The following is a 72,089-nucleotide window of genomic DNA, read 5'->3' as shown; positions in this document are numbered from 1 at the left end:
GAAGGCTCAAGATCTGATAGGAATTTCTCCCAAAGTAGCATTGCATCGACTAAACGTTGACAAAAGATTGAAACCAGTCAAGCAACGTAAACGGACTTTTGGTCTTGAGCGCAACAAACATATCAAAGAGGAAGTTGCAAAACTCTTAGATGCAGGCCACATTAGATCGGTTCAATATCCCGAGTGCTTATCCAATGTGGTATTAGTACCTAAACCCGGAGGCAAGTGGAGGCTATGTGTAGACTTCACCGTCCTCAACAAGGCATGCCCCAAGGATCATTTTCCTTTACCAAGGATCGACCAGCTCATAGACTCAGCTTCCTTGATGCATATCAAGGATACAACCAAATATTGCTCACCCCAGAAGACCAAGAGAGAGCTAGCTTCATTACAGACCAAGGCATCTACTGCTATCAAGTCATGCCGTTCGGTCTCAAGAATGCAGGAGCTACTTACCAACGCCTGGTGAACATGATGTTCGCAGACTTGATTGGTAAGAACATGGAAGTATACATGACATGCTCGTCAAGAGTATTAAAGTCGCGGATCACCTAACCGATTTAAGTCAATGCTTACCCATCTTACGTAAATACAAGATGGAGCTCAATCCCCTAAAATGTTCTTTCGGAGTTCGAGGCGCAAAATTCTTAGGGTACATGATATCACAACGAGGAATTGAAGCGAACCCGGCAAAGATTGAAGCTATCACCTCCATGGCCCCTCCCACATCGATCAAGAAGGTCCAACAACTTAACGGTTGTTTGGCAGCCCTGAACCGATTTATATCCCGATCAGCTGATAAAGACCTTCCTTTCTTCAAGGTATTAAGAGGTGGGAAAAAGTTTGAATGGAATGAGGATTGCCAAAGAGCTTTTTCAGAATTGAAAGCATATCTTACTTCCCCACCTCTACTACCGAAGCCCCAGCCAGGAGATACCCTGTTCCTATTTTTGGCTATTTCTGCTGATGCCATTAGCGCAGTGCTCATTCAAGACAGTGAAAAAGGTCACCAACCGATATATTACATAAGCCGAGCTCTTCAAGGCTCAGAGCACCGCTATACTAACATTGAGAAACTTTCTCTCGCCCTCATCAATGCAGCCAGAAAGTTATGGTCGTACTTCCAATCGCATCAGGTGATAGTTCTCACCAACTATCCCCTTAAACAAATATTGAGAAGTCCCGAGACTTCCGGACGATTAACTAAATGGGCTATAGAGCTAAGCGAATATGGGGTCGAATTCAAACCACGCCCATCCATCAAAGCTCAAATTCTGGCAGACTTTGTAGTAGAGATGACTACATTGGAGGAGAGCACCTCCACACCCACTTGGACCGTCAATGTCGATGGATCCTCTACCGCTACAGGAGGAGGCACGGGTATTGTATTAACAAGCCCTGATGGTGATGAGTTCGAGTATGCTCAACGATTTGATTTCAAAGCCTCTAATAACGAAGCCGAATATGAAGCTTTGATGGCTGGTATCCCGCCTTGCTTTAGCAGCTGGAGCTCGCAAACTCATAGTACATAGCGACTCCCAGTTAGTGGTCAACCAAGTCCTTGGGACCTATGAGGCAAAAGAAGAATCCATGGCAAAGTATCTTGCTCTTGCACTTACCCTCCTCTCAAAATTGGATACTTATGAGATAAAACAAGTACCACGAGCCAATAATATTGATGCAGACAAGTTGGCTAGACTTGGTAGTTCCATGGCAAGCATTGGAAGCCGGAAAATCACCCTTCTCACGGCTTCCCAACCAGAAATAGTCTCCACCGACGGAGTGAATTGCGCGGAAGAGAACGAACCCTGTTGGATCACCCCCATTACAAACTATCTCAAAAGCGGGGAACTTCCGACTGACATCGTCCAAGCGAAAAAAATAAAGATCGTCCAAGCGAAGAAAATAAAGATAAGAGCGGCTCGTTTCCTAATGGTATGTGAAGATCTCTACAAGCGAGGGTTCTCCTTCCCCTATCTTAAATGCCTTAACCCATCAGCAGCAAACTATGTGCTACGGGAAGTACATGAAGGCATCTGTGGTAATCATTTAAGTGGAAGAAACTTAGCTCTCAAAATATTGAGACAAGGTTACTATTGGCCCACCATGCAAAGATGCGAAGAGACTAGTGCAGAGATGCAAGCCTTGCCAAGAACACGCCAACATCCTTCATCTTCCAGCATCACTGATGCAACCGATTGACAGTCCCATACCTTTCGCTCAATGGGGAGTTGACTTGGCCTGTCCTTTTCCACCAGCAATAGGAGGACGCAAATTCCTCATTGTAGCTGTAGATTACTTCACCAAGTGGGTGGAAGCAGAACCTTTAGCTCGGATTCTAGAGGAAGACATCATCCAATTCCTCTGGAAGAACATTGTGTGCCGCTTCGGGATCCCCCGTTCCATTATTTCAGACAATGGAACCCAATTCTGTGGAGATAAAGTAAAGAATTGGTGCATTGGCTTATCTATTAAGCAATTCTTTACTTCGGTTGCTAACCCCCAATCAAATGGTCAAACTGAAGTAACTAATCGCACGATACTTCAACATCTCAAGACAAGGCTTGGAAGTGCCAAGGGAAAATGGGTTGAAGAATTACCCAATGCTCTGTGGGCATATCGAACAACCCCACGAACAACAACAGGGTAATCTCCATTTAACCTAGCTTTCGGAACAGAGGCTGTGACACCCGTCGAGATTGGCGAACCCTCTTGGAGAGTCATCAACTATTCTCCAGAGGCAAATGAAGAAGCAATGAGAGCTAACCTCGATCTCGTCGACGAACTAAGAGAGACCGCCTCTATCCGACATCAAATGTACAAGAGTCGCATGGCGAAAGCTTATAATTCCAAAGTTCGCCTTCGCTCTTTCCAAATAGGAGATTTAGTTCTTCGCAAAGCCGAAGTCTCACGCCCAATCGGTAAACTCGACCCGAAATGGGAAGGACCATATAAAATCACACAAGTGGTCAACAGTGGAGCATATCGTCTCGAGAACCTTGACGGACACCCTATACCCAGAACCTGGAATATAGGGGATCTCAAAAGGTTCTACGCTTGAGGTATACATCCACCTTACTTCAAATTTGTTTAAGTTTGAATCTACATCTTCCTCATACAAAAGTCGCTTAAAAACAACTACCATTGCAGGCTTCGCAACCTTCCACATCCCTCGTCTTGCAAAAATGTCTCTAAACACTTGAGAAGTTCCCGCTCCGTAACGAGATGCGTAAACATCCCACCCAAATTGGGGGGCTATTAATATTACCTACATCAGCATTCCAGAGAACCAATTACGAGAGGATACCTACCGCCCATCACCTGCCCAGAAAGAGAGAAGATACTCCGCACTATTTCACAAAGGGTAACACCACTTCTACTAAGTCATATCACACGCACATTCTTGGATATCTATACTAACATAGTAACGCCATCTCCTTTGACAGGCATGATCACGCAGCAAATCACCGCAACTCACGAGTTGATCTCATATCTCGGAATGCGATAAAGAGAAACAGTCCCCATATTGGGTACGTGACCCCATAATACGCATCACCCCAACTTATGATACTATTAAGTCTTCAATACAAGTACTTGAAATTTTTTCTACTATACTTTTCAGGCATAGAGACACCAAAGACAGTAGACATACCACCCATACTCCAAGCACGGACGAGTACAAGGAAGACGTGGAAGAAGAATAAAGTCTTATAGTCACATAGACTAGTTTTCAATATTTCGACTTATTTGTTTTTTACAAGTTATTTCCCTTCGCCTCACGGAGGCTTATGACAATTCACATTTTCCATTAATGATTAAATCAAGTTTTTGCTTTACTCTCAATGTTATTATTCATATACTACTTAACCGTTACGACGGGTTCATATGACTACAACCCTACAAACACTTAGAGAAATTAAGATAATCTTTATAGCCTGGCCAACTGGATTATCTGAGTCTCTCTATGTTGATTTACGGGGTCTTCCTGTTTAAAACGTGGCCATGGTCCAAACAATATATACGACCCGCGAGGTCCAAAATAAAGGGCATGATCCCTAATAAAAAAAAATCTTGAGAGACTAATCCCCTCATCAAGTACATCACGCACAATGTTAAATGTAAAACATTAGTGCAAAATCAATAAATAAGAAGGGAAAATAACCTTGATAGTAAAATCAACGTATCAATGTACAAATGAATATAAAGTCATGAAACATGCGAAAGTACTAATGGACATACCCACTTAATAAATAAATAAAAACTAAGTCCTCTCCTAAAGAAAGTAAGAACAACATCACACCCAACTACACTTTACGAGACGAAGTAGCTTCGGTAGTTCGGTCATCCGCCTCCGCATCCGAGGCTATCTCAGTACACTCGACATCGATATCCTCTCCCTTATCGGGAATGTCCTCCTCCATACCTCGAATAATTTTCTCGTCAATCCCACCAACCTTGCGTAAGTACTGACTGTTAAGATAGTAGACTAAAAGTCTCGCTTTTAGCTACATAATTTTATTATTGAATTAATAAAATAATTTATTATCGTTTTATGAGAATCTGCACTAGGGTATTCAATGCATGTAATTGATTGTTTGTCAATTAATTAAAAGCATAAGTCTAATATTCTAATAGTATTCGAAATGGTGTGCTACGGCGCACATAAAGATCATTTTGAAAGTTCTTTTAGAATATAAAGATAAATGTTCCATTGGTAAAAGATTGTAGCACAATATTTAAGTGATTGGTCTTGATCACAGTAAACAGAGAATAAGTTTTGTAGTTATTGTTTTGACTTATTGTGCTAGCACACCCGACATGTGTTGCATCGGACAAAGTGAAATAATTGTTTTATCACTGTTCAAAATGAAACTGTATTATTTCTAGTTGACAGTAAATTACTTACTCTCTTAATACCTAGATAATTAACGTACATATTTAATTGATGATCTCTACTCTGATGTCACAATGGGAGAGATTCCTATATTGAGTCACACGGCCCCCGGTGCGTTGGATAGAGACATTAAGAATTAATAGGTGGAAATTAATAATCGAAAGGAACCCACATCTCTGAAATATGGGATTGACAATAACCCTTGAGTAGCTTATAAGATTTGTTTATGCCAAGTCCTAACCAGGTGGATTTCGTATCCGGCATACTCAAATAAGTTAAGCGGGTAATCCTCATGAAAAGAAACCATTTAATTTATTTAGCAGTGAATAAATTATTTGGTGGTTATAAGATATATAATGTGTGGAGAATCTAAGTAATGATCGACCGGAGCTCGAATGTAATATTTGAGAATATAAACGGGAGTTCAATAATTATTTGGTAGTGAAAAATAAATAATTATTTAATGATTAATTAAATAATTTTTTTTAAAAGTTTGGATTTAATTAATTATTAGTTGCCCGATTTTTATTTTTTCCTTTAGTCCCTATTGTAGCCCAATGGATTTCCCCCCTCTCTCTTCCTTCCCCACGTGGGCAACTCTCTCTCTCTCTTCTTTTCTCTCACCAACCCCCCCACGTGCCCCGCCCCACCTACCCCCTTTCTCTCTCTCTCTCTCTCTCTCATGCCCCACACCCCCACTCCGGGCTCCGTGAACGGCTCTACCCTCACACACCGAAGGCGCGGCTCCACGTCGCGCGGAGCCAAGTCGCGCGGCTCCTCTCTCATCCTCGAGTCGCGCGGCTTGGTCTACTGACTCCGCCACCATATCTCCTGATAACCCTAATCGCATGCTATCGGAACGCGGGATTTCTTTCTCCGGTGCAATTTTTTTACCGGAACTCGATCCAATCACCTTCCCTACGGTTCCAAAAGTCATCTCGCTCTCTCCAATCAACTTTGGCAGGATAATTTTCAATTGTTTCGCCTTCCCCGCTTCGATCATATAAATTATTTTATCTGATGGTCTTCTCAGCCAAAGAATATATTCTTTTCTACAACGGAGTATATAGAGAAAAATAAATAAATTACGGGGATTCAAAAAACAAACGTGATTACTCACCCATCTTTATTCGACGTGAATCTAGAAACTCATCCCTACTGCTTTCACAAGGATTAATTTACCTCAAGGCAAAAATTTATATTTAAGCACCTTAAATATAAATCCGCTCACCAATCCAGACTGCAAAATAATAATAAAATTTTATTATTATCCCTACGTCCACGACACAAACAAGAAGATCGAAATACAAGTCTACTATCGACACGATCCGGTACCTCTCTCCAATTCGCTCCCACATCAATTCGAGAGTCGGGGGCTTAATGATATGCCTATTGGCCCAGCCCAATAGACCCATATTTACTGGGCCACACCCCAGTTTAATAGTTATTTCTACGGAGGCCCAATCACATCCAAATAAGGTTGGGCCCGATAAATTGATCTCGGCCCAATCAATAAAGTATAAATATAACTAAGTTCATTTAATTAAGGTATGATTTTATTATTCAATCATTTCTTCTACTCAAATTCTCTCGGCTATTATCGATTATCCGCACGTCTGACTTGAGCGTCGGAGGGGTTTCCGCCGGATCAACCCCCGGCTTAGATTACGTGTTTTCTGTTCGCAAGATTATTGAGTTAATTAAAGTGTTTCAGGACCATCTAGCTCGTGAGCACGTGACCTATTTTTAACATCGTCAGTCTTATATGTAGAGTCCATAAGTAGGACATACGGGAACAACTTCAGCATATCGCAAATTCGATGATCAACATGCACAATGTTTATAACCTACTTCAGCATATCGCAAATCCGATGATCAAGAGGCACAATGTTTCCAAACCAATCACAAGTGACTTATACTCTATCACAAAAAGTATCACCTATACTTAGTTTAATACCATGGCTTCTAGTTGTGACTCTTGCCCAATGTATTAAATCCGCTCAACAATTAAGTAATTGTACTGCTAAAAAATATTCAAAATAATCAATTTCCCCATCATCCTAAGAAAGAAAAAAGAAGGACCGCGTCTAAAGTAGGAGCGGACGCACCAAAGTCAACGCTCACATTAGACGCGAATATTGTGTAACGCGTACCCAATGTGTATGCATTATTTGTTGCATTCGCTTCCAGAATGTCCGTCCTCTGTACCGATTCCACTCCCACTATGGTTGCCGTAAAGTTGACGAATTTTCAACAAAAAAAAAAAAATTTCACCTTCGATTGAAGTGGATCGTCGTTACAAGGTATTAAACTCATTAGCTTATGATTATTACGTAGCAAAAATGACTTTTGATATTTTTGAGTATTTTGAAAATCCTATGTTGGAATACGGGCCCAAAATGATATTTGTGATTGGGCCCAACTCCAATTATTCCAGGTAGCCCACATAGGAAGTTGGACCAAGTCTTAGAAACCCATTCCTAGTCTATAGTCTTTGACTAATCTTGAACCTTGATTTTCTTGGTGAAATCCTGTCCACCCATCCATTCAGACATCTCAATCCCTCAACCCTAATTTCATTTTAGGGTTTACGTCTCTCTCTCTCTCTCTCTCTCTCTCTCTCTCTCTCTCTCTCTCTCTCTCTCTCTCTCTCTCTCTCTCTCTCTCTCTCTCTGTTGTACCTCCGTTCAACCTTGTCTTTTCCATTAGCCTCTTAGAGGAGTCTTTACCGTACTCGGGTGACCTTGACTCTGGAGCGTATTCCGAGGTTCATACCATTGTTTTCTATGCTATAAATACAGTACCTAGAGAGAGAGAGAGAGAGAGAGAGAGAGAGAGAGAGAGAGAGAGAGAGAGAAGGTAACATTGTTTCTGATGCACTCTTCATTATCTATTGACTTAGTCTCATTTTGTGAGTGATTAATCTAATGTGAGAGTAATATAGGATTGAGCTGAGTGATTGAGTGTTATTCTTCCCAAATTTAACTATGCATGTGTTGGTAAGTCAAATCTTTTGGTGAGCCAAGGGGTAGAATTAGGGTTTGGATTTGAGTGATTCAATACTAAGTTTGTTCCTATATGTGGGTGGATTTGCTCCCATCTTAAATTTCTGGACAAAGGGGATTGAACTAAACTTTTGGAAAAACAACTCCATGTGTTGGAGTTATACTAGTTATTTATTTCTTAGATCTATTTTTATCAGTATGTTACCTTATGTTATATGCATGTATATTTCATACAAGTACCCAACAGTAGTATCAGAGCGCTATTGTTGAAAACATGTGTGTATATTTGTATGCTCAGGTTTGTTTCTTTCCCTATCTTTTAATTTTCTTGTAAAATCTTGGTAACTGTGGTGTGTGGTCTTATTAGACCCATCATTCAACTGCCAAGGGGTTGTTGTTGATTTTATACACACCCCCTCCTCTAAACATATGTTTAGTTACATACTGTCCTCTGAACATATGTTTTACATACTGAAATTAGTTAGAACTAGTCTTCCTATCTAACTCACCTTGTCCAGCACAAAAAAGCCCCGGAATATGGGTTGAGGGGTTGACTGGGTCTACTAACTTTCACCATTTTCCTTTATTGTTGCTCAAATTCGCTGTGTTTTCTTTGTGATATTTATTTATTGCAATATTCTCTTGTTGTTGTTGTTCATCTTTGAGTATTCTGTTGTGATTCTGTATGATATGAATTCTTATCACGTGGCCTCTTTTGATGGCAAGGCAGACTTCTATATGGCAACAGAAGAAGAAAGGTGTATTTGTACAATAAAAAGTGTTTTAAGACTATAACTTTGTCCTATAATAATAAAACTTGTAAAGAACCTAAAGATGAACTTACCAACTCTCTTATCATCCTAAATTTGTTTGATTACGTGTTTAGGAAATTAGGGAAGTTACATTCTGCTAATTAAGGAATAATAAAAAAAGTTAGAAGATACTCATATTGAAACTTTTTGAGATTCAAACTGGATTTGCAAAAAGATATTGATGAGAATCTTGATACTTTTATAAAACTTGTTCAAGATATTAAATTAACTGGGGACAAAAATATTGATGAATATGAGAGTGATGTAAAATTTGCTATTAAGTATAGCAGAGATAAGGTGACTCTTGAAACTGTTATAAATGTTTGAAAAGTAAAAAAAATATTTGAAAACCACCAAGGGAAACAAATCATTTGGTGAGGTTCATTTTGTAAGAGGAATAATGGAAACAAGGGATTTTGAAAACCCTTCTTCTAGCAATTCAAACCAAAATCAGAATCAAAGTTTTCAAAACAAGAAAAAGGGCAGAGGTAGGAGTAGGTCAAAATCTAGGCCTAAAAACAGAAAATGTTACAACTTTCAGGAACCAAGTCATTGTGCTAATGAATGTCCAAAGCATAAAAAGGATAATAAATCTAATGATCACGTTAATTAGGTTGTTGTTAATATGGGGGATGTGTTTATGATTGATGATGTGGATATTTCTTGTATGGATTATGTGTTTGCATCTCTATCTAATAACGAATGGTTATTAGATTATGCATGATCATATCATATGACACCCCATAAATGCATGTTTTCTTCGTATGTTGAATTAGAACAAGGTTGTGTGACACTTGCTGATAATAATAATAGGCATATTTTAGGAATAGGAATTATCAGCCTTACTTTTGAAACTGGTTATTTGTTAACTTTAAAGAACGTGAGACATGTCCCTACTTTGAGTAATAATTTAATGTCTTGTGCTATTCTTGAAGACATACATTGGGTATAAGGGTGAATTGGGTAACGGTGTTATGAAAATTAAAAAGGATGCGTACATGCTTTTAATGTTGTTAGACTTCAAATCATGAATGTTGCATCTGCTGAATCTATTTACTATGTCAATTATGTGCAACATGAATTAACTAAATTATGGCATAAAAAGGTAGGTCGTATTAGTAAAAAAAAAAAAAAAGGCTTGAATTTAGCATAAAAACAATTATCTATGCAAAGAAATTGTTACTGAGATGCCTATATGTGATTCATGCATTTTAGGAAAGCAAATCAAAGTCAAATTCCCTATTTCATCATACTCAAATTCATCTAAATACATGGACATTCTAGAGTATGTACATTCAGAGTGATTAATCTATTGTGAAAGTAATATAGGGTTGAGCTGAGTGATTGAGTGTTATTCTTCTCAAAATTTAACTATGCATGTGTTGGTAAGTCAAATATTCTGATAAGCCAAGGGGTAGGGTTTGGGTGTGAGTGATTCAAGACTGAGTTTGTTCATGTGTGTGGAGTTGCTCCCACCTTGAATTTATGGACAAAGGAGATTGAACCAAGCTTATGGAAAAATAACACCATGTTTTGGAGTTATACTAGTTATTTCTTTCTTAAATCTATTTTTATTAGCATGTTTCCTTCCTTTTTTCCTTCGATTATATGCATACATGTACCCAACACCCTAGAGAGAAATCGAAAAAAATAGAGCAAAGAGAGAATATGTTTTTTTTTTATTAATATACGGGATCTAGTAACTTATAATGTTTTTTTGATAAATCTAAGTAGTTTTTAGTGTAAAATTTAGCAACCCTCCAAAATAAATTAAGGGGTTTTTACAAATAAGCCCATCAATTGGTACTTATTCATAGAGAGATTCAGACAAAAAACTCATTTACCAATAAGTCCACATATGGTCCAGATTTTTGTAAAGGACTAAAATAACCCCTCATACTTTAATATGCTCCAATTTCATCCTTAACATAATTTAACTTCAATTTGACCCCAAATTTCACAAATTATCAATTTTGACCCAAAACAATTTTTTTTTCAAAAAAAAAAAATTCCAAATTTTTTTTTTCTCGCCGGATTCCGGCGTTGATTTTTCAAATTTTTTTTTTTCTTCCGGATTCCGACGTTGACTTTTTTGAATTTTTTTTTCTTCTTTTCTTTCTTTCTGTAACTTTTTTTTTCCGTTTAAACAGCAATATTGTTGTGATTGACAGTAATATTAACCATATTACTGTTAAACACAGTAAAATTAACTAAACTATAGTTTAACACAGTAATATTGCTATATTAATCTCTTGCACAATAATATTAACACAACAAAACTCATTATTATTGTGTAATAGAGTAATATTATTATGTTGACCGTTCAACAAATGTAAACATAATAAAAGGCCAAAATAATTAATATTACTGTGAGTGACAATAATATTACTGTAACAACAGTAATATTACCGTCAACCACAGTAATATTATAATAATAAACAGTAATATTATTACGTTACTCCGTGAATAACTCAAACAAACAAAAAATTCCAAACAAAATAATAATATTGATGTGGTTGACAACAATATTACAATAACAACAGTAATATTATCGTCAACTACAGTAATATTACAATAATAGACAGTAATATTATTACGTTACTCCTGAATAACTCAAACAAAACAAAAAAACCCAAAAAAATAATAATATTGATGTTGTTGACAGTAATATTATTGTGTTTACAGTTATTTTACTGTCAACGACAGTAATATAATTACGTTGACTTGTCAACAAATCAAACAAAAAAAAAAATAAAAAAAAAAAATAATAATATTACATTAATTTACTGTCAACGGCAGAACAATTACATAAATGTATTGTCAACGGCAGTACAATTGCGTTAATTAACTGTCCTTGACAGTATAATTACCTTAATTTACTGTCAGTGGCAGCACAATTACGGTCAACGTTTAGCGGCGGACGTAAAGAAAAAAAAAAACAAACAAAAAAAAAAAAAAAAAACTTAAAAAAACACTAAAAAAAGTCAACGCCTGAAACCGGCGAAAAAATCCGGAAGAAAAGAAAAGAAAAAAAAAAAAGAAAAAAAAAAAGTCAATGCCGGAGACCGGCGTTGACCACCGCGCCGGTCAACGCCGGAAACCGGCGAAAAAGTCCGGAAGAAAAGAAAAGAAAAGAAAAAAAAAAAAAGTCAATGCCGGAGACCGGCGTTGACCGCCGCGCCGGTCAACGCCGGAAACCGGCGAAAAAATCTGAAAGAAAGAAAAAAAAGAAAAAAAAAAAAACCCCATAAGTTAAGGCTTAATCCCACTTTGCACCCTTGAAATATACCATTTTAGCACTTTGCACCCTCGAAAAAAATTAATAGCACTTTGCACCCTCGAAACATAATAAATCATGCATAATGCACCCCAAATGAATTTTTAAAGCTAAAAAATGTAATTTAATATTTTTAGTGATATTTTTTTACGATGCCAAATGTCAAATAACATTTTTATTCATCAATCATCTTGAACCTATAAAGTGCAAAAATAAAACTACATTTCCTCAACATATTTAAAATTTATATTTTTTTTTTCAAAATAATACGAAAAAATATCATTCAGCTATTCCGTTATCAAGTTATCTGAAAATCATGTTTTCTTCCAAATATTTTTACCTAATATTTTTAAACAGTTACAATAAAAGATCCATTAATCGAATAATTTAGTTATAAAATCTCTTTTTTGTAAGAAAATATAGTTTTCTAAATAATCCGTTGTAATTTTTTCGCACTTTGTCCGCTCGAAATTAGGTTGGAGAAGAAAATAAAAATTTATTTTTTTATTTTGCACCCCGAAAAAAAAAACACCAATGAAAAATGAAATTGCCTTAATTATTCAACTCAGGGTGCATTGTGAATGATTCATTGTGTTTTGAGGGTGCAAAGTGCCAAAATGGTATATTTCAAGGGTGCAAAGTGGGATTAAGCCATAAGTTAATGACCGACTTTCAAGCAAAAATCGCAATAAACCTTATAGCGGCATCAGAAACACAACCCATGCACCCGCGCACTCGGAAGGAAATAATCTCTGATTCTTCTTCTTCACAGTTTTTTAGTGCTCTGGGTTGACCTTTTCACGAATTTTCCGGAATCCAAGCAAGTAATTTCTTTCTAATTTGATGTTCTTCTTCTTCTTCTTCGTATTTTTTCTAATTTTACCGTGTCTATTGAAACCGCGAAGGTAATTGCTTAATTTTGTGAATAGATACTCGGAATTGAAATAACTGTTGCGAAATTTTGTTTTTTTTGCATGATTTTTTGTTTGCTGTTCTACATGAATTGGAGGTTTCAGCTGTAGCTTGCTTAGTTCAGTTGTGCAGCAACTACTTTTGTGTGAGCGTATGTTTATACTGTGTTATTTTTTTAGCAGAAAGGAAAACTAGTCTATAAATCGGATTAAGCAGGATACAAAACTTGTTTGAAATCAAAACTGATAACAAACGGTTTCGATGAGAAATGAAATTAGTATTCAGGTGGCTGAATGTTGAATTATGATGCTGACTGAATGTTATCATTTCAGTCCAGATTCGATTCATAAATGTATGCGAAAGATGTATTCCGTTTCTCGCCTTTATAACTAGCATATATTTGACGACGTTATTTATGAATCTGCTCTGTGTACATCTATTTTCCGGTTTCATTTAACCCGTGTCTATCTTTATGTTTCATCCTTTCCTGCTTCTAGTTCTCATTTGGGGATGAATCGATTGCTGTGTTGTTTTGTTTCTTTTTTTCTTAGAATTAATTCATCGTTATATAAGAGCAAATTAGTATATTCCATGTTTAATTACCCAATATTTGGATTATGTTGTTATATCCAATGTTTCCTATTTTTGTGGATCACTTTCTTTACAGTGTCGGCTTGTGCAAACACTCGGTCATTTTCCAGCCCTGGATTTCTTGTTTCATTTAACCCGTGTCTATCTATATGTTTCTTGATTTCCCACTTGTACTTCTCCTCGTCACAAAAAAATTGGGGCTGCATTGATTGCTGTGTGCTTTTTGTTTCTTTTTCAGAATGATTTCATCCTTATACGAGAGAAAATTAGTATATTGTTTTCTTTTTGTTTTTATGATCCTAGTTGGCTTTTTAACGTGAATCTGCTTGCTTAGTTACCGAATGTTCGGATTATGCTGTTTTATCCAATATTTCCTATTTTTGTGGCTTGCCTGTGCCTGTGGGCACGTATTCATGTCTAGGAAAGTTGCCTTTATTCCGGCATATTATCGATAAAGAATCTGATTTGTGTTTTTATATGTTAGTATTTGGATCCGCTTGAGGATGACATTGATATTGGTTTCTACGTTTTGAAACTTTCAGGAAACTGAAGCTGCCTAAGCTTTTGATTGAATCTTCTCCACCGAAATGGATAACTATGGAGGTTCTGAGCTACAAATTGCATCGAAACCTTCAAGGAAAAGGAGGAGTAATTTGAATCGTCGTCCTCCATATGAATCAGATTCTCCCCAACAAGAGAATCGTGATTCTATTTCTCTGTCATCAACACCATCGGACCATGTCAGTGATGCACCAACTGAAGGAAACATTGTTCGAGAAGCTACAATATGGAGCAAGGGACTAAATTCCAATCAATGCATTTCCACGGCGTCATACACTAACCTTTCCGAGGCTGAAACAATGCACGAGAGTAACGACGATAACGATTCTTCTCAAGTTCATGCTGCAGGAACAAGCAGGAAGAGTTTGCAAATGGACGGAAATAAAACGAGCGAAATAGTAATTGGCAGTCACCATTCTGGGAGACCAGGATCGGCATCTGATCGACCTGGAACGAAGTTGAATAAGCTCAAACTCAAGGTTGGAGGTGTGACGCATACAATTCACAGAAGATCCAGTTCCGATGGTTTTTCAATAGCTGCCCCGGATACCGCTTGTCCTCCTCATATGCTGAGTTTTCAGGTATCTATTTCCGCTCGATTGATTATTCAAGTGATTATTGGCTTTCAAAGCTAGTCGTTTAGGCTTTTTTTCTTTATTATAACTTTTTTTCTAAATCGGAAAATGTAATCCCATGGCGACTCATTCCAAACACCAGACAATTGGACTACTAGTTGCCAAGTGAGAGTTAGTTGACAGGTTTTGTATTATGGTTAAACAAGTTGTAGTTCTTACCCTCTTTTTGTCGTCTATAGCATTGGACTTCATTTTTTAAGACAAATTTGCAGCTCTTCTGTCGTATTGTATATCCTATCTGCTTTAGAAACGCCTCTTATAATTGACCGATTATTCAAGCAGTTCTATTATCTGTCTTTTAGCAGGATAATCCCGATCTTCGTTTGACGGGCAAGAAAGAGGGCCTCAGTGGTGTGCCATGGAGAGACTTTTCCGAAACTGGTTTTAGTTTCCGGAAAGTGGATTCTTTCGGGGTGGATATACCTGAAGAATCTGTAAAGCAAGCTGTGAAACATGTCGGGCGGTCATCTAAAAGCAAATCTGTAATGAAGAAATATTCGTCTGATGAAGTATACGGTGAGGAAGATGATGAAGACGATGATGATGAGATTCGATACCTACAAAAGCTCAGAACTTCGAAAATTGCATCGGACGATAATATAGACTATGACGATGAAAGCAGAGGCAAGAAATTGCGAAAATTATCTCGGGTATTGAATAGAAATATTGATGAGTATGCTTCGGTGATTGGAGATTATGACTCGTCGAGATCAGGCAAAGAAAGTAAGAAATCCAAATCGGTGAGAGCATTTGAGGATACTGAGTATATGGAAGAGGAAGGATCAGCATCTGAAGGTGAGATCAAACACAAGAACAAGAAACAGACGAAGGAGCTGATCGATTTCTCTGAATATTCTAAAGGAAGTTCAATCACCACTCGCCGGAGGGCTAATCTGACCGGCAGAGACATCTCACCGGGTTTAGTTGCTAATTCTGTCCAATTTCCAGACGGGCTTCCCCCGGCCCCACCAAGAAGTGAGCATTGCTTATTGTTCCACTGCAGTCATTTCTTTTATTATTTTTATATTATAATTTTTATTTATTTTTGGTTAATGTTCGCAGAGCCAAAAGAGCAGCTAACTGAAGAGGAGCAACAGCTGAAAAGAGTTGAGGCTGCCCAAAGGCGTAAGATTCAAAATGAGAAGGCTGCTCGTGAGTCCGAGGTTTGTTTCTTTATTATGCGCAATATACGATGTTGTATACTCACTTTTTCTTGAGTATAATATTATTTAAACGACAGTAGAGTTTTCTTTGTTAATATTCATGAAATGCATAGGCCGAGGCAATTAGGAAAATCTTGGGTCAAGATTCAAGCAGGAAAAAGCGAGAGGAGAAAATTAAGAAACGACAAGAGGAATTAGCTCAGGTGAAAAAAGAAAAAGAAAAAAAAAAAAGTTGGTTACGAACAGCTTTTAAGTTTTCATTTATTTACTTAGCCAATGAAATTGCAGGAGAGGAGTGCGAATTCTGCTACGGTTGCATCCAATGTTGTTCGATGGGTGATGGGACCTTCGGGAACAATCGTCACATTTCCTCATGATATTGGCCTCCCAAGTATATTTGGATCGAATCCTTGCAGGTATTAAACATATCTTCCCGCATTATTTTCTCTTTCAATTATTATTATTTAATATAATTTTTTTTTCCGTAACTATATGAATGAAGATTATGTCATTTTGTCGTTGCCGTTCTTGTTTTTTACTAAAAATCTGGAATATTCTGACTTGAACGTCCAGCTATCCTCCTCCGCGAGAGAAATGTGTGGGTCCCGCGTGTACAAATGCGTACAAGTACAGAGATTCAAAGTCGAAGATGCCTCTTTGCAGCCTTAGATGCTACAAGGCGGTGCATGACAAGGTACAACCTCTGCATGCTTGTTAGACTGGGTTGCGCTGTGGCCCCCCTTTCGTGACTCTGTTTTCAAGCAAAAGGGATAAAGTACGTTTTCATACTTGTAGTTGTATATATAATATACCTTATGGGAAAAATGACTACTTAGGTGTGTGCATTCACTCGAATAGATGTATATCGTATCTATAACCCTTTTTTCCGTTTTCATGTATCGTGGTTTTTAGTGTACTTGTTTTGTATGTGTGAAAAATATAACGGTGCGAAAAGAAAATAGAAATTAAGATATATGAAGCAGGTGATGAAATCTTTGGTTAAATCATGCACCTGGTATCATGGTCACAATGTTATTGTTGGTGGTGTTTCTATTATGGGTATACTTGGACGTTCGTTGACAACTATAAACGTTCAACGTGTACTGATTTTGCCATCGGGGTGTACTTATCGTCTGTTTGAACTCGAATAATGTTTGATTGAAATTGTGGATTTGTAGTGGGTTATATGTTTGATGGAAATGCATCGGCAACAAAATCGAACAAAAGACATGCGTAAGTCTAGATGACGAGTAGAAAATATGTTGAAGCTAAGTCTAGAAGAACAACAAAAAGCCAAATTTCATCAAAAGAAACTCAATATTTCATGATTAATTGAATCAGCTAAAAAAAAGTCCTTAAGAAGAGAGTTTATACAAAAAGACTTAATACACAAGAACTATATATTTCTTCTACATTAGAATTCAATAAATAAAGCTTTTTCACACAGAGAAGCCACCTAAAAATTCTACCTTATTTCAATACAAGAGAAACACAATCCTGATTAATCTATGATTGTTTGTTATCAATCCTGATCCCCTTCGCCGCCGTCAGCTCCATTGTTTCTCGTTCTTCACCGCAATGCCGTGCGAGGTCGACCGTCCACGACTCCATCAAATCCGTCGCCGCACAAGCAGTCCCACCACCACCCATTTTCGTCTCCATTGGGGGTAAAAAACATGTTTTTGTGCTTATTTGTTTTAGTTTGCATGCATTAGGTTTTATTTGTTTTTATTGCTTTTATCGTTTTTCCCGAAATATTAAAAAAAAAAAAAAAAAAAATTGCTTGAGTCGAATGCATCGATGACTTATGATGATGAGAGATGATCAATGTTTGATGATGAGATTGCTTGTTTTGTGTGATAAAGATTAGATGTTTGTTTAGCTTTCGATTCAACGGAACTTAGAAGCGAATTATTGCTAGGAATCACACTTTGTGCATTGCTTTGGTTGAATGTTTTGTATTTTAAATTTGGAATTAATTTGTGCTAGATCATGCTATGTTCGGTTTTAAAACTCAACTTAGGAAATTTATGATACGAAGTATTGAGTAGTGAGTGATTTGGGATATGATTTGGGCCTTCTTTGAACCGTTTGAGCCTTTCAAACCGACCTTTTTATCTAAAATTATCCTTAGAACCTTGATTTGAGCCACGGAGAAAAGGTGTTCTTTCTTTTAGCCAATGTGTATAAGGTAGAAAAATGGAGATTTTTGAAAAATTACCCCTTGGAATTCGGTCGAAAAATTTATAAGGTCTCTCTTCTTCTTAAAAAAAAAAAAAAAAAGTAAAAAAAAAAAGACGAAGAAGTATATAGGCTTCTATATATATTTATAAAAGAAAAGAAAAAAAAAGAAAAAAAAAAGAGAAGAAGAAGAAGAGACTAGAAGTGAGAAGAAAGGACTAGTTGTTGAAATTATTTTTGAAAGATCGATCTATTGCCTCAAAAGCAAAAGTGGAGACTTTTGAACTTTTGAGAAACGAGTTAATTAAAGTCCTTAGAGGTGAATTCATTGTTTCAAACGCCTATCTTTCAGATTTTGGCGTAATCACCTCAATTCAAGAAGAATAGCCACATATACCCATATTTTCTACCTCGAACCAAATAACCTAACAATTGAAAGCCAAAAAGCCCCAATGATCCCAATAGCTTAATGTTTGATATTAGTAGAGTAGAATATTTTGGTGAGTATTTGGAGTCAAACATATACATGTAAGCATAACTTTTTTCTATCTTTAATTTACAAATATTGGATGCTTGAAGCAATTGCATGATTTGTGGTTTTTGGCTATGGTAAGTGACTAAGTGCTTTTGAATTTTGAGCTTGCGAATGCCTAAGAATTTTCATTATAATTAAAAGTTCTGAAAACGTGAAGTTGGCCATTAATCTATGTGATGAGATGCGGTAGTTGAGTTTTTTGCTTACGATTAGATTTTGCTTGAGGACAAGCAAAAGTTCAAGTTTGGGGGTGTGTTAAGTGTATATTTTACACTCAATGTATACTTTCTTACGAGGATTTTTGTATACTTTTATTGATTTAATGATGCTTAATGAGTAGTTTATTGTATTTTAGGTAAAAATTGAAGAATTAGAAAAGTATGGGGTGAAAACTGCAATTTTGGAGAAAATATGGGCCAAAAGTGAAATAATCAAAAATATGCTGAAAATTGGCTGAAAACAGGCCCGCGCGGCCGTGCCAAAATTAGCCTATTTTTGGCACGGCCGTGCCAACTGCAGAAGTTGGGCAGAAGGTTTCGGCGATTCTCGTGCGGCCGTGTGAGATTTTGACTGATTTTCGCGCGGCCGCGCCAACACACGCTGGAGACAATTTTGGACTTTTAATCACACAAGGAAACCTAAAATCATCTACCAAGTTGGGGCATCTATTTAAGAGCAAACCAAGCACGAATCAAAAGACTTTGGAACACAATCTTGGAGGAAGAGGAGCGCGAAGAACGAAGATCGACGAAGACTCAAGCATAGTTTTTCTTATTTATTTTATTTATTCTATTTTGTTTATCATAAGAATTACGAGTAGCTAAGTTTTTAATCTAGGATTTTATTTGAACCCTATGTGGGGATGGTGAACCCGTTTTCTTGAGATTATGCAATTATGATTTTATGATTATTTCTTCTACTTGTTATGATTGTTAGTGCATGAACTTGATCAATTTATGTGCTTTATCTGTGATTATTGGGATTGACTCGACAGAACTATTTTGATAATTAGACGGTAAGTATAAGAACCTTCGAGTAGTTTTCACCGGATGAGTGTGTCAATTGCATGTGGTGTCGTAGACATACATATATCACCTTAGGTAGCCATTTACGAGACTTGTTAGTTAATGCTTTATTCATAATTTGTTTGCATAGACATATAGTGAACCGTTTATGAATAATAGACTCATAATACACGCGACAGCGGGTTATGAGTAAATTAGTGTCTCGGGTTAATAATCATGAATCATATATTTCATAATTGAGGGGTTTTGGGTGAGCAATTCTTGCATAGGGGGAAGATAAAATCATAGGTCCGTTTTTATTGATATTTTCTCGTGTTTAATTGCTTTCATAATTAGTTTAATTATTTAGTTGATTAAATTTGACAACTTTGCGTAGGCTGGATAAAAATCATAGTTGTTAGAATTTGGTACTTAGGATTAGATAATTTGAGTATTCCCTGTGGGATCGACATCCGACTCTCACGAGTCCACTTTTACTACTTGTTTGCGATACGTGCACTTGCGTGTTAGGTATTTAGCACCCAACAATTTGTCTTGTGACTATTTGATGATACGCTAACTTTGATCGATGTGTACAGTTATTTGTATACTACGTATTAATCGATTTGTTGAAGAGTTGGGACGAATGTGAATTGGAGAAGATGGTGTGTTTAAAGTTGTATTCGCTCAAATTTATAGTAGTCTTGGTGGAATTGGGGATTTTCTTTGTAGTTAATTTCGACAATTTATGGTTGATTTCGAATCATTTACGTAGTTGTTTTCGATTTTCGTAGTTGATCAGTTTGATAAATTTTACGGTTGATTTCGACAATTTTGTATTTGTTTTTGATAATTTTATAATTGATTACAGTTTTTATAGTTGTTTTCGTTAATTTGTAGTTGTTTTCAGTTTTGGTAAACCTGCTATTGGAAAACCACTATTTTTTGTAGTTGTTTTACAGTTTTCTTATAATTGATTTTGGTAAAAAACGAACAAAATGAATAGTTGATTTCAATAATTTCGTATTTGATTATGAAGAATAAAAAATGTAGAAAAGATTGGAAATTAAAAAAAAAGATTAAATATTGTAGTTGATTTCGAAAATATTATAGTTGATTTCGCAACCATTGTCGTTGATTATGAAGTTTTAGTAGTAAATTATGAAAAATAAAACTGAAAATTTTAAAAAAAATAATAATTATTTTTTAAATATTTTTTCAAGTTATTTTTATTTTTTTTAAATAAATATATAAAAAAATGAAATTTAAATTATACAAAAAAAAAAGGAAAAATGCATCTAAATAGTTGGTAATGGATAGGGAATAGAGGAATGGTACATTTTGGAATAAATAAATGATGGGTCTCTCACTAATAATGAAAAAGGGACTGGACCCATCCTTATTAAAATAATGGTAGAGAAGGGGGTTTTCACTGATAGCCCCTTGTTTTTTTATTTATTTTTTTATTTTTATTTTTTCAATGCTTATATTCAATTCCTTTTTTTTAATAAAAAAATCTTATACATATACACACAAATTAAATAAAAAATTCAAAAACAAAATAAAAATACATATTTATGTTTAATATAGCAAACCATATTATGAAATAAATTAATTTCAGATTAAAATGATTATATTTAAGTAACTTATATTCGAATTTTCTTTATTTATTTATTATTTCTATTTTGATATTTATTTTCCATTTTATAAAAATTATAGTCTTGTTTTTTTTTTCAATGCTTATATTCAATTCCTTTTTTTTAAATAAACAAATCTTATATATATATACACACTAATTAGATTAAATAAAAAATTCAAAAACAAAATAAAAATACATATTTATGTTTAATATAGCAAAACATATTATGTGATAAATTAATTTCAGATTAAAATGATTATATTTAAGTAACTTATATTCGAATTTTCTTTATTTATTTATTATTTCTATTTGGATACTTATTTTCCTTTTTATAAAAATTATAGTCTTGTTTTTATTTATAATTATTACTTTCTCCTATTAACAGAAGGACTAGTGGGATCCGATTATCCCCAAAAATTAGCTCGTTCTTAATTTAAACCCTTTTTGGCTGTTTTTTTTTTTTTTCGTCCAGGTTGTTCCTTCAGCCATTCAGACCATTCAGACCATTCTGGCGCTGTTCTAACTATTCCGGCACCGTTCCACCGCCGTTTTGTGGCTACGTCTCGCCTGTCCTGGTGTTCCGCCACGTAAGGGGGGAAAAAATAATTTTGTTAGGGCTCTTTTGGTTTTGTAGTTGTGATCATGGTTATCGGATCGTAAAAATATATCGTATCGTTTTGCTCCACGTCTCGTATCGTATCGTTATCGTACCGTATCGTAAGATATTTAACCAACTATTAAAATAGTAAAAATATATATCTACATTATAAACATATTATAAATATGTAAAATTTAATATATCTACTTATTGCAAAATAGGTATAAATTCAAGTTTCAACATCATATTATAAAATATGACAAAAATCATATATGTTCATCAAATAACATCATTTAAGAGGGTGTTTGGCTAGGCTTATAAGATGTTAAAACGAACTTATAAGATGTTTAAGAGCTATTCCAGTGTGTTAGGTAATTTTTTTTCAAAAGATCTTAAAAAATCAAAATATTATATGCTACTCGAGAGCAAATAAGATTTTTTTTTTAAAGTACATTTACCCCACCTATTTATTTAAGATCTTATAATGAGTAAAATAGCTTGTAAGATCACTATCCAAACACTTGAAAAAAATAATTTTAAAAGTAAGACGTAACAACTTATCAGCTCTTAAAACAACTTATCAGATGTAAATAAGCTTAGCCAAATTCTCCCTAAGGTCAAATCCGAATACCTAATTTCTAAAATATTCGATATCCCATAATTTTGAATATCAGTGTCACTTAAATCGTCCTCATCTACCAATTTTAAACGATTGCATTCATCATCATCAATCGCAAAATCCAGCAAAAAAACGCCTCGAATTGATCTTGAATCGCAAGAATCTATAGCAATTGAATTAGGGTTGTAATATTGTGAGGATTGGTGAAGAAAATAAAGAGAAAAGTGTGAATTAGGGTTGGGATATTGAAGAAATCTTTTCAAAACCGTTTTTTAGAGCAGTTGACTGCATTTCTTGTTTTTTTTCTTCGTTTTTTTCATTTTTTTAAATATCGTAAATATCGTATCGTATCGTGATACAACGATACGATACGATATCTCGCGATATTTAACGGTATTTATCAGTAGGCGATACATAACCCGAGTTGTATCGTTTTGATTGGAACCATACCGTATCACGATATATATCGCGGTATATCACGAGATTAACTACCATGGTTGTGATGTATAAAAAAGATAGATAATATAATAATAGGGTGGAGATGATAGTATAATATTTTAAATCTTACATTTGGTAGATATAATAAAATAGCAACGAGATAGCAGCCCAGTGTTTTGTTTTTCTGATTTTTTGGGATTAAACATGAAATGACTCTAATACCCTTACATCATCTACATAAAATTGTCATTTTCTCATTGTACTTCCCCCAATTCGAAACCCTAATCTTTGCACCACAGATTTTTTTTTAAGCTTTGGGTTGGCACAAGAACCATCCAATTACTACAAACATGAGCACTTGCCAAAGTGGTAAGAAAAGTAGCTCAACGACCAACAACTATAGCACAGAAAATTTCAGCTATCCATCCCACCCTGTATTTTGTTATTGTGGCATTGATTTAATCGTACAAACGTCATGGACTAAAGCAAATCCCGGCCGCCGATTTGTGTCATGCCCTCACAGAGAGGTATATTTTTGTTTCCTGTCATTATTATTATTTGTTATGTGCTGTTGGTTGATGTATTATTGTGAATTTCTCAAAGCATAATGAAAGTGCAATAAATTTTATTTGTGTATCGTATCTTTTGGTTGAATATTTCAGTTGATTTTGTGTGTTGTTTATCAGAGTTGATGTATATGAAAAAAATTATTTGCTGCTATGGTACAATATTGGGGTGCACATTAGTGAAAAATTGGGCGTGAGTTGATCCCTAATTTAATTCCATGTTCTTGGCTAATTTGGCAGGCAAAGAAATGTGAAATGTTTGATTGGATTGACCCACCTATGTGTGCACGGTCAAAACAAATCATACCCGCATTGTTAAAGAAAATAAACAGCTTGGAATCATAATTGGAGCTCAAAAACATCGACGGACCAAAGGATGGTTACACCATGTTTGGTTTTCCCCAGTTTGGTTTTTTCTTTGTTTTGATTGTAATTTTTTTATATTATGTACTTATGCATTAGGGCCTTGCATATGTATTTTATAACAATTTAAATTTATGTTTAACCTAAACACTCGACGACAGGGGTTGTATTTTAAATTTTCTATGTTCATCGTTGTTAATTCGTAGTAATGAATATTGTTTCCATAGCTATTGTTGTTGACTCGTAGTAATGAATATTGGCTCACTGGTCATTCTTGTTACATTGCATTATTTTAGTGTCTACATTAATTATGGTAGATATTTATTTTGAGGTATATACATGCATATAAGTTTGTTCATGAGTTTCATTTAAGCATATAACTAATAAGATCAGTCCGTAAGGAAACAAAACTCATACTAAAATTTGATTTGCATTTAGGCATCTTAATTTTCACCATTGCCGCCATCACTTGGTTCCTCATTCTAGACATCTTAATTTTCTGCAATCCAAAACAAGAGCAATGGTACTTAGTGATAAAATAGACATAGGCATAAATACTGATGGCATTCAATGACATTTATTTTGTACATATGTTTTATTCATAAATATTTGTTTATCTTGCTTCAACTTGACCAAAAAATGAAGTCCAATTGGCACCACTGATTTTCTTTTCCAATGCTTTCATTTTATGGCAAAAGTGAAGAAAACCTGTAAACATCACCTCTGCATCCTTTAATTCGAGTTGGTTGTACAATTGAGCAATTAAATTACTACATTATAATATGAGAAAATCAGAAGGATAGAATTAAGCCTATGAAAGACATTTGAGGTGAATGAACATGCATTAATATTCTGTTTAGCAGCTTTTGTAATAAATTTTGTTCTTCTGAGGTGAATGAACAATATGCATAATTAATATCCTTTCCAATTTGACACCAGCCTATCATATCTACATCTCATCCGCCACTTTAGCCAAAATCTTCCACATTCATTTCTTAGATTTTTTCTACATCGTCATTATTACGTTTAACATATTTTTGATCTATAAATTTGAGGCATTGTTTCTTTGTGAAACATGCCAAAACAGTACTAGTATTCAAAAATAAATTGTGTAGAATGACAGGGAAAAAAAACCAATATTTAGGCAAGAGGATTTCTTGTATGAGTTAGACTGGGATGAGAAGATCGATAGCTACTTTATTGAAGCTCTATCGTTCGAGTCCAAATTAGTTAATTTCAAACGTGGAGAAAAAAATGCTTTGGCTTTATTTGCGGCTCAAGAAGCCATCCAACACAAATTTGGCATTTTTTTCTCGTACAAACACCTCACCAAAAAGCTTGGCATTTTAGAGAAAAGGTTCAGTACGTTTCATTGGATGCTATCCGTGGAAGGAGTCGTTTACAATGCAACCACTAATGTCGTTACGGCCCCCTATCACGTTTGGACATACATGATGAAGGTAATATTGTTTGTAATTATTTTGTTCAATGTCTACTCATTTAAATAATAATCTCTTTAAACTTTTTTATAGAAGAACTCTGATGTTGTAACTTACTTGTAAATATTAAATTTTTATTCTATCTTATATTTAGGCAAACACATTTGTATTTGCTTACCGACACATTAGGGATGATAAGTACGAAGAGTTGAAAACGGTGTTTGGATCAACACCCATTAACATTCCACCTCCCGAGCATAAAATCATTATTTTGTCATCTAATGATGATGAAATTACTCATGCTAATGAAGCTGGCCAAGTAGCACCACCCATCATTGAAGATGATGCATTTGATGCCGACTACGTCCAACCTATCTTTGAACACGGTCTATCCGAGAATGGTCGTGCAGATAATGCACCCAATGATTACCCAGTGAGTAGCCGTCAAAACCATGTAATCGAAGTGTCGTCCGGAAAATCGGCAAGCCCGTCATTCAACGTCAACAATTATCTTGCCTATCTTTCTGATTCAGAGTGTTCACTTGAAACCAATAACAGCACAACCAACTCCAAGAAAGTGGGCTCCCATGATGTTCGTAAGCGCTCTATATTGAAATCAAAATCGCACAACATGAACAAATACAATCCTTCAAACCCACCCAAAAGTTCATGTGGTTCAAACATGCCGTATTTGGTTTACACGACTCCGGAAAAAAAAATGAAGTTGCAATTAGTGGTACCCCGTGCATGTTTTTGTGTCTAAATGAAAGGTTTAATATTAATTTTCCCATGGTATCTTAGTGTACAATTGGGCGGATATTATATGTTGTAAAATAGGGATCAAAGTTTAGCGCGGGCGTATTATATGTGTGTACTACTATAACATAATTAAAAAGGAGGTATATAACTCCTCGTTCGTTTTTTTGGGAAATATGCCAAGCCTTGTAAAATAGGATATGGAAAATTATGCATTATTATCAATGGAAGTATTTGTATAATAGCAATTATGTTTGTAAAATATGAATTTACTTTTCCAGAAGCTACATGTTTGATGGTCCACATTATTCTTTAAACAAAAATTATGCATCTAAATTTCATATATATATATTATATATGGCATTGTAGCATATGATATTCATTTTTATAGATGGTCTGCCCATGTATATCATTCTAAAGATTTATAAATTAACACAAACAAACAACATAATATTTTTTATAAGTAATAAGATGCCAAACAGTATAGAAACCCAACTATTATATATATATATATATATATATATATATATATATATATATATATATATATATATAGGAAAAGGCCTGTCCATTTACATTACAAAAAAAAAAGGGGTTAGGCAATACATACATTACCAAAAGGGGTCAATTAATATAATACAACCAAAAAGGGGTATGGCCTAAATGATAACCAACTAATAAGTCTGCATAAAAATATAGCGATTGTCTTCATAAAGTTGCATATAATTGTTCTAGTAACGTCCTTGAATGATCATGTTGACCATAGTGGTCTTGTGCTCGTCACTCAAACCGGTGAAGATATCAAGATCTTTGGTACTGTTGCAAACAAACTTCGATATATTAATCTTGTATTCTACAGTTAGATGGGGAATTGTTGCAAGTGAATCAAACACACCTTGTCGTGCTGATGTAACATCGGCCTTGTGCCCAATTCTTTTAACCAGCTCGCCTAGTTTCGAGTCTGTTTTGTAGAAGAAATTAGCCATCATGTTGGCTATGCTTTTGTCAAGGTCGTCATCACGTGCACATTTTTTTCAGTTTTGCTTTTCGTCTTTCCAGATGATGCACTTTCACCGCCGCAATGTGACATGAAATAAGTGAATGTGTTGTTGTTAGACATTTGAGGTTGCGGCAATGATTCATCATCAGCTGACACATGTTCTGCTTCATTGTTGCTCATTTGTAGATCATTGACAGCATCGACGAATGCCTCTGAATTTGCACCGGTCGCACGATCTTTACCAAAGATGATTGTCCAGACCTTATAGAAAGGCCATGCCTTGTATCGCATAGTGCGTGCATTCACGTCTGTCTGTTAAGTTTACACAAATGAAATATATTTACATGAGTGAATCTAATATTAAAGTTTGTGTCAAATTAATCGAAAAATACCTTAATGTACTCCTGCCAAACTTGGTCATCAAATACGTCAATAGTATTTGATGAGTCATTCCACCCAAATCCGGATCTCGACATCATCGTGCTCAATGATCCGTACTGCTTTTTCCACACGTGTATCTTTGAGTAGATGTGTGGATCTGCCTTGAGATCGGTTCCGGGAAATGATTGTGCCATGGAGTGTTCAGGAGTCGCTAGATACCCGGTTTTGAATCCGTTCTCGCATTTCCATCCCCGGTGCACGATGTCTTTCAAAGCCACAATAAGACTTTGTTCTTCCTGCATAGTCCATGTTCTCCGTGGCATCGCGGAACGATTCTTTCCCTTTGCTGATTGTTGAGACATTCAACCTGTCTCAATAAATCACCAAAAAAATTGTTATCCATAAACAATAATATTTTAATTCAAAATATGAATAATAAATTTATATTGGATGACAAAAAGTGCTCACAACCAATATATGTTACACTAGAAGATCAGAAACAGTTAAAAAACAGCACAGTATGTTCACTTTGGAATACATCAAAGGGCAAACAAAATAGCAAATTACATAAGATTATAATAAGTTCAAAACAATACAACAGAAGACTGGAAAAAAAATTGCTCAAAGGACATCTGAGAATTTGAACGATTGGCAAGATATTCATTATACATGGACATGGCAATATTGTCCCGCCATGAAGTCCATTGTTGTGATGGTTCAACATTTTCTACAAGCACTTCATAATTTTCCTCGTCGTCAGTATCTTCATCGCTGTCGTCATTCACAATAAATTCAGGGACATTTGCCTCTTCATGATCGACATCATTTGTTGTACGTATAAAATTGTGCAAGAGACAACAAGCCATAATAATTCGATTTTGGACTTTGATTGGGTAATAAGCAGGACTTCTCAGTATACCCCATCTCGACTTCAATACTCCAAACGCCCTCTCAATGATATTACGTGCCTTCGCATGTTTCATGTTGAAATATTCTCTAAAGTTTCGATGGGCAGCACGGCCAGGACCATATGCTTTAAGATGATATCTAGTTTTTCTGTAGGGTGCAAGAAAACCATTTGCGTTTGTGTAACCGCCATCAACTAAATAATAATTACCTGTAATCGCGAGTAATGAGGTTTTCAAAAGTACTTTCATTGTACATAGTACAAAAGAACTTCTATATAAAATAACGAGACATACCCGTAGGAACCTTAAACCTGTTAGGTCTACTAATCGCATCCCGAAGGATTCTACTATCAGCTGCAGACCCTTCCCAACCAGTCAAAAGATAAATGAAATTCATATTAACATCACACACTGCAAGCACATTAACAGACACTTCACCTTTGCGGTTCCTATATCTTGTTTTATCAACACGAGGTGCTCTCACTTCAATGTGAGTGCCATCTAATGCACCAATGGATCCCTAACATTACCCAATTTAGTTGTTCGGGTAAAGTAATAAGATATTTTAGTTTAGTTTGAAATAATTATTGCTTTAAAATAAATTTATTTATTTTTACCTTAAAGTAACTCCACCGTTCGTTATCCAAGTCATCATCCACAGGTTTAGGAGTAATCAAAAGTACAGTGTGTAACCTAAGCAATGCGAGTAATACACGATTGAAATGCTTGCTTATGGTGTATCCCGATCTTTTAAAGTCTGTGATAGCTACAACGTTTTTTGTATGATGACCCAAAATCTTAAGAAAGATAGCCACTTGTTCTCCTACTTGGACGTTTCTAGTTGCAGTTAGACCACCTAGATTTTCTAAAAGATAACACAAACGTCCAAAATTGTCCTTATTCATTCGAAGGTTATCTCGACATTTGATATCATTTTCCCCAACTAGAGTTGCCATATATTCAATTTGCTTAGGTTGTCTACCTATTAAACTGTAACAAGATGGGGGACGATCTGAATAATTCAAACAACGACGCTTACGCCCATAATAAAGACGCATGAATAACAAAAGGAACAATCTTATATCAAATAAAATTTGATGAAACACAACAATAGCCTCCTCTTCTTCTTGTTCTTCTGTTGCCATCGTTTACCAAACAATGCCTACATTTTTAGTAGGAGATTTTAATTATATGTACTAGAAATATATTAACAGTTTAGAACTATAATTTAACATTTATACAATCATTAGCACTCAATCTCCGTATGCAGACCTTCAACAACAAAATAATAATAATAATAATAATAATAATAATAATAATAATAATAATAATAATAATAATAATAATAATAATAATAATAATAATAATAATAATAATAATAATAATAATAATAATAATAATAATAATAATAATAATAGTAATAATAATAATAGTAATAATAATAATAGTAATAATAATAATAGTAATAATAATAATAGTAATAATAATAATAGTAATAATAATAATAATAATAATAATAATAATAATAATAATAATAATAGTAATAATAATAATAATAATAATAATAATAATAATAATAATAATAATAATAATAATAATAATAATAATAATAATAATAATAATAATAATAATAATAATAATAATAATAATAATAATAATAATAATAATAATAATAATAATAATAATAATAATAATAATAATAATAATAATAATAATAATAATAATAATAATAATAATAATAATAATAATAATAATAATAATAATAATAATAATAATAATAATAATAATAATAATAATAATAATAATAATAATAATAATAATAATAATAATAATAATAATAATAATAATAATAATAATAATAATAATAATAATAATAATAATAATAATAATAATAATAATAATAATAATAATAATAATAATAATAATAATAATAATAATAATAATAATAATAATAATAATAATAATAATAATAATAATAATAATAATAATAATAATAATAATAATAATAATAATAATAATAATAATAATAATAATAATAATAATAATAATAATAATAATAATAATAATAATAATAATAATAATAATAATAATAATAATAATAATAATAATAATAATAATAATAATAATAATAATAATAATAATAATAATAATAATAATAATAATAATAATAATAATAATAATAATAATAATAATAATAATAATAATAATAATAATAATAATAATAATAATAATAATAATAATAATAATAATAATAATAATAATAATAATAATAATAATAATAATAATAATAATAATAATAATAATAATAATAATAATAATAATAATAATAATAATAATAATAATAATAATAATAATAATAATAATAATAATAATAATAATAATAATAATAATAATAATAATAATAATAATAATAATAATAATAATAATAATAATAATAATAATAATAATAATAATAATAATAATAATAATAATAATAATAATAATAATAATAATAATAATAATAATAATAATAATAATAATAATAATAATAATAATAATAATAATAATAATAATAATAATAATAATAATAATAATAATAATAATAATAATAATAATAATAATAATAATAATAATAATAATAATAATAATAATAATAATAATAATAATAATAATAATAATAATAATAATAATAATAATAATAATAATAATAATAATAATAATAATAATAATAATAATAATAATAATAATAATAATAATAATAATAATAATAATAATAATAATAATAATAATAATAATAATAATAATAATAATAATAATAATAATAATAATAATAATAATAATAATAATAATAATAATAATAATAATAATAATAATAATAATAATAATAATAATAATAATAATAATAATAATAATAATAATAATAATAATAATAATAATAATAATAATAATAATAATAATAATAATAATAATAATAATAATAATAATAATAATAATAATAATAATAATAATAATAATAATAATAATAATAATAATAATAATAATAATAATAATAATAATAATAATAATAATAATAATAATAATAATAATAATAATAATAATAATAATAATAATAATAATAATAATAATAATAATAATAATAATAATAATAATAATAATAATAATAATAATAATAATAATAATAATAATAATAATAATAATAATAATAATAATAATAATAATAATAATAATAATAATAATAATAATAAGCTATTTACGGCGCAAATAAAAGATGTACTCATTCAGCAAACAAAAACATATCGAAGGACAAAGTCTATCTTTACAAAAAATAACCATATTCCATTTTTTTTGAAGTGGACGAACATAATACAGAGAAATAACTGTATTTTTGTTTGTGTTTCATCTACAACCCACTGCTAACCAATTATTAGGAAGAATACATACCTCACAAACAATTTCTCCAAATCTTATGCTAGTCGCAGATTCTCAAATCAAGTACCTTATTTCATACAATTGTAAGAAAATGTGTTAAATCGTTGTTGTAGTGGTTATGTGTTAAGGGAATTTGGTATAAAAAAAATGAATTTTACATAACAAAGAATAATCAAGAAAATGGTGAAGAGAGCTTACTAGTCTGCTAGGGTTTCGTATGAAATGAAAATTGAGAGAGCCAATTTATATGATGTAGGATGGTTATTAACTGGATAGGTGAGGGAATTTTTGTATTTATACAATAATAGTGGAGTGGGATATGAAACTGATAAACAAATCACACCAATTTTGAAATGATTAATTATCATTTTCTGCATTGATAAAAAAGTGGGCCCATATATCACGCCAACCCATTTATAAAAAACCAAATATCCGACTCATGGGTATAATATAATATATCAACACTAATAATGAGAACCAAAAAAGCCCTTAGGGATTTTGGAACAGCGGGCACCGTTCCCGTTCTGTTCCGGCCGTTCCAGCGAACCCCGATTAAGGTTATATGATTTCATTTTTAATTCGTTTTTGGATTTTTGTGCATTGATTCCAATTTGTATAAATCAATTACAATTTATGTATATTATTTGTTTGGGAAAAAAATGTTGATTTTTGTTTTTATGTATTTGTGCATTTTTTTATTTTTAGTAGTCAGTTCATTAATCGACTATGTTTCATAATAGTCGATTAATATACCTGATAAAGAAAAAAAGTTACAAAAATGAGAATATTTAAAAATTAAAAAAATTAAAAAATTTAAAAAAAATTTAAAAAATTTTAAAAAATTTAAAAAGATAGATGGGGCCGGTGATAGTATTGTAATAACGATGATGAGATGGCATGGACAAAATTAAGAAAATAGATGACTATATTTAGAAGTGGACTTTTAATAGTTTGAGCATCTCCCTATTAAAGAAAGTATTTAGGGGTTATAAAAATGTCCCTTGTGTAAATGGGTTTATAAGAAATCCCCTTTTCTCTATTTACACTTCTGCAAAATAATAAAGTTTTCAATGCGATTTAAATATGTTTAACAAGTGCCTATAATTGGTAATTTGTTATAAAATAAACCTTGTATAAATATTATAGGTCGAATTTACATATATTAATAGAATATGAAAATTGAATTTTGAAACTAAATTCTAAGAAACAGACGCATAGAAGTCAAATTATTCTCTGTTGTGAGAATTATCAATTTCAATTGCAATATATATCTATTTATACCAAGTTCTGAATACCGGTTATCGGGTTCGAGGCGGTTAGGGACCGTCACACAATAAATTGGTGCTGTGATGATTAATCGGAGATATATCGAAAATAAATCGGGTTTTAGACTTAGTGTAATATATTTCTAAATATTATTTGTAAATACTTTAAACGTATAAAAAAAATTTGAACATAATTCTATCCCCATCTTTTATATATTCTAATCACATAACAAAAGTTTAACAATAGTGAGATAGAGAATGTTGCCGCGGTGAGTGGATTGTTTTGTGTTTTTTTCTTTCTTTTAGGCCAGGTTCTTCTTACGGGGGTCGATGTGTTTGGGTTTGATTGAAAGAGATAATGGGTTGGAATTCAAAAAAATAAAAAGTAAAAATAAAAAATAAACACCCTATTTTCCTTGTAATAAAAATAAAATAAAAAAATTAGAAACAAATATTTTTTCGATATATCGCTCGAAGTTTGATCCGATATATTGGTTTGACCCGCCACAGACCGCCTTAGACCGCCTCACCGTCAGAAAACCGATTTTCAAAATCGCCACACAAATATCGTAAAAGTTTATGACCGCCACATATATGTCGGCCGATATATCGACCGATCGATATTTAGAACACCGATTTATACAAGAAGAATTACTATCACCGTCGTGCAAATGTTAACTTATGTCTATGCTAATGATGACACGTATTAGTAATGACAATGCAATACTTAGTCCATAAAAAATATAATATCTTTGGATATATATTACAGTACTCCCCCGTGAACTAAGTATTATTGATAGCGGCTGCAAATCAGATGAGTAAAATGTATGCCTCCTTAAAAATCTTGAGCTGAAAAATCCAGTAGGACAAAACCGGTTAGAAGGGAAAAATAGTGCATTACTCGAATCCAAGCTGTGTGCATAAGCTGCCTTGTTAAAAACATTTGCTGGAAAATCCACCGAGAAGAAACTAGTCAAAAGGAAAAAAGAGTGCAGTGCACTATTGCTCCCCCCGGAATGAGTAGTGTAAACCTCTAGGGTGAGCTTTATATCGGTTTTTCTCATTTAATGCAGTATACCAATGTCTATCAGCAAAGGTGTATGGGTGAACTTTTGTGGTATATGCCTGTCTGTTCGCCTTTTATATATTTGCCTTTTAACTATGCTATATAATCAACAATAGCATAACAGTGGGCATGTATGTTTGATAAATTAAGTAGATGTACCTGCAACATTATAAAACATCATTCATTGTTATAACATCGTAAACAATCTATTAAGCTATTGAAAATGTAAGAATATTATCGATGATTAATATCTCATTTGTATCCCATGTTTCATTGAAATAACTTATTGGATTCTCGGTATTACCGAAATTTGATACTCAGGCTCAACGGATTATTCTACAGCACACTCACTAGGAACCACTTGGTTCGAGGGTTCATTGATTTTCCCCTTTGTTTTTTCTAGGAACGACGTCCTTTGATCCAATTGGTTTACCCACTTTTGTCGTGGGAGATCATCATTCATTTTCGCATGTTCTTCATGAACATCGATCCTAGCTGGAACATTCACAGCTGGAATATAAGACTTTGTGACTTTACTGGCGTTATGTTGTAAATGAATGATTCTATGAATCTGATTTTCACATTTAGAGGTACATGGGTCTAGATGAGATAAATGTTTCTCATGCCATGTGAGTTTCTCGATTGGTTTTTGTTTATCATTATCATGGATATTCTGAATATCCTTACCACTCGGTATAGATAATGTCTCATCAAAGTCACCGCCCGCAAATCTAGCGGTAAATAAATCACCTGTCATTGGTTTGACGGTTAATCAAACCCAACGTATATGCCAAGTCGGCGTTGGGGCCCCATTTTAATCCTTTGAGGGGAGGGATTGGCACTTGCACAGCGCAACCAATGTGCCTATGTGCGAAATCTCGGGCTCGAAGCCCAAGACCAATTGCATAGGGGAATGCATATGAGAAACAGTGTAGCGTAATTTAATCAGTGCTGATGCATGCAATACTGCATGGCCCCATGCTGCACTAGTGAGTTTAGATCTCATAAGCAAAGTACAAGTAATTATTTGGACGCGTTTAATCAAAGATTCCGCAAGTTCATTTCGAATGTGAATGCACGCTACTAGGTGCTCGACATTTATTCTTAGTGTTGCACAATAAGTTGTCTAGCAAACGTGCAAATGCTACATTTTGCGTAGTACCATTGGACAACATAATTGTTGTTATCTTGGAGTCATTTATTATCTCCACGGGATTTGATATGATTTTAATTTGTACCTTGCACAATGTCACACTCGACAAATATATTTTATAATTGAATATTGAGTTTATATGCACTATCAAGTAGGCAACTTATATTTATCAACGTTTTTATGTACATGTGATCAAAGTTCAGCTCGACCTCAGGAATTATGGTCGACTTTACCACAAGACAAATGAGGTCTTTGTCTAGGGTCCCTAATTTTAGGGGCCCCACCTAGATACACATATGTTACACACACAAATATATATATATATATATATATATATATATATATATATATATATATATATATATATATATATATATATATAAATATATATATATATTTATATATATATATATATATTTATATATATATATATATATATATATATATATATATATATATATATATATATATATATATTAGTTTTATGTTATATTTAATATATATTAACTAAAATTCTCTCTCACAATTAATAGAGGGTCCACATTAAATCCTATTCTCAATTAACGGTACAATTTTCTCATCTTCTATAAAAATAAAACGTTTATTTCCTTAATTTACTAGGGCCCACTTCACACAATCCCACATTTTTCTCACTGTATCCCATGAGTCAAGACTTTTCAGTTTCACTGAATTCACATTATATTCTTCTAAATTGCGTTTTTTCTCCTTCACACTTCTCCCTCCTCTTATGTTAAAAGAAAAAAGTCACCAAAAACTCTTGCCACTCAACATGCAGCACACAACAAAATCTCAAGATTTTTTTCTTTTCTTTTTGTTTGACGATTTCTTTTATTTTTTTCCTTATCATTTTTCTCTAAGTATATCTTTCTTGCACTTTTTTTTTTGCAGGTAATTATTCGAATTTTATTTGTTGGCTACTAGGCTTTGAACTTGCAATTTCTAGAATTTTCGCAAATAAAAAGAAAACAACTTGCAATTTCCAGGTTCTATTGTTTCTACTTTCTGAGGATTGCTGATCTCCATTTGCTTTATTATGTCGAGTGGTAGACATTTCATGTCTGGTTGTCAAAAAATAAAAAGACAGGAAAAACTAAAGAAAGATGATGACTCTCAAAGAGGGGTTATAGAAAGATTATTTATAGGATAAATTACACCCACACCCCTGAGGTATGCTTAAATAATTTTAAGGTCCCTGTGGTATCCATAATTACACTCACCCCCCTGAAACGTAGTTAGAAACTCTAACGGGTTAATGCATTGGATACATTATTCCGATAGGGTTCTAATAGACTGTTACTTTTAGCTAGTGGTGTAGATAACATAGAGTTATGGGGATTTATGGGGTGACATAACTCCCCCAACATTTCTTAAATCATTCATAACTCTTTGTTGTCTCCACCACTTCCTGAAACCAATAGTCCGTTAGAACTCTATTGTAATAACGTATCCAATGCAATATCCCATTAGAGTTTATAACTACGTTTCAGGGGGGTAAGTGTAATTATCGATACCACAGGACCTTAAAGTTATTTAAGCATACCTCAGGGGGGTGGGTGTAATTTACCCTTATTTATAAATAGGAGGAATCAAAATGCTAGAAACGAACATGAAATTCCTATGAATGCCCAAAACGATAATCCTTGATGTTCAGAATGATAATATTTTTAATATTCAAAATGATAATCCAATTGTTGTTCCAATTGATAATCCTACTAATGATCAAAATGAAATTCCTATGCGAGAAGAAAATGAAAATAATGTTAATAATTCAAATAAAAATATTGCAACGGATCATAATGTAATTGAAGAAAATGCCGACTTTCTTGATAAATTTGATCCGGCAAATTGGATCAATATAAATATAAAATTATTAGATTTACTAGTGGAAAAAGGTCCCATTATAATTACTAATATAGATTTTCCAAAAGATCGTGATGGTAGACATTTATATTCGAAATTTATCTAATCGAGAGAAATATGATAGGAGATGGCTCGTATTAGTATATTCAAAAAGTGTAGTTAGAGTAATTTGTTTTTGTTGTAAGTTGTTTAGTATTAAAACTACTTCAAGTAAAAAATTTGGTGGCGGAGTTAATGATTGGAAAAATATTAGTACTATGTTAAAAACCCGTTAGACATCTAGTGAACAAATTAATAACATGTGTGATTGGATGAATTTAGAAACAAGATTGCGAAGCAATAAAAAAATTGATCATAGTATACAAGAAAACATAAAGAGAGAAAAAGAACATTGGAAATAAGTATTGAAAAGAATTATTGCGGTTGCGAAAGCTTTAGCTAAAAATAATTTGGCTTTTCGTGGGACAGATGAAAAATTTTATGACAATAACAATGGAATTTTTTTAAGTCTAATTGAAATGATTGCGGAATTCGATCCTATAATGCAAGAACACCTTAGGCGTATTAAAGATAGGGAAATACATACTCACTATCTCGTTCATAATATATAAAATGAATTGGTGCATATGTTAGCTTGTGAATTAAAAAATAATATTATTAAAAGAATTAAAATAGCTAAATATTTTTCTATTATATTTGATTGCATTGTACTCCGGATACAAGTCATCAAGAACAAATGTCTCTTATTTTAAGAACTGTGAATGTATCTATGAATCCAATTCAAATAGAAGAATATTTTATAGATTTTTTAAAAATAGATGATACAACGGGAAAATGTATTTTTTATGAACTTCGAAATGTAATAAAAAATCTTGAACTTGATATTAATAATGTGAGAGGTCAAGGATATGATAATGGTTCAACCATGAAAGGTAAAGAACAAGGTGTGCAAAAAAGATTGTTAAATATAAATTCTAGAGCATTTTACACTCCTTGTTGTAACTTAGTCTTAATTTAGTAATTTGTGACATGGTCAATTCTTGTCATAGAGCTATATCTTTCTTTTGAGTCTTACAACGTATATATACTACATTGAAAGTAAAAAAAATTAACAGTTAAACCATTGTCACAAACACGGTGCGAAAGTCACATTGAAAGTGTTAGAGCCATCCAAAGTCAACCAATCGAAATAAAAGATGATTTGATTGAATTGAGAGAAACTTCCTTAGATCCTAAAATAAATAGTGAAGCTAAATGCTTAGCCACTTATGAGATTGCAAATTTTGAATTTTTACTTAGCATGAATATTTAGTTTGAATTACTGCATGCCGTTAATTATATTTAGCAAAAATTCACAATCTAAAGATATGCACATGGATAAGCCCTGGGGTGGCTGTGGGGGTCAATTGACCCCAGGGATAAGCCCTGGGCTCTCACTTGCTTACTCCCACGTGAATTTCACGTTTGCCAGCTTTTGTTCTTTTTTTTTTTTTTTTTTTTTTTTACTTTTTTCTTTTTCCTTCTCTTTCCACATTAGTATTTTCTTTTTTATTTTTTTTCCTTTTGTTTCTTTGTATATTTTATTTATTTATTTTAATTATTTCTTTTTTCTTTATTTATATTCATTTTATTATTAGTTTCTTTTATTTTACTTTAGTTTTCTCGTTTTTTTCTCTAATTCGATCTTTTTAATTTAAAATAGTAATTTTATTGTAAATATTCTATTAATTATATTAACATTACTATTATTATTATTATTATTATTATTATTATTATTATTATTATTATTATTATTATTATTATTATTATTATTATTATTATTATTATTATTATTATTATTATTATTATTATTATTCTTGTTATTCTTGTTATTATTGTTATTGTTATTATTCTTATTATTATTGTTATTATTATTATTATTATTATTATTATTATTATTATTATTATTATTATTATTATTATTATTATTATTATTATTATTATTATTATTATTATTATTATTATTATTATTATTATTATTATTATTATTATTATTATTATTATTATTATTATTATTATTATTATTATTATTATTATTATTATTATTATTATTATTATTATTATTATTATTATTATTATTATTATTATTATTATTATTATTATTATTATTATTATTATTATTATTATTATTATTATTATTATTATTATTATTATTATTATTATTATTATTATTATTATTATTATTATTATTATTATTATTATTATTATTATTATTATTATTATTATTATTATTATTATTATTATTATTATTATTATTATTATTATTATTATTATTATTATTATTATTATTATTATTATTATTATTATTATTATTATTATTATTATTATTATTATTATTATTATTATTATTATTATTATTATTATTATTATTATTATTATTATTATTATTATTATTATTATTATTATTATTATTATTATTATTATTATTATTATATGGTGAGAGTGGTGATGGAAAAAATTGGAAGAAAGAGATTGATCGGCTGGACGAGAAATGAGATGGGGTCGGGGTCGGGGGAGAGAGAGCCCAGGGGGAGCCGCCCCCCATCGACAGGAGATGCTCTTAGGAATCACACCATCCAAGAGAGATTATATGCATGGATATACTCGAGATAGTTCAATGTCGGGAATCACACCTTTCGAGAGAAATTATATGAGTTAAATGCAAAAACAGCCCCTGTAATTTTCCTAAAGGCCAAAACACCCCCTTGATAAAATTAAGTGACCAAAAACCCCCTGTGATTAGTAGTCAAAGTCATACACCCCCTCTATCTCGTGCGTGTCATTCACGCGCTCCCAATGCGACTGCTTGTGAGATTTTTTGTGTCAACAGACATAAGTGCCCCTCCATATCTCTCTTAGTTTTTCATATTCCATTTTAAACCAACAAATTAAAAAAATATATACTAAATATAAACAAATTAATTAAAAAAGAACAAAACAAAAATAATAAAAAATAGGGTAAATTACACCCACACCCCTGAGGTATGCTTAAATAACTTTAAGGTTCCTGTGGTATCGATAATTACACTCACCCCCTGAAACGTAGTTAAAAACTCTATTGAGATAATGCATTAGATACGTTATTCCGATAGGGTTCTAACGGACTATTACTTTTAGCTAGTGGTGGAGATAACATAGAGTTATGGGAGGATATGGGGTGACATGACTCCCCCAACATTTCTTAAATCATTCATAACTCTTTGTTGTCTCCACCACTTCCTGAAACCAATAGTCCGTTAGAACTCTATTGTAATAACATATCCAATGCAATATCCCATTAGAGTTTATAACTACGTTTCAGGGGGTAAGTGTAATTATCGATACCACATGACCTTAAAGTTATTTAAACATACCTCGGGGGTGTGGATGTAATTTACCCTAAAAAATAAAAAGAAAAATAAAATTTGGAATTTCTTCTTCCCGTCAAACTCACGCCAACCCCAAATTCATCTTCTTCATCCATCTTCTTCTCCGACATTGCCATCTTCTTCTCCGACGTTGCCCAGCGACCGCCGCCGCCTCCGCCGCCGCGAGTTCAGATCTTCTCCAAAGTCGCCGCCAATTCAAGGTCCGGCGAGCTCCACTTCGCCGAGTTCTCCGACGAATTGCAAAGCCCACCACAAAATCCTCTCAAAATCGTTCTGCTGCCGCCGCCTGAGTGAGATTTGAGTGGGTGAGGTGTGTCTATGTGAGCTGAGAAATTAAAACCGAAGTGTGCTGGGTGCGTTGCTGTATTTTTTTTCAATTGGAGAAGAGGACTTAATTGAAAGTGTTAGGGACTGAATTGAAAATTTTGAAAATTTCATTTGAGTCATAAAATTCTAGAGGTTGGAACTTGGACATATTTATATGGAGGGCTTTTTTGTCTTTTCGCGAGCGGTCAACGGACAAAAATAAAAAAAGGGTTGAGTGTGCTTGATTGATTGTTAGGTTTTTTTTCTTTTCTTTCCCAATTACGGGATTAACATTTGGGTGAACTGATTTTTATGGCCTTATGGGGGTTCTTTAACCCGGTGAACTTTGAGGATTAAAGACACGATTTTAACTAAAAATAAGGTGTATTTTGTGGATTATTTGACAATTTTTCAGAATTCGTTCGGAGTAAAGTATTTTGTCGATTTTAGTGTTGTTTGATTTTAGGGGTTTATGCTTAATTTCAAATAGCAGGTGTAATTTTTTGCATTGCTATATAAATAGCTGGTTTAGCTTCTCTAGAAAAGCTGGTTTTCCGATTTTTTTTTTTTTTCGAAACTTGGATTTACTTTTGAGTGAACACTTTGTACTCTGTTTTGAAGTGGTTGTTAAATTGCCCATGAGTTGTGGCTTTTTGGCATCTTTCAATTTTTTTTTTTTTTTTTACTTTAAAAAATTTCTAGGTTTTGTATCGATTCCGTGTTCGGTTTGTTGAAACACATTTGAAAGGTACTTTGATATGATGATCTTGAAATACTCTTTTGTGTCCTTTTGTGGTTACTTATCGAAATTACAATTACATGTTATGTGAATTGTGATTTGTCTGATCTTGGATTTTGCTACTCGGAATAAAAATCAGGGATCAAGAAAAATATTAATTTGGAATTTTATCATGTGGATGCATATCTGGGAAAATTCAATTTGAAAGGAAAACCTAATTATTCCTTTTGTATTGTTGAAATAGTTGATATGACTTAGGATATCTGTTACATGATAAACTTACTGGATCTTATCTATTTGTTAATTTTTTTTTACAGGTAATCGACTCGAATAACGTAGAGGAATTTGTGAGCACACAACAATCAAGTAAAAAAAAGGTATGGTTTGTGTCAACTAAACTTGAGAAATCTAAATAGGCTCTCGTTTATTGTCCTTCACATTATTTCCCATTTCGAAAATTACATCTTGATTCGTTATCTATATCCTCGGTGTTCTCGTTTGAGTTTTGTGAAAATCTTAACAGTGCCCTGAAATAGTGCTTGTCGGCTAAAAAAAATTGGGAAAAAATGCATGCTAGTATTGTTTAGATAACACACCTATTTGGGAAGATGCACACGATATGGAAAAAAATGATTATATGGGGAGAGGATTATGCACACGATATGGAAAAAAATGATCTATACATATGGATTTGGTCTGTGGCTCTTGATTGTTTTTGCTATTCGAGAAAATCTGATTGTTTTCATGATTACTGTCTTTCAATTGATTTTCTTGCCTTAAGTCTTCGTCTACTTACATACACTTTCTACTATTTAATTTATGTCTGAAACAATTTTTTTTTTGCATCATAATTAGTTCATTTTTTTAATTTTGATTTCTTTGGTTGCCCTGCTTGGGTTTAAAAAAAATTATCAGTCACCTCATGATCTTAATTGGGCGTCTCAATGTCATGTTTACCGTTTTCAACAGCTTAATCTTTATGTTTTTTCATAATCTGCTGATAACTTTTTTTATTTTTCGTGTTTGATGTTTTTCATGCATCAGGGGGTAAACGACACCTTTCTCGTAGTACAGGGGTTGCAAAATGAATTTTACCCTTAAATAAATACATTAGAATTGTACTGGATTTTCGTTATTTAACATTGAAAGCCCTAATTTCATCGTTGAATCCACAGTGAATTTCGAGATACTGGTGCTGAAGTGAAGGAGAAAATGGAAAATTCTCACCCCTGCCAGAGTTGCAGAAAGAGAACTCTAGTCACCGACTATGAAACAGGCAATAAGGTATGTTCGTCATGCGGTGTTGTTCAAGAGTTCGATAATTTCCAGGCTCACATTGGCGGCATTACCGGTGAAACCGGCACCTACATTCATATCGGCAAATCCGGCGCCGGCTCTGTCAATAGCTACAAGGAAAACAAGATTTACGAAGCCGAGAAAGTGATTGAGGATTTGGTATTCAAATTAGGGCTTTCAGTTGCTAAATCTAAGGAGGTCAAGTCTTTGATCGAGAAAATCACCGGTGCAGAATATGGCCAAGGGAAATGGTTCCCGGTTTTCGTCGGGGCTTGTGCTTATGTTGTAATGAGAAGGGATCAGAGGATCTTACCTATTGTCCAAGTGGCAGAGTCAGTTTCTTGTGACGCTTATGAATTAGGTCGAATGATCAGTCGTGTGGTTGATTTTGTCGATTTGAAGCTGCCCGAGTTTGATATCGTGTATGCTTTCGAATCCGCAATTAAGAGGTGCCCGAGTTTTGGCAAAGTCTCGGATGATTTGATCAAGAGAATGTTGCAGCAAGGCGTGTTCTTGTTGCAGTGCTTGATCAAGTGGTTTGTGACCACTGGTAGACAACCCATGCCTGTGGTGGCTGCACTCTTGATATTTGTCGCCGAATTGAACGAAGTACATGTGAAGATTGATGATGTGGCGAATGAATTGCATGTTACTGTTAGTACATGTAGGCGTAGGTATAAGGAGCTTATGGAGAGGCTCGTGAGAGCCGCTCGTGTTTTGCCGTGGGGGAAAGATGTGACGGTGAAGAATATTTTAAAGAACGCTCCGAGTGTCATTCAGTACATGGAGATGAAGTCGATGGAGAAAAGTCAAAGTCAAAGTCAGAGCGTTGAACTTTTTCAGTACGATATGGAAGCATTGGTCGGAGACTGTTTGAGGAAAGATGGATACGATAGTCTCACCAGGGAGGAAGATTGTAGCACAAGCTATTTGAATCAGAGAATTGATTATCCGGATAAATTCCAGATTTCTCACGAATCTTTGTCCGTAATTTATTCCGATTTCTTGGATGAGATTTCGTTGGTCAAGGCCAATGCAGAGATTAGTAGAGGGAATAAAAGAAGGCGAAAAAATTTCGACATTCAATTATTATGTACGGATTGGTGGAAAGGCAAATCGGAGTTGAGCAAAAAGCTTGTTTTGAAGCAGATACTGGAGAAGGATGTGGGATTGGATGCTACGCCTCCATCTTTCGAAAAGGGATGCCTAGCTAACGGAAAAAGACGAGAAAAGATAAAATCTGCAAAGTTACGAATACAGAGAATTATGGATCCGACAAACGCCGAGAATGCTGCTTTGTCTGGGCTTGAAAATTCAAGAAAGAAGAGAAAAAAAGTGCAGGTGGATATTGACTGGGAAGATTTGATAATTGAAACTCTGCTTCTTCACAATGTAAAAGAAGAGGAGATAGAAAATGGGCATTATAATGCACTCATGGCTTTGCATGTTTTTGACTGTATGAATTCATGATTAATTAATTTATTTATTTTTGGTTCAATAAAATTTCGGCCCCAAGAAGGAGTTTGTTGATTTAAAAAACCTTGTCCGGGGAAATACAGAAAAAGTTCGAACTTGTACATCGATCTACAATTGTTCATAATCAGGTAACAGAAAAGGCTCCATACATTTTAAATATGAAAATAAATGGGAAATTCAGGATAATAGACAATCTTTTTTATTTATTTTTCTTCTATCAATTGTCAGTTGGAGTTTGAGGAGCTGCTGTTTCTCTCCAGAATTTAATCTTGTTAAAATGATTTTCCCTTTACAAATTATATTAGTTTTTCGGACTTTATCAGTCATGCTCCTGACGGGGAATAGCTGAACTTCCAATACTTGGACGTATTCGAAACATCAAAGATACAACTTTTTCATCAAGGTTATGAAATATTTTCTTCTTCCTTCAATTCCCTCATACTTACAACCACCGTAAATAGTTAAATTTGTGCTTACTTTTTGTCATTTTATCCATATATTTATTTCTTGTGTTTTTTGCATTGATGTCTATTATAAAAAAGATGGACTATTCAATGATATTATTTGTTTCTCATATTTACTTGCATAGACAGTAAGTTCATATTATTTAGGTTTATGTGCAATAAAAAAACTTGGATTATTTTCATCTTAATTAGGTTACCACTCACGACATAGAAGCACAGTGATAATATGAATTCTTAACCAAGATAGTATTGTAATAGAAAGTTTTATTACAGCAAAGGCGAACTTGAGTGAAATATCTCTTACATGGTACCTGCTGTATCATGTATCCCCATTCCCCAGTTAAGCATTTACGAGTGAAAGAATTAAGCTACATAAGCTTCCACTGTAGCGGGACTAAGCAATTGAGTGTATTTTATAATTTGTGCTAAGTTAAATAACTAACTAAAGTTTAACTTGCAGCCATCCATATGTACATTTTTTTGTAGTAGTTACCTTCTGATGTTAAGTGTCAGTTGTATCTGGATTTTTTCAACTATAGCTTTTTTTTTTATACATTCTAAATTGATAATCTAATTCAAAATTCTCGACCAGAAACTGATATTTGATGCTACATCTGACATTATGATCTCCATTTTTACTTGCGTTTTATTGCCCACATTCAATTTTACCACTGGTTTGGTATTTGATTTTTACATCGATTAGTTATTTCTAATTTAAACTGATCCTATATATAATAAGGAGAAAAAAACTCAGTTTCATTACGTTTTCTATTATTGAAAGGCTTATGGCATCTCCGACCGGTCACTATATCACCATTTTTTCATCTAATTTAGGTGTTTTTAGCCTCCCACCCAAAATTCCTATATCACCATTACACATAAAATTAGGGTAAACTTCATTTTACCTACCTGAACTATACCCAACGTATAAAATACCCCCCTGAACTTCAAAATGCATCAAAACAGCCCACATTTTTTATGGTCAACGTTAAAAATGTTAACACCGTCAGTTTTTTAATAAATCCGTTAATTTTAAAGGTTTTTACATTTTTGTCCCTAAAATCTTCTTCCTCCTTTCTTCTTCCTCCGGCCTTTCTTTTTCCCCATTTCTACTTTTCTTCCTTCTTCTCACAAAGGTTTCTTCCCAAACTTCATTTAAGAAAAAAAAAGAAAAAAGATTCTCACAGCAAAATAAAAGATCAGCCTCCACGACCTCCACAACCTCGTCTCTGTCAAGAAACGAGCTTCAATCTTATAATAAGATCAAATTGGATTTATTTTCAACTGGGTGGAATTTGGGTGTGCTCAAATTGGATGGGGTCAAATTAGATTCTGACCATTTTCTTGAATATTGGGCTACTGGGTTGAATTCAATTGCTATATTTAACTACAAGTTCCAGAGCTTTTTTTTCTGTTTTTTTTTTTTTTTTTTTTTTTTTTGTGTGTGTGTGTGTGGGTAGGAAAGTACTCATCTATTAGGATTATTGCAAAAAATAGTTTAATCGTTTAGAAACCCAGTTTTTTCCCGAACCCCCAATTTCATTTTCACATTTCCGGTGGAGAATTGTACTTTGGCGACGGAGCTCGCGGATTCCGGCGAAGCTTACGTGTTCCAGTAGAAATATTGTATATTCCATCGGAATTTATATATATATATATATATATATATTAAACTAAGGGGTAAAAATGTCAAAGCAAATGCAGAAATTATAAACATAATTTTATATGCAAAAGTCAAAGTGCCACGTCAGCACGACCAAACAGATTCTAAACGGAGGGGCTGTTTTGATTCATTTCGAAGTTCAGGGGAGTATTTTATACGTTGGGTATAGTTCAGGTAGGCAAAATGAAGTTTACCCCATAAAATTATGGAGATTTGGTTTTAGCCTCCCACCGTGGTCAACCCCATATCACCATATACTCAAATCCTATTTTTTCACCAATTTTTTTGGTGAAAAAATTTTCATCTCCCACCGGTCCACCATTTTCCTATTTTTTCCACCAAATCCTATTTTTCCTACCAAATATAGAGGTGAAAATAGGATTTGGTGTAATTAACACCATTTTGTTAAGTAGCCTATAAATGACAAGTTTAACTAATTGCACATGATTACCAACTTACTAGCATATTTACCATAAATATTAGGGGTATGCACGAGCCGATCTCGCCTCTTTTGGCTGGCTCGAGCTCGAGCCTAAGCTCATTTTGTAGTTTTTTTTTTTTTATATTTTTTTAATTATTATTTTATTATGTTTAAAAATTATTTAATTTTTTTTACAAAATAAACAATAAGTTGTAATTATATATATTGTTTAATATATATACATTTTATTTTTATTTATTTCTATAATATTTGATATTATTATAAATTATTTGAATAAAAAATAATATATAAAATAATAATAATAATAATAATAATAATAATAATAATAATAATAATAATAATAAATAAGACTCACGAGCCGGCTCGTGAGCTCACGAACAACTAAAAACTGGCTAAAGCTCGAGCTCGAGCTCGAAAAACTCGAGTTCAAGTTTCTCTCGAGCCGGCTCATCGAGCTTACGAGTCGGCTCGGCTCGTTTACCTCCCCTAGTAAATACATTGGTGTTAATTACTAAATTAGATTTTAAAATATAAATACATTTGTTAATATTAATAAAAACATTAATTCTAATAATATAAATATGCTTATTTTTAATTAATTTGTATATTTTTTTTATCAGTGTTGATTAATTCATTTATTTACTTAACTAATACACTAATTGCTCTTAATAAAATATAACAAGCAATAATATAATGATTAACAAAGCACACTTTAATTAATGAAATACAGGACAAGACATTTAAATTGTAAATATAATTTTTAAAATTGATAACATAACTTTTAAATTAGAAACACCCAGTTTGTTTTGAGAGAGAAAGGCAACACCCAGTTTCTTTTTTTATTTTTATTTTTTCTTACAGTAAATCGCGTAAGAAATTAAGAGAGAGAAAGGCAACACCCAGTTTGTTTTGAGGTTAATTTCTGCAAATATGTCGTGAGTGTGAGTAGATCGGTCAGAATTTTCTGTTAATTTTGACAAGATTATAGTTTGTTGGAAACAAAGTATGAATTTCCAGATTCTTCATCTTCTCTATGGGTTTTTTTTCTCTCTTTTCTGCTTGTTATATTTTAATGGAATTCTCCAGTAATGTCGTTAATGGAGGATTCTAGTTCTTGAAATTGAGAGACTGGGAGATCGAACTCCCACTTTAGGTGACAAAGTATGGTGTGGCGGCGGTGTGGTGACGATAGGGAGGCATATTTAGGGTTTTTTTATGGATCGGGCGGAGGTCAGCGCGGATAGAGAAATTCGCGCAGGCTGAAACCTTAATCGACTACGTACATGTTCAATAGTCGATTAAGCTAATCGACTATGCTCTGATAGTCGATTAAGGTTAATCAACTCCAATTTAAAAAAAATGGATTTTTTGTTTATTGATTCCAATTGTATAAATCAATTATAATGTTTGTATATTTTTTGTTTTTGTAAAATATAGTTGATTTTGCATTTTTTTGTAGTTGTGATTTGTTATTTTTAGTAGTTAGTTCATTAATCGACTATGCTTCATTATAGTCGATTAATATGCTTCATCGACTCCAATTTTTAATTTTTTTTTTGGATTGTTGTTTATTGATTCCAATTGTATAAATCAATTATAATATTTGTATGTTTTTTGATTTTGTACAATATAGTTGAGTTTGCATTTTTTTGTAGTCGCGGTTTGTTATTTTTAGTAGTCGGTTCCTTAATCGACTATGACTCATCATAGTCGATTAATATGGTTCATAGTCGATTAATATACATGATAAAGTAAAAAGTTAAAAAACAAAAAAGAAAATTAAAAAATTAAAAAAAATTAAAAAAAATTGAAAAAATATTTAAAAATAAATAATAATAGGTTAAATTACAACCACCCCTGAGGTATGGTCAAATTACGAAACCCCCTCTTGTTTGGGTAATTACAACCACCCCTCAACGATAAATCTTCTTACACGTCCACCCTTGCGGTTTCCAATTTAGTGGAATCTTCGAGATTATATGGAATATTATCACTTTTGTACCTGTTTTATCCCATTCGAATTCCACATTTTGAAGTAAGATGGTCACAATATGTGTTTTTTGGCTTGTATATATCAGATTATGGTACATCATAAACTGTATTTTTACACAAACCAGTACAAACTAGAGCACATTCCACAAAATCTAGATAATTATGTTGAATTTGACACCATAAGGGTGAAAGTGTAAGAAACAAATCATAGTTGAGGGGTAGATGTAATTATCCAAACAAGAGGGAGTTTTTCGTAAAATAACCATACATCGGGGGTGGTTGTAATTTACCCATAATAATAATAATTAATAAAAAAGGGGGATGATGGGCTCTGATGAGGTGGCATGGACATACTTGAAAAAAATAATGGCTGTAATTAGGAGTGAGTTTTTCTCAAATGGTGCAAAATACTTCGAACATCTCCCTATTAAAAGAAGTATTAAGGAGGTTATATCAAAGAGCCCCTATTGATAAAGGTCACAAAACACCTAAAATACTTTTTGCAAACACTAAATACATCTAAAACATCCTCTATCATTTATGTTGTCAAAATTGTTTATTCAGTTTCTAATTTTGAAAAAGAAAGAAAAAGGGGTTAAATCGTCTGAGATTTGAACAACTCCATTGATACAATTTTTTCACTATTTCAACATGAATCACCAGGAAAGGTGCACTTGTCGTTCTTATACTTGATATTTAAGTCCTTACAAGATTGTACACTAGTCATAAACTAGGAAGGAACCACTTTCTTTCCTTTTGTTCTATATCCAGCTCTTGTAGTTTGTGAATTTCTTACTTCTACTTTCCAACAAAAGGGTATTAAGGTAAGAAATCCACAAATTGCACGGGATGAATGTAATTATAAAAAAAATGAGAGGTTTTTCGTAAATAAATCTTACCTCAGGAACGCGGTTGTAATTTATCCATAAATTTATATTAAATTATGACTTAATACAAAAATGGAATTGAGCCCATGTGTGTCATCACCCTCATATTGGGCGTTTACAAGTGGGTCAAGCCTGATTTTCTAATAAATGTACCGCCGGAGAGCGTAAACAACGCCAGTTGCAATTTTCGGTGGAACTGATCGGTGTAAATAAGGACCTTCCGCTGAATTTATGCAGTACTAGCTGCTGCTCCCGATCGCCGCTCGCCATCGTAGCTCCCAATTCTCCAACGATTAGAAGGCATATTTTATGCAGTACAAAAACCAATATAACAAAATTAAATCACAATTCTGCTGCTTTCAAATATATTTTTTAATACCAATATTACAATACAATAATATGCAAAATATAATTATAATTTCAAAATTAAATATTACATGCAATATTAAAAATATTTATAAATGTGAATGAATTTTAGGAAAACCAATATAACAAAATTAATCATCATTCTCACTAATTCTCTCAATGTTAAGTATTTTATTTGTTCATAAAGATTAGTGTTTGACACAATTCAAATGTAATAAGGACAAAAATATTTTATAAAAAAATAATTTATTATTATAAAGTGATATATAACGCAAGATAAATATTTTTCGTCTAGAGCTACGAATAATATAAAATTGGAGGATTAATATAAAATTGGAAGAGTATTTATTTATATAATGAAGGATAATCTAGTAGTTCATTAAATAAAAAAAAAATTAATAGGTCAAGAAAAATGACTAATTGGATAAGTTAGTACTAATATTTTGTTTTTGGGACTTTTTACATACAAAAATAATTGTTGGGACTTTTTAGTGATATAAGCTTTTAAGGAGTTAAATGCAAAAACACCCCTCTGAATTTCCTGAAGGACAAAAAATCCCCTTGATAAAATTAAGTGACCAAAAACCCCAGTCATACACCCCCTCTGTCTCGTGCGTGTCATTCACGCGCTTCCAATGCGACTGCTTGTGCGAATTTTTGTGTGAAAAGACATAAGTGCCCCTCCATATCTCTCAGTTTTTCTTGTTCCATTTAAACCAAAAAATTAAAAAATATATACTAAATATAAATAAATTAATTAAAAAAGAACAAAACAAAAATAATAAACAATAAAAAGAAAAATAAAATTTGGAATTTCTTCTTCCCGTCAAACTCACGCCAACCCCAAATTCATCTTCTTCACCCATCTTCTTTTCCGACATTGCCATCTTCTTCTCCGACGTTGCCCAGCGACCGCCGCCGCCGCGAGTTCAGATCTTCTCCAAAGTCGCCGCCAATTCAAGGTCCGGCGAGGTCAACTTCGCGGAGTTCTCCGACGAATTGCAAAGTCCACCGCAAAATCCTCTCAAAATCGTTCTGCTGCCGCCGCTGAGTGAGAGTTGAGTGAGTGAGGTGTGTCTATGTGAGCTGAGAAATTAAAATCGAAGTGCGTTGTGTGCGTTGCTGTATTTTTTTTTCAATTGGAGAAGAGGGCTTAATTGAAAGTGTTAGGGACTGAATTGAAAATTTTTAAAATTTCATTTGAGTCATTAAATTCTAGAGGTTGGACATATTTATATGGAGGGCTTTTTTGTCTTTTCGCGAGCGGTCAACGGACAAAAATAAAAAAGGTCGAACGTGCTTGATTGAACACTTGTTATTGGGGTTTTGGTGACTTATTTTTTCCCAAGGGGTTTTTTGGCCTTTAGGAATTATACCATGGGGTTTTTTTGCATTTAACTCAAAATTATATACACATTAGGTACAAAATAACCCCCAAACCCCTTGTTGCGAGTAGCCTCTAAATTTGGTTCTTGACGGGTCTTACCACGTCTTATAGCGAACTCTACAAGCTTCAAGCTCAGAGTTATATTTAGATCGTTGGCCTTTAAACTGGTTTTTTTTGGATATTACCACGTCTTTGACTCAACGAGCTTCGGGCTCAGAAGTTATTTTTTTTACAACTTTAGCCTTTAAATCATATTTTGACGGATATTATCATATCTTGACTCTACGAACTTCGAAATTGGAATTATTATTATTATTATTATTATTATTATTATTATTATTATTAATATCTATATATATATATATATTCATTTATGGGATTTTTTTAAACGCGGCGCTTTTTAAGCAGGAAAAAAAATCGTAGTCGAGGAGACCTTGAAGAAAACTCAGGAGATTGAACAGAAGAGAAACACCACAACCAAAACCTCTCTACTTTCCAGAGCTTCGAACTCCGACCAACAATGGCTAAAACCCCCTCTAAGCACTCTCGCGATCTACCTCAGGTACAAATTTCCCCAATTTTCTTTTTCCTAATTTTCTTCGTCACTTCTTTTATTCTTCTCTCGATTTTCTCGAAAATGTTCTTTTACTTTCTGGCTACATTCAAATGTTTCCAATCTTTTAAGTACGGAAGAACTGGAAATTCACGAATAAACAATTCTTCTGTTCAATTCATACTTTAAAAAAAAAAAATATTCATACATGTTAAGTTTTGGTAAAGAATCCTCTATTTCATTATACCATGTGCATTTTTAATTTAGTAGGGCATTTGCTTTTGCGAATTCATTGAGTTTTGTATATGAATGATGCTGAAGATGTATGTAATGAGTCCGTTGATACAACAATCAGATGTTTGTTCTTTTTCATATTCATATATTAATTTGTTGAATGGGTGAAATTGGATGGTTCTTGTTGTAGTCACTGGGAAATAGTTTATGTTTGGCTTTCCCGAATATGTTCTTGTTTTTTTTTATTCTTTCTCGGGTTTATTTGGTTAACCAGGAATTCGAGGGGCTTTTGAATAACTTACAGGACTGGGAATTGTCTTTTAAAGAAAAAGATAAGAAACTGAGATCAGATGCTGTCGGCAAGGCCAAGCTCGTAAGTATATTCACCTGATTTCGTTTCTTGTTTAAGATTCTGTACTGGTTCTGTAACATTTTTTTCGTTGCTTTATATGTATATTTTTTTTGGGATTTATCATTTTGATCTGGTTTAGAATGAAAAAGTGATTCGACTACAGAACTGTACTTTCATTTTATTTTTTTGATTACTCTTATATTTTGTTTATCCTTCCCGTTTTTTTGTTGAAGTAGTTATAAGTCATAGCTTGAGCTCTATTACTGTAATGCGTGCACTTGAAATGTTTAGATGTCTCGGAAACCTAATTTCAGTCATGGATTTATTGCTCAACGCCTCTTTAATCAGCTGAAATTAGCGTTCAAAACAATTTATTACTGTCTTCTTTTGATTTCTAATCAATGGAGAAGGCTATTTGTAAACGAAGATCAATGAGATTACAGTGATGATCATGTAGACATTTTGCTCGAGTTCTAATGGAAGTTTATCTCACAGCCATGCTTCAATAGATATTTTTCGCTAGACCAACTAGTCTAAGAACATAACATACGGTTCAAAAAGTTGTATTCATAATGTCATTATCCGTTCATGGATCTTATGTTTCTAACCATCTAGTATGTTTGATCTTGATTTTGTTTAGAAGGATCAACTAGGCCAGCCAAGTGGAAATAACGTCGGTCGGCCTTATGATAGTTCTAAAGTTCATCGAAAACAGACAATGGAAAAAACTCCGTCTTATGAGAATCCAAGTACTGTCAAACAGTATGACCATTTAAAAGAATACGAGGCACTCAGTCGATTATCAAGTGCAATCCCTTCTACAGAGAGCTTTGTTGATGCTAATTCTGAGAAAGAGTTGGTATGCTTCCATTTGACAAATTATATTTTCACGGTTAATCATCCCATAGTATACCGACTTCTGTTAATCTTTATCTTCCTTCCTATTTCATTTTCTAGGGTAATGAGTTTTTCAAGCAGAAGAAATTTACTGAAGCAATAGATTGCTATTCACGAAGCATTGCGTTATCGCCATCTGCAGTAGCTTATGCAAACAGAGCAATGGCATACATCAAAATTAGGAGGTATTTTTTGGCATATGCTCGGTGTATTTCTTAATTCTGTTAAAGAAAATGGCTCTTAACAGGTTTTCTTTGCATTATGTTTTGATCTTGTAATAGATTCCAGGAAGCTGAAAATGATTGTACAGAAGCTTTGAATTTAGATGACCGGTATATAAAAGCATATTCTCGTCGATCAACTGCTAGAAAAGAACTCGGCAAACTGAAAGAATCGATGGATGGTAGAATCTTCATTTGTTCAATTGAAAGATCTTTTCGGTCGGATAGCCAATTTATGTTGACTTAACTTTTTGTAGTTAAATGCAGATGCTGAGTTTGCTTTGAGATTGGAGCCACAAAACCAAGAGATCAAGAAGCAATTTGCAGAATCCAAATCTTTGCTTGAGAAGGTATAATTTTAATTTTTCTGGCTTGAATTTTATTTTATTTTTTGTCATCGATGTGTTGGCTATTTATTGTGCATGCTTTCCAGGCTTGGATATAAAGTCTATATATCTTGATAAGCTGATAGCTCTTCATTCATTGAGCATATTAGTTTCGCGTCGTAGTGCTTGGGTACAATCATTATAAAGTTTGTAATTGTGCTGAATGCATATTGTGAAGTCGAAGGTTTCATGAGAATCTTGCCTTTGATAGGATTATAGCTATGTTGCATGGAAATGGCAACTTCTTAACGTTTCCGCATTTCGGATACAAAATTTGCAGACCCCTGCCGGAAACATTTTAGGCCATTGTAGTAATTTCTGAAAAATAAGAGAAGCATTACAGTAGTAAATCAGATATAAATAAATAATAACATATATACTTTTACCAATTATAGTAACATATAGTGTTCAGGTTTCGTCATTTTGGTGATCCCGTGCAGCGTAGGATTATAGTGAACAGCTACATTTAATTAGCACTTATTAGTGCAGAAAGTAGTTTTTCTGTCTGCAGTATTAGAATGCAAAATGCCTCAAAATACGTTATATGTTATTTAAAGAAGGTGAAACATGAAGTCACTCGATATTAGTTAAACCGGGAATTGGGATTGTGTTGGTATCCAATACAGGCCCAAAGTTCGTAAATTAACTCCAAAGGTTTAATGGACTCTGTTAAGCTGGAACTGTCTTTCAATTCTTAAGGTCTCTCTTCATGGATCCTTCACTTTCCAAGCTTTTTCCAATGCATTAGACAACAGAATCGTGTTTCTTTGTACAACCAAATCTCTGAGCAATTTAGCTTGACACTCCTTCTTTTCCATCTTCAATGAATATTTACTTTCTATTACTTGTGCAATTTCAGGCGATTCTGAAGAAGGTATCTGGAGCATTGACTGGCTCTGTGGAGGGAGCACAACCAGGAAAATCGGAGGTGGATAAGAACAATAATATGGAGAAACCACTATCTGGAAGAGTGACTGAGATTCTCGAAGAAAATCCCAAAGTAAGACCACTCTGAGCTATAATTCGTTTTAATAATTCTTTTAGACCTCGTCTGGTTGCCAAGATAGGATTAGCCAAGATAAGATTAAATAGTCTAGTATTGGAAACCCAATTGTAGTATTGGACCATGGAAAGTCCAATAAAAAAGGGTCAATAAAAGACAAGATAATGCATGATAACATAATATTTCCGGGTCGACCCGGGAAGTTATTGGGTATACCAAACATCAAACAAAGTCCAATTATTTAGTTAATCATGGATAATCTCCACAACCAAACCAGGAAATAGCCATTTTGCTGGTAGGTTCCTGTTAGGCGTCTTAGAGGATTGTACTTTCATGTGGAACCGAACCTGTACCTGGTCTATTCTTGCATAACTCTTCGGATGCTGGACGAGTGCTTATATTATTATATTTATTTTGTTTTATTTTGTCAGGGTAATAAGGTAAGAGAAGTCACGGCAGAGACATCCATGGAAATCAAACGGAACAGTGTAAGAAGTAACGGATCTGATGTTATCACTGGTTCAGAGACTGCAAAGGTTTGATGATGAATTCTTGCTTTGATGATAATTGATTAATTGTTAGGGTAATACATTTTGGGAAAAAAAGAAAAAAACAAAATCCTAAAACTTTATGATGAGTTTCTTACTGGTTTGCTTCATGTTCAAAGTTGTCACAGACGAAACCCAAAAATGGCAAGCAGCAGCTGAAAGCATCCGTGCAAGAGCTTGCTGCAAGAGCAGCTAATCTTGCGAAAGCCGAAGCTGCTAAAAACATTGTTCCTCCAAATTCAGCTTATCAATTTGAGGTTTCCTGGCGAGGGCTATCTAATGACCGTAACTTACAGACTCGATTATTACAGGTCATAATTTATTACTGATTTGGCACTTGTATATTGATTTAATTGACTTAGGAATAAAAACGTATGTACTTTACTTTAGCACTCGACTAAATCTGTGTTATCCATTAATCAGGTAACATCACCAGCAGCATTACCTGGGATATTTAAAAACGCATTGTCGGCTCCAATACTCGTAGATATCATTAGGTGCATCGCCACCTTTTTTGTGTAAGTCACTATTCCTTACCACACAAATGTTATTGAACCTTTCTTCTTCGTTTAAAGGCAATATTAATCGTATCCTTATTTGACAGGGAAGATATGGCATTAGCTGTTGATTACTTGCAGAATTTGACCAAAATTCCAAGATTCGACATGATTATCATGTGCCTTTCATCTGCCGATAAGTCTGGTATGTCTACATAAACCTCTATAAATTAATACAGTCGGGACTAGTAAAATTCTATTAATTTAGCGAAATATTAAATTATCGAACTAATAATTTAATACATTTTTATCGAGTCGGGACCGGGAAAAAATATTATTTAAGTGAGGTTATTAATTTATCGAGCTTCTACCGTGGGTAGAAAAGCTTTTAGTTTTTTTTTTTTTTTTTAAATGAATACTTAACAGCATTTGATATTGTTGGATTTGATTTGAAACAGATGTTTCCAAGATTTGGGATGAAGTGTTCATCAAAGGGACTGCAGACTATGGTGAAATCCTTCGTGATTTGCGTATTAGATATGGCATAAAACATTGATGGGTATTTTCTTTTGGACTCGGTATTCGAGAATTTCGTTTTGTTGGATTTATATGCAAGTACAGTTCTATCTCCAGCAGGTAAGGCATATATTTTGAGTAAATTACTCCTACCGGGTATAATTACATCTAAACCCCCTCGAATTTGGAAAATTACAGAAACTTTGTAAAGGATGTTTGATTTAGGTTAAAACTTCAACCCCAAACTCTATATAATACATCTTCAGCTTCAGCTTCACCAAAATACTCAACCTCCTTTGAAGTTTAAATTTTGCTAACAGTCGTTCCAATTCGATATGAATTCTAAGAAATTGTAGATATAAGCGAAAAATTACTGCCTTTTTTGTTTGTTTGTTTGTTTGTTTGTTTGTAATTAGGGATTATGATAGAATAATACGACCCTTGTTCGTCTTATGACTACTGAACCGCTCCTAAATTGTCCCACAATAAAAACCGCTACTGTCTTGCAGATCCCGACTGCACTTTTATCCTCGTAGGAGTGCACATTCCCGGTTCGCATTGTTTTAATGATGTCAAAAATCGTAATTGTATTGTGTTTTCTATACATTCTAATTATATTATGAATCTGATGAAATTTTAATCTCCTTTTGATCTGAGATATAATTTGAGTTTTAATACTTAAACTTGGTTTTTAATACATTGAAGGATAATCAAATTGATTATTTATAAATACTAGCAAGCACCATAGGTTGCTCGTAATTATGTATGATTTTACTTAATACATAAAGTTCCAATTTTAATTAATGAAAGTTACATATTTTAGTTATATATTAAAACAAAAAATAAATCAAATAGGTACAAAATATCACGTTCTAACTATGTATTACAAACACATAAAAATTAAATTAAATCAAATAAGTACAAAAAAGTCATATTCTAATTATGTATAAGTGTGATTGATGAAATAAAATTATTTCAAAAAATCAAAATTAACAAAAATATAAACCCTAACAGTTTTTTTTTGAATAACTAATGTATTGGGTGTTGAAGCGGGGCAAATAAAAGAGCAGAAAAAAAAAAAAAACTAAGAATAATAAAGTCGAACTTCGATAAATTTATAACCTCGGGTAAATAAGAATTTTTTTCGATCCCGACTCAATGAAAATATATTAAATTATTACTTTGATGATTTAATATTTCTCTAACTTAATAAAATTATATTGGTCCGGCATAAAGGTTTAATTGTATATATAACCTGTGACTGTGAAACAAGTAATTTTCATTGAAAGGTACCAATCAACTGAGACCGAAGATTGTTGTGGTTATCATATTTCCAAACTTAGATATCATTACATGTTAGGATTCTTTGATCCTTAAAATGCGGAAATTGTTTGCTCAATTGTCTGAAAGCTCACAATGGTTGCCTCTTCCATACGATTAAAAATAATAATAAAATAAAAATTTATAATATTTTATTTAAAAATCTGAAAAAATGATAAATGCAGGTCTAAAAATGTGGAGTGCAGTTAGCTATAATGCTGAATGCAGTTGAAAAAGCTGAATGCAGTTGGTTAAAATTTATAAATAAGGGCACAATAGTACTTTTGTCTCTCCAGGGGTGTATCTCAAAGAAAGAATTTTAGGGGTGGACTTATCCCTATATACTTTCCATTCTAGGGGTGTATATCAAATGGCCCCCTTTTTAAAAAAAGATCTTATTTGCTCTCCAACAACTTATTTAAAAAAAACTTAAGATCTTTTTAAAAAAAATTACCAAACACTTTGGAAGAGCTTATAAGCTCTAAAACATCTTATAAGCTCATTTTAACACCTTATAAGCTTAGCCAAACGCCCTTTAAGTATTTTGCATTTAATGTGTATTGTACGAACTTTCTTCCAAAAAATATTGTTATATATATATATATATATATATATATATATATATATATATATATATATATATATATATGTGTGTGTGTGTGTGTGTATGTGTGTGTGTGTGTGATGAGGTCTACACCCATCATCTATTTTAAAATTTGTCACTTCTTATCAAACTAGCTAGCACCACCTACGTTGCACGTGATTACGTATGATTTTACTTAATATATAACTTATGATTAATTAATAAAAATTACATACTATATTATACATATTTTTAAATAACATTAAATAAGTACCAAACTTCATGTTTTACTTATGTATCAAAACGTATGATGAAATAAAATCACAAGAAAACAACTAAAATAAATCGTTATATATTAATTCATTCATGGAAAATGCTCACATTAAAATTTCTCTTATTTTGTTGTAATAGTTGATAATTTTCATTATATTGAATTTCTCTGCATAATTATTGTTTGAAACAATTAAGTCTTAGTCGTGTTACTAGTAGATTATGATCACTCTGGTCAAATTTACCAACAATTTCCTTAAAGAAAGTGTAAATTTACTACATTAGGGCACTGATATTTGGTGTAATTACAGCTAAATTGCCTCTAATGTAAAAAATTATACATATCTCCCTTGAATTTGGATAGTAGCTAAGACTTAACTCATTTGATCATTTACTTTTTTTTTAATTATATTTTCCCCCCTGACCAAATGTTGATTAAACTATATTGATCTCCCTTCGGTCTAATTATACGTACACCATTGTATTTACTTTCTTTCTTTGACCTCAAAATTTAAAATAGTTTTGATCATCCACGTCTATTACTTAATTTTTTTCTTTATTTTCATAAATTAATTTATTAATATTGATATTTAGTTACAGTATAATATTTATAAAATTTACTTACGTAAACAATAAGATTAATTATTAAGTATTTCCTCTGTCTCATATTATTGTCTTTCCTTGGTGTGTTTTTTCCCCAAATTATTTGTCATTTTAGAGTTCCAATAAAGCATTATTGCATTTTATCAATTTTGCCCCTTATCACTCTTAATTAGTTAATTGAAAAATAATTAGTGACAAGGGTATTTTAGCATACTATGTTATTTTTGGTATAATCTATGCATATTTATTGAGTTTCTTAATATGCGCGCAACCACCCAAAACGACATTTAACATAGAACGGAGGGAGTATATAATAAGGCTAATTATTACATCTAAAGATTAAAAATACATTAAACGTGGAGCCCTCAATTTAAAAATGCATAGTCATTTTTATGTGATTACTTAGTTTTTTATGATGATTGAAAAACTCTTGTAATGTAACTTAAAAAAAAAACATTGTTGAAATTTAATGTATAAAATAATCACGGTAAACAAAAAAAAAATACAAATTTTAACATATTTTCTAGAACACTAACAAGTCATTGACATTAAAATTATATTACTAAAAGTAAGTAATATACATTATCATTTATTTATTTACTTATTATATTTTTATGTTTCTTTTTCTTTTACGTAATTGACTATGGCTAAATTATGTTACCACTTACACTAATAAAATGCATAAATAACGATAATAAATAAAATGTAAGAATTTTAACCTCAATATTTATAATCAATCATAGTCATTGACAACTATTTTTTCTTATTTCTAGACATATTTTTTATATATGAATATTTATCTTTAATTTTATTTCATTATTTTTAAATATTTCTTAATTAACTTGACATCTATAATGAAAAGTTCACCAATTTGAAAATCAAAAGTAAATTAAGTTTCTCATACCCAGCTAAACTTTTTTTTTACATGAATGTTCACTTACATGTTTATGATATGTTACTGAAAAACTCTATTATGAGTTTTATTTGGAATAAATTTTCTTTAAAAAATTAAGAAAATAAACTTTGACTTCTGAAAGAAACTATAATATATGAAAAGATGTTCATACTTTTAATATAACATAATATAAAAACTATTACTCGCGTTAGTAAATACTAATTAGTTTGAGTTTACACAATTTTATTTTCATATTTGTGGAATTTACGTAATAAAAATTATATAAAAATTAATTTAAAATTTCAAACTACTTTAGGTATCTAATGCTTAACTTAAAACAAGAGGATTTATTTTAAATAAATGTTTACATATATTTTCTTATAGTATAAAGGTCATTGGAAAATTCTTAAAATGTAACTCCAAAGAAAAAGCATTGTTGAAATTTAATGTATAAAATAATTATGAAAACCAAGAAAATAAACAACTTTTAACATATTTTATAGTATACTAACAGGTCCTTGACATTAAAATTATATTACTAAAAAGTAAGTAAAATACATCATCATATATTGACTTATTATGTTTTTATGTTTTTTTTTTTACATAATTGACTATGGTTAAATCATCTTATCACTACTAATAAAATGCATAAATAAAGATAGTAAGTTAAATTTAAGAACTTATTTAATCTCGATATTTAAAAATCAATCTTAGTCATTCACAACTATTTCGTCTTATTTCTAGACATATTTTTTATATATTGGTTATTAGTATTTATTTTTAATTTTAGTTTTGTTATTTCTAAATAATCATAATTACCTGATAACGTTCACTTAATGATATGTCACTGAAAAAGTCTATCATGAGTTTTGTATGAAATACATTTTATTTAAGAATTTAAGAAAATAAACTTCTACTCTCGAAATAAATTATAATATATGAAAAGATTATCATACTTTTAATATAACATAATATAGATATTATTACTTGTATTAGTAAATAATGATTAGTTTTAGTTCATATTATTATATTTTCATATTTGTGGAATTTACATGATAAAAATTATATGACAACTAATTTAAAATTTGAAACTACTTTAGGTATCTAAATGCTTAACTTTAAATAAAATGATTTATATATATATATATATATATATATATATATATATATATATATATATATATATATATATATATATATATATATATATATATATATATATATATATATATATATTTTTTACATATATATGCTTATAATTTGTCATGGAAAATCTCTTCAATGTAGTTTTATTTTTATACCAATTAAATTACATCGAAAATTTCAATATATAAAAAATTACAATAAGAAAATAAATTATTACCTTAGTATATATATAGCACATGAAAAGGCAATTGATATGTAAACTACATTATTAAGCTATGTTAATTTATAATTATTATTTTTGTTATTACACAATTGACCCTAACTAATTGATGGTATAACTTTGTTATAAGGGGCATAATAGAAAGTACAAAAATGAAGAAATAAAAAACATTCATGCTTTTAAAGTTGGTAGGGATAGGGATAGAGATTATACAAAGTACAGTGTTTTAGCACACTTCTTTTTATGACCCACTCCAACAGTGGTTGTTTATATTTAATACACCAGCTTTAACACATCATCTCACTTCAACAATAATTTTATAATAATAAAAAAATATTATATTTTATTATATTTTTATATAAGAAGAAAACTTTTGGTGGGATGTTGATGTGTTTTGATGATATGGATTAAATGTTCAATGCTTTTGTATTTTATCAACGAAAAATTTAATTTTAGAATACAAGTTTGGCTTGTCAAATTTAGAAAGCCAAATCATTATTTAACAAGTGTGTTATTTTTTTGAATAGTTGTTGGAGCTATTTTTTTGGCAAAAGTTGTAAAATTTGCTAAAATTTAGTATATAACACATCTCTTGGAGATGTTCTTATCGTTATTTACATTCGATTTTAACTAAAACCTGAAGTTTCGGTATATATCTCCATGTCGAATTGAATTACATATCTCAATTATGTTAAGAAAATTGATTTTTTTCTTCAATTTGGTACATCCATTAAAATAATAGAATAAACATAGGGCCTTCAATTTAAATGCTGATTTAATATCTTCCATATGCAAGTGATAATAACATTTTCAATCGATCTTCACCGTGCTCCGTCTTACAAATTACGAACTATGTCGAACTTACTATGAGGGGTTCCCAACATAGTCGCTAGCTATAACGCTCAAGTTGGACTTTGAATGAAAGTCGTTCAAGATTATAGATAAAGGGCAATAACCGAAAACAAAGGTTTAGCTAGCATCATGTATATATACGTGAAGTTACCTTCCATCTGTGGAATATTTTGGGATTTATTCCGGATTTTTTTTTCTTGTACGATTGTTAGAGAATTATTAGATAACTGTTGAGACAAGTAACTCACACAAACCATGCAAACCCTAATTACGTTTGTATGATGAACACAATAGAAATAGGATAAATGATACATGAATTAATGTTGTTCAACCAATAACTAGGCCTACATTCATCAGGAAAGAGAACACTGCTTTATTCGAGAATTACAAAGCACAAAAAATTTATCCTACACTATCTTCTCACTAATGTATCTCTCTCTTTTATTCCACAACTCTTCTATTCTCTCTCTCTATTGTTTCTCACATATTTTCTCACTCTCTTTCTTAGATCTCGATCTCTCTGAGATCCGTAATCCAATCTCACATAATACATGGATCTCAAATCTCCTTTTATAAGCAAAGGAATCTCCTATTTTGACCCAAAGAACGAATCATTCTTTGACAAAGAAGTTTCATTCCGTGACTCCTGGATGAATTAGAATACCAATTGATTTCAACTAAATTATTGTTGACTTGAAAGTCTCTTAAAACATAACGACTTTATTTTATTGTTAAACATTTAACAATAAAAATAAGGGTTAACTGCAAAAAATCCCCTAAACTTTGGACGTTTTTGCGCTTTACCCCCTGAACGGAAAAAAGTTGCACGAGCATACCTGAACTCTATTATTTTTAGCACCGATGTCCAAAATGTACATTTTTGGCCAAAATTGGCCGGAATTCAAATCACGTGCCTAGCACGTGAATATAGTTGGGGTAAATTAGTATTTTCCTTTTACACCCATTTTCTTCATTTTTTTATTAAATATAAATAATTAAAAAAGGAAAAAAGAAAGAAAGAACAAAAGAAAAGAAAAGAAAAAAAGGGGAATATTGAATACCCATCATCATCTTCGTCACAGACGCACCACCACACACAAATCAGACAACCCCCCACCACAGCCTGATCCGTACGCACCACCACCACCACCACCACCACCGAACCACTTTCAATTTTCTCCCATCGCTATTGCTCTGCCGGAAATTGACGTCATTTGATCTCGGATTAAACGCGCACCGATTTTTAATTTTCTTTTTGATTGACGCGAAATTTCGTTAATTCTTTTTGTTACATAAGAATTTGGGTGGGCTTTTGGTTTTGCTTCAGATCTGGTAATGCTAGACTGTACAATTGGGAATCCATGTCGAATTTAAAAAAAAAATCGGTAATGTAAAGGTGAATTTGGTCGGAATTTCGGCACGAGTTGGAATTTAAAGAGTTTTTCATATGTAGTTGGTGCGTGAAAATGGAAGGTAGTGTAAGATCAGGTGGTGTGTTTGATTATCAAAAAGAAGGTTGATAAAAGGAATTCAGGAGTTGTGGTTTCGAGTGATAACATCACGGAGGAAAAGCGGCCCAGATTAGCTGCGAGTGATGATTCGAGTGCAAGTGATGAAGATTGATTTGCTTTCGATTTATAGTCCTTAATTCCGATGGGAGAGGAAGAGCTTGGCTGGGATGATGGTGACGGGAAGAAGAAACTTATTCTTCTTTTTTTATTTTTTTATTTTTAAGATTTATTTATATTTATTAAAAACAAAAGGAACAAAATTGAGTATAAAAAGAAATGACCAATTTACCCCAGCTAAAGTCACGTGTTAGGCACGTGATTTAACTTCCGGTCAATTTTGGCCAAAAATGGACATTTTGGACATCGGTGCTAAGAAAACCGGAGTTCAGGTACGCTCGTGCAACTTTTTTCCGTTCAGGGGGTAAAGCGCAAAAACGTCCAAAGTTTAGGGGATTTTTTGCAGTTAACCCTTTTTTATAACTATACATAATTTTGAATTTACTTTTACATTTTATTGGACCAAAGTAACCGACTATTTAATTTTATTTTTCAAGACCGCTTAATTGGAAATATAATAAAATTAAAAATGTTTTGTCGTGTCTACACTCTGTAGCCTACCGGTTCTTTATAGTGATGGATTGTCGGTTGATGTTTTCTACAGAACGGCTTGAGGGAGCCAACTAAATGAATATATATATATATATATATATATATATATATATATATATATATATATATATATATATATATATATATATATATATATATATATATATATATATATATATATATATATATATATATATATATATATATATATATATATATATATATATATATATATATATATATATATATATATATATAAAGGGGAAACACCTAAGAATTAAATTATATTTTGTTTGCACGATTCTCAGGAATACAATGACTAGTTTTAGCCTACTTGCCTCAATCCTTAACCAAAACAAACTTACCGGCCCAAACAACATTGATTGGAAACGCAGCCTGTACTATTTGAAACACAAAACGAGTGGTTTGCCAAAATCTACGACATCATGGAGAACCTCAAAAAAATGTTTGGGGGTCAAAATTTTGTTGCTCGACATATAGCTATGAAGGCGCTCATGAATACGCACATGGTTGACAGGACGCCGGGTACATATCATTTCCTTAAGATGATGAGTCTCCTAGGCGAGATGACAACCCTTGGAGCCGATATTGATGGTGAAAGCCAACTCAATTTTTCTCTACTGTCGTTGCTTGAATCTTTCAACAACTTTTCACTTAATTATAACACGAACAAGATGTGTTATTCTTTGTCGACTGTGCAGAAGGAGGTTCAAGCAGCAGAGGGGTTAATCAAGACAAAGATGAGTACTACAATGTTAGACGAAAACGCTTTATCTTCAAAGTGTTTCACTAAGAAGAAGAAGTGGAGTGGATCTAAGAAATCCCAGAATGGGATTCAAACGAGCTGATCAAGCACCTAACCAAGCACCTTTTGCTAGTGGAGACAAAAAACTGTAGGCAACTGCTTTCACTGTGGAGAGAAAGGTCATTGAAAAAACGCATGATCCAAGTTCCTTCCTAAGAAATGTACTTACTATGCTTACATTATTCAGTCATATTTAGCGGTCCAATCCGCTAAGTATTGGTGTGTAGATTCGGGAGCTACTGTCCATGTCTGCAACTCTATGCAGAGGTTTCAACAAAACAGAGAACTTAGTAGAGATGAAGTATGATTGTACCTAGGTGACTCAACGAAGGTGGCAGCTGTAGCAGTAAAAAAATTATCTATAAGTTTTAGTAGTGGTAGGATAGTGGTACTAGAGGATTGTCTTTATATGCCAACTATTAGGAGAAATTTAATTTAAGTACATAAATTAGCAAAAGGCAAAGTTTCATTTTGTTTTGAATTAGATTATGCTTTAATTCGATAAAACAACTATTTAATTTATCGATGCTTGCTAGTAGAAAATCTTTATGTACTAAATTCTATCACTTCACAAACGCTACAGCTAGAACCGAACAACTCAATATATCTAACTTAAAAGATAAAATATTCTTCAAGCATTAATGAAAGGTATCTTTGGCATTTACGCATTGGACACATTAACTCTAACATGCTTCAAAGATTGATCAAAGATGGACCTTTGAGTTCATTGGAAGTTGAGGAACGCCAGTATGTGAGTCTTGTTTGGAAGGTAAGATGACTAAGAGGCCCTTCAAGGCAAAAGGTAATACAGCCAAAAGAAGCGTTAAAACTATTACATTCCGATGTATGTGGTCCAATGAGCACTGCAACAAAAGGTGCCTTTGAGTACTTCATCACTTTTATTGATGATTACTCTTTCTAAGGAAGTATTTATTTAATCCGCCATGATCTGAGGCTTTCGACAAATTCAAAGAATTTAAAGCCGAGTCGGAAAAGAGTTTAAAAAAACCTTATAGGCTCATTCCGAGAATACTTGGTTGATCAAGGGATTATAACCCAGTTGACAGCACCAGGTACACCAAAACATAATGGAGTTGCAGAGAGAAGAAATATGAGTCTTTTAGAAATGGTTAGATCTATGATGAGTTACTCCGCCTTACCTGTTTCTTTTTGGGGATATGACTTGCAAACTGCAAAACACCTACTCAATAGAGTCCCATCTAAGTCAGTACCCAAGACCCTCTTGAATAATGGTGCACAAAGCCCTATTTAAACCATATTTGAGTGTGGGGTTGGCCAACACACTTGCTAAAGACGAACATAGATGAGTTGGATTCACGTATGGATGTGTATTTGGTCATGGGCTATGTTAAAGAAATAAAAAGGATGACACTTCTATGATCCAAAAGGAATGCGACTTGTGGTATCCAGGAATGTAAGATTCCTCAAACAAGATTACATTAGCAACCATAATAGTAAGAGTCAAGTAAGAATAAAGTAACTAGGAGCGATCCAATGGACAAACCCAAAAGCACCTGAAGTACAATTAGAAACAACACAAATCACGATTCACAGCCCACTATCCATAACAAATAAGAGAGTTGTCGAGAATTGAACCGAAGCAAAAAACCCGATTGATAACCTGGATCATGTTCAAAACGAGAGGGTTGTTAACTACCGAGTTGAAATGCAAGATCCAATTGACAACTAGAAACTCGATTTGAGTGGGAGGGAAGCCGAGAATTAACCCAAAGCACCACTAGTGCCTTGTTGTAGTGGGAGGGTTCCATTTTGATCCGAAAAAATGTATGTCCTTGGGAGAGTCGCATGACAAGATCCCAGATGAACAAGAAACTGAACCCTGAAACTATGACAAAGCGCTAATTGACTTAGATTCTAGTTAGTGTCTTAAAGCAATAACATTCGAAATGGATTCCATGTATACAAATCAAGTATGGGAACTTGAAGAACCAGAAGATGGGATTCGTATCATAGGATGCAAGTGAATCTATAAGAGAAAGAGAGGCACATGCGGAAAGGTGGAAACCTTTAAAGCAACACTAGTGGTGAAAGGGTTTACTAAAAAAGAAGGGATCGATTATGAGTAAAAATTTTCACCTGTAGCCCTGCTTAAGTCAATACTCATTGCACTTTCTATTAACGTCTATTTCGATTATGAAATATGCCAATGGACGTCAATGCCTCTTTCCTAAATTGAAGTCTTGACGAAGCATCGATATGATGGAACCCGATGGTTTCGTGGCTAAAGACCAACACATGGTATGCAAGCTTAAGAAGTCCATCTACTGACTTAAGAAAGCATCAATGTCGTGGAACATCCGTTTTGATTAAGAAATCCAATCTTTTGGTTTTGATTAGTGTCCGGATGAACCACGTGTGTACAAAAGGTGCAACAAAAATGTGGTAGTGTTCTTAGTATTGTACGTAGATGACATAGTCCTCATAAGAAATGTTGTTGGAGTAATATCATCGGTTAGGGTGGTTATTGAGTCAATTCGATATGAAATACTTGGATGAAACTACATATATTCTTGGGGATCAAACTATTGCGAGATCACATGAATAAGATGCTAGGGTTCTAACATGCAAGTTATATTGATACAGTCCTTGCCCGTTTGAGCATGCGAAAATCCAAAAAAGGTTCCTTACCTTTCAGACATGGAATCTCACTATCTAAGGATCAATGTCCTAAGACATCCAATTAAAAAGAGAAAATTAAGGCGATTCCTTATGCTTCAGCAGTAGGAAGTTTTATGTAAGATATGTTATTTAATAGACCAACTATCTTTTATGCCTTGGGCATTGTAAGCCGATATCCGCACCCTTTTTGTAACACCCCACATTTTCAAACCACGATAACTTCTAAATCATAAATCTCTAGTCACGTAAATACTAAATTTTGCTAATAATAGGGCTATACGTGAATTATTATGTGCCGAATTATTAGATATCGAATTTTATACGTGACCTTATATGCCTATGTGTTTACGGGTAAATTATACATGCATGCTAGGACTTAGCATAATTATCATAATACATAATATATATGTATGTATATGTGCCGTATATGTGTGTGTATTTTAGGGTAGGATTATTTAATAATTATAAAATAAATACATGATAATCCTAAGCCTAGCCTAACCCCTATTAAAACCAATCCTACACTCCATCTCAAGCATGCCTATTTAGAAGGCCAAGAGTCCCTTCTCTCCCCCTCATTTCGGCTGCACCAAACCCCTCTCCCTCTCCCTTGTTCTTTCCTTCTTCAAACCACCGAAGCCACCATTGTTATCAGCTCCACCAAGCTCGAACCACCCCCAAATCAGCAAGATATTTCTCAAGCCAACAATGAGAATTCCCTATCTCACCCTTGCCCTTGAATACTCCAAGAACACTATAAATACATGGTGCCCCTTCACTAGTGAAAACACTTCTCACCTTGAAATTTATACCGTGTCCTTCCATATCAAAGTAGCTTGGTTTAATCTCAATGCTTGAAGAGGTAAGAGCTGCCATTCGAAGTCTCAAACTCTTCCTTCTTCTTCGTTCATTTTCTTCCTCTAACTCTCGGTTTTTCTTTGAAGGTTCCCTAGAACCTTCCCCTTTTCAGCTAACTTTTATTCCTTTCTATTTTTGAGGTAAGGAATCGAAATCCTTGCTGCAAATGGAGGTATCAAAGTATCAAGAACAAAAATTTCGAAATTAATTAAAAGACACCCCTAATTCTTGTTTATGTAAGGGACTATTAGTGAGAACCCCCTCTAGCATTTTTTTAATAAAGGTGGATCCAGTCCCTTTTTCTTTATTAGTGATAGGTCCAACTTATTCGTATTCCCAAATTTACCCTTCTTTACTATCCTCCACTACTTTAATGGCTATTTCATTTTTTTTCTTTTAATTATAATATTTGTTTATTTATTTATTTAATGATTTTTTTTAATTTGTTTTTTTATTTTTAATTATTTTTCAATTTTAGGTTTTCAAATCGATTATAAACTTTCCGAAATTTTCAAAATTAACTATTTCCAAAATCAACTATTTCCATAATCAACTGTAAATTACTTAAAACAACTATTTTCCATAATCAACTGTAAATTACTTAAAACAACTATTTTTTTTTGTTCGTTTATTTTCCTTATCAGCAACCACAAAATAGTTATTTTTAATAGTAGGTTCACTAAAACATAAATCAACTACAAAATTAACAAAAATCAACGATAAAAAATCGAGAATCAACTAAAAAATGTCAAAATCAACTATTTTCAAAATCATCTATTTCCATAATCAACTACAAATTACTGAAAACGACTACTTGTTTAGTTGTTTTGTTCGTTTATTTCCCGAATCAACAACCACAAAATAGCTGTTTTTAATAGCATGTTTACTAAAAAGAAAATCAACTACAAAAATCAACGATAAAAAATCGAAATCAACTAAAAATTGTCGAAAATTAACTGTAACATTAACTCATTCTCTCTAATTACAACAATTCAAATCTCTTATAACTAATCACTCTAAAATATAATAAATCTAAAAAAAAAAAAAAAAACTTGTCATTTTAACCCATAATAATAATTAAAGTGCCAAGAATACAATATAACTTTCTCAATTTATTCTTTAGAGGCCAAGATCCCAGATCCGACCGCCACGGGAAACAACAGCACTATGGGACTCTCTCTTCGCCGTATGTCGGAGATAAAAAATCAAACTTTTTATTTCCTGAATGATTCATTCAACAACGAAATTACAGAATATGAAAATTGGAATATTTTGAGCCCCTAATTTCTACCATGGAAGAAGAACAAAGTTTTCTTACCGAATTAAAATTAAATACTTTCCGAAACCCTAGCCTCTCAACGACTTTGCGGCTGCAAGCGGAGACAATAATGGAGAGCGGCGGCCGGCGGAAGTCGAAGGGAGGAGATGGCGGCGGCGGGACTGAGGTAGAGGGAAAATGACGGCAGCCTGTGGAGAATAGGGAGGAAGAAGAGGAATAGACGTGAAATGTAATTTCAGAATTTAGGGATCACAGATCTAAAGTAATAAGGGATTTAAGGGCAAATTAGGTATATTGAATAATAATTTCATAAATATCTATTTAATTAAATAATTAAGGGGGTTTCCACTAATAATATAAAGGGCCATAGATCCACCTTTATTATACTAAATGAGTGAGGGGGGTTTCACTAATTATCCCTACATTTAATGGTTCCTTTTTGTTAGTTCATATGATTTATGTTATTGCATGTATGATCAGAGGTCTTAAATGGTAGATTTGAGTTAATGGCTTTCAAGAAATTTTAGTTATTTCGGAAATGGTGAAGAAAATTTAATTTGGGAAAAGTTTTGTGGTTGCATGTATAAATCTGCATTCTTTTGGGCCAGATCTGTAATTTGTGAGAAGTCGGACTCATATGAGTTTTTCAAAACTGGTTTTTAGCATTTATTGAACGGAAATTCCAGATTCAAGAAAGTTTTGCAAGAAAAAGTAATTTTTGAAACTCCTAGTGGCCTTGCATGTATGGATCTAAAGGTTTTGGGGTGAAAAATGGAATTTTCGAAGTTGTTGCATAAATCAGGTTTTTAGTGTTATTTTCTGCACACATTGAACAAAGATTTCGGATGTTGGGGGTTGTTTATGAAGAAATGGATTTTTGAAATTTTAGTATGGATGCATGTGTAATCCGAAGGATATTTGGGGCAAATCTGCAATTTTTGAGAAATTAAATTTTAGTGGTTTTCCAAATCTGTTTTTCAGCACTTAGTGAAAGACAATTTCAGTTTCTAAGAAGTTTTGTAAGAAAAAGGATTTTTGGGAATCTCTAAGGGTCATGCATGTATAGATCTAGAAAGTCTAGGGTGAAAAATGTAAATTTCGAAAAATCTGCATAAATAAACTTCTAACTGTATTTTCTGCATTTATTGGAACTTAAGATGGATTAAGGGTTGAATTCATGAATATCTGAATTAGGAACTTTTAACTTAATTGCATGTGTGAGTTTTGAAACTTCTGGGGTCAAAACTGTAATTTCCAGAAATTTAGGGGTATTGTGCTGAATACCCGAACTCTTTTAAGTTGATGTGTTTTTCTTGATCCTAAACTAATTAGCAAAGAAAAATTGGGATTTAGTAGCTTAAGGAAAATATAGGAATTAAAATGGATCTTTTCTAGACTTGTTTAGAATTTTGGTTATATGTGGGTAAACGTTCATGAATGCATAATTCGATGTGTGATGATGGTAAATTCTTGTGTGTTATGTGGTTGTTGTCACTTGATTGATATTTGTGATGTCTTGTGGTGTTTTAAATTTCTTATGGGCTATTGTGGAATATTGATACCTTTATGTACTCAACCAAAATTCTAAATACTTCGGCCGTGCCATTTTGTAATTAAATAAAATAAATTGGGGAGATTAATGAAATACTTAGAAAGGATGAGAAAGGATACGGGGGGCCGGTATTCCAACCATAGATACTACAGTTGGGTGGTTTGATTCCACCGAAAACGGGCTCAGAATAATCTTCTTATTTTCTAAGTAAAGGAGTTAATT

The 72,089-nt window shown here is 32.4% G+C and overlaps 4 protein-coding genes and 2 long non-coding RNA genes across 11 annotated transcripts; 5 read left to right on the top strand and 1 right to left on the bottom strand.

The window, feature by feature from the left end:
• The first annotated feature begins 1,590 nt into the window (after nucleotides 1–1,590).
• LOC148772230 (uncharacterized) lies at nucleotides 1,591–2,202 on the top strand. Its single transcript, XM_088814944.1, has one exon. The coding sequence runs from the start codon at nucleotides 1,591–1,593 to the stop codon at nucleotides 2,200–2,202; it is 612 nt and encodes a 203-aa protein (XP_088671070.1).
• A 10,303-nt stretch (nucleotides 2,203–12,505) lies between these two features.
• Nucleotides 12,506–16,854, top strand: LOC105960740 (HIT zinc finger and PAPA-1-like domain-containing protein). Of its 2 annotated transcripts, none has more exons than XM_088826570.1 (7): nucleotides 12,506–12,812; nucleotides 14,034–14,633; nucleotides 14,990–15,662; nucleotides 15,750–15,850; nucleotides 15,964–16,053; nucleotides 16,139–16,266; nucleotides 16,424–16,854. In XM_088826570.1, exons 2-7 carry the CDS (start codon nucleotides 14,079–14,081, stop codon nucleotides 16,566–16,568), a joined length of 1,692 nt encoding a protein of 563 aa, XP_088682696.1. In that variant the 5' UTR covers nucleotides 12,506–12,812; nucleotides 14,034–14,078; the 3' UTR covers nucleotides 16,569–16,854. The 2 variants fall into 2 exon arrangements, with proteins under 2 accessions (XP_088682696.1, XP_088682700.1); XM_088826574.1 differs by having other exon boundaries at nucleotides 12,674–12,812; nucleotides 14,993–15,662.
• A 6,188-nt stretch (nucleotides 16,855–23,042) lies between these two features.
• On the top strand, nucleotides 23,043–24,071 carry LOC148772229 (uncharacterized). Its single transcript, XR_016030066.1, has 2 exons — nucleotides 23,043–23,391; nucleotides 23,671–24,071. It is a non-coding gene; the product is annotated as an uncharacterized LOC148772229 (long non-coding RNA).
• A 16,398-nt stretch (nucleotides 24,072–40,469) lies between these two features.
• Nucleotides 40,470–44,375, top strand: LOC105976861 (plant-specific TFIIB-related protein PTF2). 3 transcript variants are annotated; one of them, XM_088826561.1, is made up of 3 exons: nucleotides 40,470–40,767; nucleotides 41,820–41,879; nucleotides 42,678–44,375. In XM_088826561.1, the coding sequence occupies exon 3, from the start codon at nucleotides 42,715–42,717 to the stop codon at nucleotides 44,266–44,268; it is 1,554 nt and encodes a 517-aa protein (XP_088682687.1). In that variant the 5' UTR covers nucleotides 40,470–40,767; nucleotides 41,820–41,879; nucleotides 42,678–42,714; the 3' UTR covers nucleotides 44,269–44,375. The 3 variants fall into 3 exon arrangements, with proteins under 3 accessions (XP_088682687.1, XP_088682693.1, XP_088682688.1); XM_088826567.1 differs by having other exon boundaries at nucleotides 40,523–40,767; nucleotides 41,844–41,879; XM_088826562.1 differs by lacking the exon at nucleotides 40,470–40,767 and adding an exon at nucleotides 41,018–41,145.
• Nucleotides 44,376–50,855: 6,480 nt separating this feature from the next.
• Nucleotides 50,856–56,965, top strand: TPR5 (Tetratricopeptide repeat (TPR)-like superfamily protein). 3 transcript variants are annotated; one of them, XM_088826542.1, is made up of 13 exons: nucleotides 50,856–51,159; nucleotides 51,884–52,037; nucleotides 52,537–52,635; nucleotides 53,255–53,473; nucleotides 53,572–53,696; nucleotides 53,793–53,914; nucleotides 54,000–54,082; nucleotides 54,978–55,118; nucleotides 55,553–55,657; nucleotides 55,798–55,980; nucleotides 56,093–56,187; nucleotides 56,274–56,371; nucleotides 56,625–56,965. In XM_088826542.1, exons 2-13 carry the CDS (start codon nucleotides 51,996–51,998, stop codon nucleotides 56,720–56,722), a joined length of 1,410 nt encoding a protein of 469 aa, XP_088682668.1. In that variant the 5' UTR covers nucleotides 50,856–51,159; nucleotides 51,884–51,995; the 3' UTR covers nucleotides 56,723–56,965. The 3 variants fall into 3 exon arrangements, with proteins under 3 accessions (XP_088682668.1, XP_088682659.1, XP_088682679.1); XM_088826533.1 differs by having other exon boundaries at nucleotides 55,789–55,980; XM_088826553.1 differs by having other exon boundaries at nucleotides 51,024–51,159; nucleotides 52,567–52,635; nucleotides 55,789–55,980.
• A 12,984-nt stretch (nucleotides 56,966–69,949) lies between these two features.
• LOC148772228 (uncharacterized) lies at nucleotides 69,950–70,546 on the bottom strand. Its single transcript, XR_016034788.1, has 2 exons — nucleotides 70,355–70,546; nucleotides 69,950–70,257 (listed from the first exon to the last, which is right to left on the bottom strand). It is a non-coding gene; the product is annotated as an uncharacterized LOC148772228 (long non-coding RNA).
• Nucleotides 70,547–72,089: the final 1,543 nt, after the last annotated feature.

The sequence above is a fragment of the Erythranthe guttata genome, chromosome 2 (assembly GCF_056151865.1).
Source record: "Erythranthe guttata isolate IM_541 chromosome 2, IM_541, whole genome shotgun sequence".
Classification (NCBI taxonomy): domain Eukaryota; kingdom Viridiplantae; phylum Streptophyta; class Magnoliopsida; order Lamiales; family Phrymaceae; genus Erythranthe; species Erythranthe guttata.
Note: the sequence above shows the minus strand (reverse complement) of the source record. Positions and strands in the feature narration are given on the sequence as shown.

What these genes read in the sequence shown, in the direction of transcription:
- LOC148772230 (XM_088814944.1), top strand. Translation starts at nt 1,591, where the DNA reads ATGGCAAAGTATCTTGCTCTTGCACTTACCCTCCTCTCAAAATTGGAT.
- LOC105960740 (XM_088826570.1), top strand. Translation starts at nt 14,079, where the DNA reads ATGGATAACTATGGAGGTTCTGAGCTACAAATTGCATCGAAACCTTCA. An exon ending in TCCCCCGGCCCCACCAAGAA is followed by an intron (nt 15,663 to 15,749) that starts GTGAGCATTGCT and finishes TAATGTTCGCAG; the next exon opens with AGCCAAAAGAGCAGCTAACT. An exon ending in GACAAGAGGAATTAGCTCAG is followed by an intron (nt 16,054 to 16,138) that starts GTGAAAAAAGAA and finishes ATGAAATTGCAG; the next exon opens with GAGAGGAGTGCGAATTCTGC.
- LOC105976861 (XM_088826561.1), top strand. Translation starts at nt 42,715, where the DNA reads ATGGAAAATTCTCACCCCTGCCAGAGTTGCAGAAAGAGAACTCTAGTC.
- TPR5 (XM_088826533.1), top strand. Translation starts at nt 51,996, where the DNA reads ATGGCTAAAACCCCCTCTAAGCACTCTCGCGATCTACCTCAG. An exon ending in CTAATTCTGAGAAAGAGTTG is followed by an intron (nt 53,474 to 53,571) that starts GTATGCTTCCAT and finishes TTCATTTTCTAG; the next exon opens with GGTAATGAGTTTTTCAAGCA. An exon ending in TGCATCGCCACCTTTTTTGT is followed by an intron (nt 56,188 to 56,273) that starts GTAAGTCACTAT and finishes CTTATTTGACAG; the next exon opens with GGAAGATATGGCATTAGCTG.